This window comes from Hippocampus zosterae, chromosome 1 (genome assembly GCF_025434085.1).
Source record: "Hippocampus zosterae strain Florida chromosome 1, ASM2543408v3, whole genome shotgun sequence".
NCBI lineage: Eukaryota > Metazoa > Chordata > Actinopteri > Syngnathiformes > Syngnathidae > Hippocampus > Hippocampus zosterae.
In genome coordinates, this window is record NC_067451.1 from 32,318,900 (window position 1) to 32,390,988 (window position 72,089).

At 44.0% G+C, this 72,089-nt stretch overlaps 3 protein-coding genes across 6 annotated transcripts in view; all 3 read right to left on the bottom strand.

Annotated features, from left to right (window-relative positions):
- Positions 1-8,366: 8,366 nt before the first annotated feature.
- Positions 8,367-37,563, bottom strand: kctd12b (potassium channel tetramerisation domain containing 12b). Its single transcript, XM_052059872.1, has 2 exons — positions 36,109-37,563; positions 8,367-11,931 (listed from the first exon to the last, which is right to left on the bottom strand). Exons 1-2 carry the CDS (start codon positions 36,950-36,952, stop codon positions 11,339-11,341), a joined length of 1,437 nt encoding a protein of 478 aa, XP_051915832.1. The 5' UTR covers positions 36,953-37,563; the 3' UTR covers positions 8,367-11,338.
- Positions 37,564-45,817: 8,254 nt separating this feature from the next.
- On the bottom strand, positions 45,818-54,138 carry znf711 (zinc finger protein 711). Of its 2 annotated transcripts, XM_052059342.1 has the most exons (9): positions 53,957-54,138; positions 53,246-53,349; positions 52,915-52,992; positions 52,722-52,834; positions 49,312-50,139; positions 49,085-49,231; positions 48,829-49,005; positions 48,567-48,701; positions 45,818-48,484 (listed from the first exon to the last, which is right to left on the bottom strand). In XM_052059342.1, the coding sequence occupies exons 4-9, from the start codon at positions 52,798-52,800 to the stop codon at positions 47,304-47,306; spliced, it is 2,547 nt and encodes an 848-aa protein (XP_051915302.1). In that variant the 5' UTR covers positions 52,801-52,834; positions 52,915-52,992; positions 53,246-53,349; positions 53,957-54,138; the 3' UTR covers positions 45,818-47,303. The 2 variants fall into 2 exon arrangements, with proteins under 2 accessions (XP_051915302.1, XP_051915296.1); XM_052059336.1 differs by lacking the exon at positions 53,246-53,349.
- A 358-nt stretch (positions 54,139-54,496) lies between these two features.
- zgc:66447 (SLAIN motif-containing protein-like) overlaps positions 54,497-72,089 on the bottom strand; it is a 30,352-nt gene continuing 12,759 nt past the window's right edge. For 2 of the 3 annotated variants that reach the window (XM_052059566.1, XM_052059546.1), the window contains 4 exons: positions 59,449-59,778; positions 59,187-59,330; positions 57,791-58,073; positions 54,497-55,392 (listed from right to left, as the gene is read on the bottom strand). In XM_052059566.1, coding sequence (XP_051915526.1) covers positions 55,338-55,392; positions 57,791-58,073; positions 59,187-59,330; positions 59,449-59,778 — 812 coding nt within the window. In that variant the 3' untranslated portion in view covers positions 54,497-55,337. The remainder of the gene's footprint in view (positions 55,393-57,790; positions 58,074-59,186; positions 59,331-59,448; positions 59,779-72,089) is intronic. The other variant, XM_052059555.1, reaches the window with a different exon arrangement.

A 72,089-nucleotide genomic window follows, 5' to 3' on the forward strand; every position in this document is an offset into this window, starting at 1 on the left:
CCAATCCAAGATGCTCCCTGCATTTCAAGACTCCAGAAATCTTATGGCATATTTGAGGAACCATCTCCTATTAAATTTCAAGAGCTGCATGACTCAACAACTTTCAACAAATCAAGTGCACTTTCTGAGATCTCTACTGCCGACAGTTTAGAGAAGGCACATATGCAAACAAGCCAATGCTTTGGGTTATTGGCTAAATATGATGATGGATTTGAAGACCTGTCTCCTATTGATTCACAAGAGCTTCATAATTTCACAAATTCATCCCGTGAGATCAATGTCAATGATGATTTAGAGGCTGAATTTATGAAACTATGGAATGAAGTTCCATGCATTGCAATAATGGATAAAGAGGATGTCACTTTGGAAAAGTCTTCTAGTTCTGCTTTGCAAGAACATGATTTGGAAACCTGCACTACGACAAGTGTGCTTGATGAGATCCCAGCCAAAGATGCTTTTGAATCTGCAGCTTTTTTACCAAACACAGATTCGGAATACACGGGGAGTGAACTTTGTAAAACCAATGCCGCTGATGATTTAGAAACTGCAGATTTTACCAATGCAATATGTCCCCTGGAGTTCACGACTGCCTAAATAAGAAGCACTATCTCCTGTTACAGCCCAAGAGCTGCAGGACTAGATAAGTACATTTCATGAGATCAAATTGGTTGAGGATTCAGGAGCTGAGTTTCCTTCCCAAGAACAACTTTGTTTCGAAACATGGTGCACTCCTGGTGCACTTGATGAGATCAAATTGGCAGCGTTTATTTTTTTCCACATGCAAATGTTGAAAGCCTGGAAACCATATTGGAACATGACACTGACACAGTAATGGATCAGGGATCCATTTAATTGTAATGACTTCCAAATTCCAAGTCCACTTTGTGAAACCAATCTCACTGATTTCAAAGCTGCACATATGCTACTAGCTCGGGATATTTCATGAATTTCAGACCTGGCAATTATGACAGCTTGGAAGAAAACTTCTTTTCTTAATTCTCAACATCCATGCTTCAGCAACTTTCGACATATTAAGTACGTTTCGTTCACACAAGATGTTTCATTCATTTCAATGAATGATGATGTGACTGTCTTGGAAACATGTTGCCTCTGTCATTTCCAAGAACAATCTGACTTTATAAACCGGCCTAGTTTTATGAACAATAGCTGCTGAACGACATGGAACTACTCGATGCAAGAAAGCCATATCTGCAATAGATGAACAATGGATGACAGCGGTTGAAAAGCTACAGACAAGCTCCCAATTCCTGAGCGATTCCAGATGTTTCACACTTTGCTTTAATGGATAAAGTCAATGACAATTTGGAAATGCTTTCTCGTTTTCCTGTCCCATAACATCATTCCCAAATGGCCTACTTCAAAGTGTGCTTGATGAGTTCCAAGGATGACTCCACTTGTAAAGACTTAACTGGAGAGGCAACAGGATAGAACAAATGCACAAATCAACAATTACAAGTACACTTCATGGCAACAACCCCCGTGCTGGTTAAGAAATTGCCCTCCATTCAAGAGCAAAACCACCTGCTAAAAAAGGCCCTAATATTAAGGCTTTGAAATGAACGGTTGCTGCAACAAGAGATTCTGAAGCTGATGAAGTACCACAACTTAAAGAGATTCACATGATTCACCATCCTTCATCAGCCCAAGTATGACTGAATATCCCTGCAATTATCCATCATTCAGCAAGCCATGTCACTTCAGTTCTGCCGGATGAGCTCCATTCAATGTACGCTTGTAACCTGTATACGTTAAATGCGTGGGAGAAACTACTACAAATGAGTACGTTCATAGCCATTGCAAATGTCCGATACAATGGTGACGCTTTGGAATTGTCGTCCGGTTCCACTTCCCAAAAGATAAAAAATGCAGCCCATCCAACAGTGCTGAATCTTATCACATCGCTTGATCATTGTCATTGACCAACCAAGTTATTATGTCACTAATGTGCTTTGTCATTATGATTATGGGTGTTTATGTATAATTACACCCATTTCTACATGCTGTACCATGTATTATTCACATTTTCTGCAATTATCTCTTATCATGAAAATATACGTAATTGTATTTCTAATAACCATTTTGTCAAATTAAATATTACAGCTCCTTGCTGCGTTCTCTTTTCTTGAGAAGCACCGCATTTAATTTCAAACAAAACCACAAGTAGAAAAGTTTCAGCTATTGTGGTGAAGCCGTACTATTAATAGAGGGGATTTCTTTTTTTTTCACTGGGTAAGTGGATAAGTACTAATGTTCAGTCACAAACCAATGAAAACTTCAAGAGCAGACAAATCCGGTGATATTCTGGCCAACCAAAATATCAAGGCGAGACTTTAATCAGCTCGAATCAATCAGGTGATCCAGATTGGAGGTTTAATCTCACGTCCTTAAAAACGTTTGCACTCTACTTTAACACTTTAATTCAAAGGATCTGTTCAGTATTCTCTTTGGTAAAATGCAGAGGTTTCGGAAAACATTTTCATCCTCAAAAACTTTTCAAAAGGATTTCTTTGCTATCAGCGGCCAGTTGGAGCTGACGAGTGTTGATGGGAATGTGAAGTGCGTCACGTCGCCAAGCTTGATCCCATCGTGCAGCCTGTGAGAGGAATAGTCTGCTTTTTAGTGACTATTAAGAATCTAAGCTGCTGGTAATCCTCAGACTAAGACCTCATATCTGTTGCACTTTAGCTATTGAACGCCTCTATTTCTTATACCTGCGGTCCATATATAAAGTCTACACACCCCTGTTCCAATGGCAGCTTTTTTGATATTACATTAAGACATGTAACTTTTTCCACCATTACAGGGTCCTATAAATGAAACTGAAAGAAATATGAAAAAAAGGAATCTTTTCACGAGAGGAAGTAAAAAAATCAGCAACTGAGATCATGAGCTTCAGACATGACAAAGATGGGAGATTGTTGTCACATGCACTAAGCAGCAAACGGCCTCCGTGAATCAGTTGTATTCTCATCTTTTCAATGTCGGGGGAAGTCGTGGGACACAGATCCGATGATAAAATATGCACAAAATATAAATTTCTGGTATTTTAGTTATTTTTTCCCCACCACTATTCCCAAAGGAACATATCAGGAAAAATGCTAAACTGTGCAAGTTATTCGAACGTCAAATGCCTGATATAGCTTCCTATTTGAGGTATGAAAATGGCATGCCATGCTTCAGAATACAGTAGACCACGGGTGGGCAAACGTTTTGCCTCAGGGGCCAAATTGATTTAAAAAATTTGACAGGTGGGCCAGGTCAGCACAAGCTACATACATATAAAAACCTGCATGTGTTGACAATCCATACCAAACATCAACAGAACAAAACCATTAAAGTATTAACATACTTTTAAAAAGAAAATAGTGAAACAACGATGTCCTGTATGAACGTCCAAGTATGTTAACACCATACGTGTGTGACAACACAAGCAACAAAGTGCAACAATCTATTTCCCAAAAATTGTTTATAACACAAAATCTGCAGCATACAGTACAGTATATGAACAAAATATAACAAAGTTGGGACTATTTGCTACAAAATTAGACGAGTAAGAGACCTGGTGGCTTTACTTTCCACTCACTCACTGTCTCGACCTTTAACCCGATCACCACACATGACAGCAGTGCCATTACCATCTTGTCAGTCTGGATCTGAAAGTCCCACAGGATCTTCGCTCTGTCATTCTCCACCACCTTCGGAGGTGTTTCCCATTTTGACCTTGGGGTTTCCAGTCCATACTCTGCACAGATGTTTCGGTAGACTATGCCAGCCACCTGGTTATGGCGTTCCAGGTAGGCTTTCCCTGCCAGCATCTTACACCCGGCAGTTATGTGTTGGATCGTCTCAGGTGCCTCTTTGCACAACCAACACCTTGGGTCTTGTCTGGTGTTGTGTATCAGGGCCTCAATGGCTCTGGTGCTCAGGGCCTGCTCCTGAGCAGCCATGATGAGTGCCTCTGTGCTGTCCTTCAGGCCAGCCCTCTCTAGCCACTGATAGGACTTCTTGAGATCAGCCACTTCAGTTATGGTCCGGTGGTACATCCCGTGTAGGGGCTTGTCCTCCCATGATGGTCCCTCTTCCAGCGCCTCATCTTCTGTTCCCCATTGTCTGAGACATTCTCTGAGTACGTCATCCGTTGGAGCCTTCTCCTTGATGTATTCATGGAGCTTGGATGTTTCATCCTGGACAGTGGCTCTCACACTCACTAGTCCCCGGCCTCCTTCCTTTCGGCTTGCGTACAGTCTCAGGGTGCTGGATTTGGGATGGAACCCTCCATGCATGGTTAGGAGCTTTCGGGTCTTAACGTCCGTGGTCTGAATCTCTTCCTTTGGCCACCTTATTATTCCTGCAGGGTATCTGATCACTGGCAGGGCATAGCTGTTTATTGCCCGGGTCTTATTCCTGCCATTGAGCTGGCTTCTTAGGACTTGCCTCACTCACTGGAGGTATTTGGCCATAGCCGCTTTCCTTGTTGCCAGTTCGAGGTTGCCATTGGCTTGTGGTATACCGAGGTACTTGTAGCTGTCCTCAATGTCTGCTATTGTTCCTTCAGGGAGTGAGACCCCTTCAGTGCGGACTACCTTTCCTCTCTTAGTCACCATCCGACTACATTTCTCTAGCCCGAATGACATCCCGATGTTGCTGCTGTAGATCCTGGTCGTTTGGATCAGGGAATCTATGCCACTTTCGCTCTTAGCATACAGCTTTATGTCTTCCATGTAGAGGAGGTGACTGATTGTAGCTCCATTTCTGAGGCGGTATCCATAGCTTGTCTTGGTGATTACTTGGCTTAGGCGGTTCAGTCCTATGCAGAACAGCAGTGGGGAGAGTGCATCACCTTGGTATATGCCACATTTGATGGACACTTGGATAAGTGGCTTGCCATTGGCTTCAAGTGTGGTTTTCCACATCCCTATCGAGTTCGCAACGAAGGCTCTTAGGGTCCTGTTCACCTCCAAGCATTCAGTGATTCATGTATGAGACGAGGATATATATATAAAAAAAAAAAAAAAAATCCTCATCTCACCCCTCGGGTGGTGTCCGTCCCTCATTCAGCTCGGGTCCTCTACCAGAGGCCAGGAAGCTTGAGGGTTCTGCGCAGTATCCTTGCTGTTCCCAGCACTGCACATTTCTGGACTGAGATGTCCGACGTTGTTCCCGGGATCTGTTGCAACCACTCATCTAGTTTGGGGGTCACTGCCCCGAGTGCTCCGACCACCACAGGCACGACTGTCACCTTTACCTTCCAGGCTCTCTCCAGCTCCTCTCTGAGCCCTTGGTATTTCTCGAGTTTCTCATGTTCCTTCTTCCTGATGTTTCCATCACTTGGGACCGCTACATCCACTACAACGGCTTTCCTCTGCCCTTTATCTATGATCACGATATCTGGTTGGTTCGCCATTACCATCTTGTCAGTCTGGATCTGGAAGTCCCACAGGATCTTCGCTCTGTCATTCTCCACCACCTTCGGAGGTGTTTCCCATTTTGACCTTGGGGTTTCCAGTCCATACTCCGCACAGATGTTTCGGTAGACTATGCCAGCCACCTGGTTATGGCGTTCCATGTAGGCTTTCCCTGCCAGCATCTTACACCCTGCAGTTATGTGTTGGATTGTCTCAGGTGCCTCTTTGCACAACCTACACCTTGGGTCTTGTCTGGTGTGGTGTATCTGGGCCTCGATGGCTGCATTCACACTTTCTATGAGACTTTCAGATGGTACTTCACATAGCCGTTGTAATCGGTTTCTAGGTTGCCCAGCTTTCATTCTCGCCATGATCTTAGCTTTCAGGTCAGTTGCTGCCTCGCTCAGCATTTCATTCATTGGGGCTGACCACCCAATCTCATCATCTGCATTCATTGGGGCTTGCCTCCCAATCTCTTGTATGACCTCCTCTGAACTGGCAGCCTGGGGCCCTTCACCATGGAACCTGCGTTGTGCCTCATCAATCTCAAGTTGTGACAGCAGTTGCCGTTTGTGGATGTTGGAACACTGAGCTACTAGTTGTTTCGCGGTCAACCGTGACTGTGGGTTTCGAAGTAACCATTTAGCCCACATTCTCTGCATGTAACCCCTCTGACTAGGGTTGCTTGAGTAGTAGCATTCCAACAGAGCCATGTTATCGCATCTCGCCCATCTCCGCTTTGTTCCAGTAGCCCATTTTTCATCAGGGTGCTCTGGTTCCCCAGCACCTGACGCAGACCTTGTTTGGCCGGGCGACGTCTGAGCCGACATGTCATTCGTTTTATTGTCTCTCATCATTGTATGAGGTAGGCATTAGCGTGAAGGATCTTGCCCAAGGACCCACACTGGATGGTGTTATGTGCTCATTTTTGCCCCAAGCGGGATTCGAACCACCGTCACCCGTATGCCAAACCGATGCCTTACCAACTGAGCTATCCAGCCGCTTATATATATATATATATATATATATATATATATATATATATATATATATATATATGTGTGTGTGTGTGTGTGTGTGTGTGTGTGTGTGTGTGTGTGTACAGTATATGTATTACTAACATGCACAAAGACACACAAATGGTTGTTTGTTGTTTTTCTCCTCTTCACCCCTCGCGACCTGATGACTAAATATTCTGTTTAACAGTGGTTGGGAATGACTTCTATATTAAAGTAAACTATAAAGCAATGAGTGGGTGGCCCGGTGGGCGAGTGGTCAGCGCGTTAGCCTCACGGTGCAGAGGTAGTGGGTTCGATCCCAGCTCCGAGCTTCCTGTGTGGTGTTGGCATGTTCTCCCCAGGTACTCCGGTTTCCTCCCACATTCCAAAAACATGCATGGCAGGCTGATTGAACTCTCTAAATCAGGTGTCACCAACATTTTTGAGGGTGAGAGCAACTTCATGTGTACCAATTGTGTGAAGGGCTACCAAATTGATACACGTCTGAAATAACATATTTGTCCAAAATACCTTCAATAATATGAGGATGTGTTATTTTTAATACTTGATGATTTAAATTGTCAGACTTTGATCGTGTTTCGAAATGTCTCACAGTACTGCCAATGTTTGCATTTTTAAATCATAATTTCTACTAGCAAATCACAATGTCCAGGCACTGGCGGGCTACTCAAGTGGTCTTCACGGGCTACCTGGTGCCCGCGGGCACCATGTTGGTGACCACTGCTCTAAATCATGGGTGCCCGTTACGTCGGTCGCGATCGACCGGTTGCTCGCGGACTGGTCCCAAGTCGATTGCGAGAGGTGACGATGAGGAAAAAAGCAAACAAACATTTGTGTGTCTCGGTGCATGTTAGTAATATATTCTTTGTGTCATCCTATCGGTCGTACTTTCACAAAGTATTAAAAAATAAAAAAAAGATAAAGCAGGTCAGCTCTAATGTACGGTGGTGTGTGACCTGCGTCACTGGAAGTTGTTAGCGCTCAGCAGTCTGCAATTGCAGCTTGTGAACAGTCTGTTCACAAGCTGCAATACACTCTATCTTTTATTGTTATAATTATTCTCCTTCAGAGTTTGTTTTGTGTATAATTCACCGATGGCATAGGCTGTTGCTCATCATGGCATGCGTGTTTATGTGCATGTGTGTGCGGGGTAAAGGGTCAATCGCGGGAGGTCGGGCGATCAAAAGTAGATCTTCGCTCAAAAAAGTTTGGGCACCCCTCCTCTAAATTGTCCCTCGGTGTGAGTGTGAGCGAGCATGGTTGTTTGTCTCTGTGTGCCCTGTCATTGGCTTGCAACCGGTTCAGGGTGTCCTCCATCTACTGTCCTAAGATAGCTGGGATCGCCTCCAGCCCCCCCCCCCCCCCCCCCGATCCCTGTGACGAGAAAGCTGTTCAGAAAATGGATGGCTAAAGCAATGATATATTGGTTCCTGCTCTTATTTATTCTGCCAATATTTAATCAATGTCTATACCCATTTATGTGTTTGCTAACTGCACACACACGACATTTAAGATTGTTCAAATGTTACTTCAGGGGTTTTTTCAGTCCTCTTATTATGCAAAAGATGACATCAGTAAGTGATCTGTTTGCAAAAAAAGCAGATACGGTATTAGCCCTGTAGTCTGCAGATGTTCGATATCACTGTCCTCGTGTCTAATGGAATATAATGCAACCTATAAATATGGAGAGTAAAATGCAGCTAGGAAAATGCAAATGAAATTAGTGTGACAAGGTGAAAGGAAAAAGCAGCCCTTGAACGTGAACGCACACACCTGCTCATTCCCCACTGAAGGCTTCACACCGTTATATCATTATTATTCCTCACTCTGGCTGGGCTAAGAACCCATTTTGCTTCGCGGTACACTGCATTCTCTGGCTGAAAGCTCCCCATTGCAATCCGGAAGATAATGTAATCACAAAAATGGACAAAACGGACTCAGCCTTTAATCACAAGCATTGGAGACAGAAAAAGCTTTTAACTCCACATTGACGGGTTTGACAGGAATTTCAGTCCTCAAAACATCGTTTTATAGCTTCATTTTCCAGACGTGTGGTTTGATAAATGTTGAATGTGAGTCACCAGTCTTCCTCCACGAATCAAAATTGTGCGTCATAGATTCACTGAAGACTCCATATGGTCCAGGAACATGCTCTGTCAACCCAATCTTTGTTAACTCAATACAATATTTTCCCACATTCCCGTTAGATCACATAGTCAGTTCTGACACCAAAATAATTCATGACATGACGTGCGTGTTAAGAGTCAAAATAACAAACTGATTTTCAACCTCCTTTTTTGCTCTACCCGTTCTCGACTCTCACGGAAGCAATTAAAAATGTATACTAGTGTTTTTTTTTGGGGGGGGGGGGTTTAAACACGTAAAATTTCAAGGGGAGAAGTTCCAAGTAGCAGCACTTGTACGAATGGTTTGGCTGCCTTGCTTGCAACTCCCCAACTTTTTCTAATCTCTGTCCATTATGGCTGTAAATAGCCACCTTCTATGTCTGCTCTCTAAGTAGAAGAGAATTGTGTTGTCTGCACACCCCCCAAACAGAACTGGCAAACTTCCTCGTTGGGAAATCTGCGACTGTTTCATTGAACACAAAGCCGATGATATACTCTCAGGAGCTGTAGCTTCTGCCATCTTGAGGGGCAGACTATTTACAGTCATTGTTCTTCCTGTCACTATCTGGAGCGGGGATGAACAAAGATAAACTGGTCATTGATGACTAATCAATGGTAATAATAATAATAATACATTTTATTTGAAAGCGCTTTTCATCCCACTCAAAGACACTTTACAAGAGCTTAAAACACAGGATAAAAATGTGCATTTAAAACAAGCATGATGATCTCTAATGGCACAAAATTGTGTCAGGACAGAAACGGTCCAGGTCAGGTGTAGATAGGGGAAAAAAGAAAGTTGAAGTGATGTGTGTGAAAGTATTTGCAAAAATAACATTTCATCCTCATGTTTCAATGATTTCATCAAATATATTTTTCATTGTGAATGTAAACTCGGTTACATTTTTTAAAATTGTATTCACATGAAATAAATGAAACAAATTATTTAATCTTTTTTTAAAAAACATGTATAAAATCAACGTTTGCTTTATATTACACTGGATCCCTGCGTGTTTTTCCCCATTCCCACTCCGATGAGTATTTTTTTTTGGTAGGTATTTTGGGAGGTTGAAAAAAAGAAAAATAAATATATTTTTTTCCCTCTCCACTGGATTTCAATGGAAGTCACTTGTACGTGGATTGTTCGTGGATTTTTTAGAATATTCCCGGGCGGGCTGATCCTTATCCCCTGCGAATAGCAATGGTCCACTGTATTGACAATAAATAAATGAAAGATGTAATTTAACGAACCAATTTTAGGAACAAAGGACTTCACAACCGTAACAAATACCCTGCCGTGCCCTGCACTTCAGAGTCATACTCTGATCGATATTACTTTTAACAACCCTTGTGTTACAATTTCTAAAATTTTTGTAGATTTTTGCGTATTGTCATCTTTAAATCAAAGTACCAGTATAAAAATTGTGTGATATGAAATTCATGTTTTATATATATATATATATATATATATATATATATATATATATATATATATATATATATATATTAGAGCTGTCAAACGATTAAAATAATTAATCTAATTAAAAATGCAACTGTCATAATTAACTCAAATGAACAAAAAATTTATCGTGATTACTCACACATTTTTATCGTTTCTGAATTTCCTTTTAAATTTTTTGTCCTATTTTTCCCCCATTTTAATGCTCTCATCAACATGGAATCATGAATCAGTTTTCTATGTGCCAAATGCAAATATTTACTAAAATAACAATTTCGATTTTCAATTTTACATGAACATTTTTCACTTGGAGCAGTTATTCACACATAATCTCTCACACAATACTGTCCATCAACAACAGTGAAAAAAATATTTTGGAGACGTTTTATTTTCGCTAGGTCGCTACCACTGTCAAACACAGAGAAGCTCCACCCGCTCTATTTATATGAACGCAGAACACGGTAACCTTCCACACAAAATAGTTCCAAACAAGTAACAATCGCGTCAGTGTCATACATCATGTACCTGTATGATACAGAGAGAGAGAAGAACAGATAACTTTGGTCTTGTCAGTGGAGCAATCTGGCAACTTTTTAAAAGTAAACTTTCCATTCATAAAATCTTTAAGTATCCGTTTTCGGTGTCTCGCACTGCCGTGGCTGGTAAAACAGACATGGGCGTGGACTTCTGCAGCGCCGCTTGTTGTTTTGTTTCTGGTGTATTTATAGAGCACCGTAACATCCGCTTGTGACGTGTGCCGCGTTAATCTCGCGAGAAAAAAATAATCCCGTTAAAATTCATTTTAATTAATGCCAATAAAAACTTGAAAGTCAAAAAGAATATTCAGGAATAATACCTTTACAATTTTTGTACATTTGTATGTTGCGTTAATTAAACTTTGTTACATCGACTGCGGCACAATAAATTGCAGAATGGAATCAGAGCTACCCGCCCAGAGCTTGTTATTGACGATGTCATGTCGAGTCATGTCAAGAGCAAATTCTAAAATGACAGCACTGCACGTTCAATGATGCACTGCTGGGATATTTAATGATTGAATAATTGTTGAACACAAGTGTACTGTATATTATTATTATATTATTAAGAGAATAACCTTGGACAAACGTGAGTGTCGTTAACAAGTAGACTAGCTTTGTGCGTCAGTATACTGCCTTGCTGATGGCATCTAGCTGTAGAGCCGAAGGGATCTTGCCGACGGTGGTCGCCAGAGGCGGATGCAAGCGCTGTGAAAATATGGTCAACTTTACTCATGATTGGTAGAAAAGGGACAGTCCAAACTGATGCACACTACGCATTGTACTTTTTCAGCAAGTCGTTTTGCCAATGCCTCTTACGATCTGGAAATACTCTGGGCAAGCGGATCTTTTTGTAGTCATCAATGCATTTTTTTAGATCCTCCTCCAGCATCTTTCTCTCCTCCTCATCTTCATTCACCACAGTAGGAGGCCCTCCATTCTCTCGCGGGAGAAGGCGGGGCAGCGTCTTTAGGTGGAGGTTGGTTGGGCGCTGGGGGCTCTCGGCGGGAGGCGGAGTCGAGGGAAGACTCGGGGAAGGGGAAGATTTGGGTGATGGCAGCATCCGAGTTGGGACAAGGGGAGGCGGAGGGGGGAGTTCTGGACTTCCCGGGGGAAGTGATGGAGGAGAAGGGAGTGCAGGGGAGGGTGGAGGAGGAGGGGAGTTGAGGGCTCGTGGTTCTTTCACATCCGGCGATGGGACACTGCTGCTTTCTGGGAGGCTTTGGGTTCGACCGCCGTTGCTGATGCCGCTGGCGCTTCCGGGCTCCACTGGGGCCGATTCATCCTGAGGTTTGGACGTGGCCGCTTCAGGGAGAACGCGGAAATCTGAAGTTGTGTTGGCCTTGGGGATCACTGATGAGCCACCTGACGAAGAAAAAAAAGAACATATTTTCATTTCATAAGAGAAAGTGCCATTTGGGGCGCTATTGTTTGATGTTCATTATTCATTCAAAAGTTCGCCCAGACAAATCGGAGCTGGACTTTTGTGAAGAACAATAAGTTGGACTCATCATTCATAGTGGGCAATTTGCTCTCCACATTGATGAAGTTGTACTGAATTGAGCGACTATTTTGAGCGCTCCCATACTGTAAGTTATCCGCGAGGTTTTGAGAGTTAATGAAAATGAATAAAATAATGACCTAAATTGAAAAAAAATGCTTTCATTCACAAAATAAAAAAGAAAATGCTTTTCCAAAAATAAAAACGATGTCTATAAACTTACATTTCTAAAACTAAGTAAAACTAACTATAATTCTGATGAAAATGTCTTTCGTTTTCATCTTCATCCGACATCTGTCATACATCACCTTTGAGGCTTCATTTTAAATGTACGGTATTTATTTCTGTATTGCTTTCTGGCTATGCAGAAGAAGGAAAGTCAAACAGTCATTTGAGGATTGTAGTCTACCTTATTTTTTTTACGTTTTTTTTCATCTTCCACCCGAGAAGTACTCCATATACTAAGTAAAACTAATACTAAAATTAATGTAAAGCAACTAAAACGTTTTTCATTTTGATTTGAAAAAAATAAAAGCTAAAAAAAAACAACAACACCAACAAACCTGCACTCAAACCTAATTACAGTGAACAGAAATTGACTGAAAGCGAAATGAAACTAACTTTAATGAAAAATCCCAAACCATATCCTGGTTGCTAGTGGTCCCTTGGGCAATAAACATCATCAACAGGTTTTTACTGCCAAATCCCTTTTTTGTTGCTTTCAATCTGTTTAATTTGTGTGCGGCACAAGACGAAAACTCATTTGCGCCTTTGAAATTTCAGCTGTACCAATTATGACTGCCTTGTTTTTTTTATGAAAATACCGCAATGGAAATAAGATAGTCAATATAATAATACTGCACAAGAAATTACAATGTGGGGAGATAATAACTTTAATTATCCATCCATGCAGCAACATTATAGATAATGTGTTTTGCCTTGGTCTAAGGCAAATCATAAAACAAAACAAAACAAAAAAACACATAATAATCATTGTTGTTTAGTTTGCTCATTCGAGGCATATCGTGTGGCTTGGGATACTTTGTTAGTCTGCGGGCGGGGGGGATAACTCACCAGGGAAAAAATCTGAAACAAGACAAAAGGAATGGAGGACCACTGCTTGTGCGTTTGTTCACTATTCCGCGGTCAGGAAGTGGATAGTGTGAAATCCTCTCGCTTCGATCCGAGTGAGACATTTTTCACGATAGGGCAATTTCTCACCATTGTGTGAATAGTTCTATGTTTTTCCTGTTCAAATCCAAGTCGTGCTCCGTTATTTTCGGAAACAATGAACATGTTCAACGGCAATGATTGTCGGCCTGCCCCCTGACCATTTTCAGAGTGGATGATTGCTCCATCCCCCATTAAAAAATACATTGCTTCATAAAAGTCGTCTTTCTCCGCACTAGCTTGTAGTACGCTGACCACCACGAAAACAATGCCGATTACCAAGTCAAACATGACCTCATCATGTTATCCAAAATAATGCGCATGTCAGTCGGGAATTTCCCCGCCTGCTTTTAACTTGCTCCACGTTTTAAAGAGGTGTCTGTTTCAATGGTAAGTCTAGCAACATCATGTTGACAATTGTCCTGTTTCATGAGGGGATATTACAATGTGGGGGAGATGAATAAAAAATAACAATCATAATAATAATAATAATTAAATGATGTGAAGGAAAATTGTAAATAGTACTGCGATTTATCCATTTTGTGTTCATATTGCATTTAATTGAAAGATGTTTGTTGTTTTTTTTCTCTTTCTTCTTTCTTCTTTCTACATACATTCTTGCTGCTGGAGGCTGTAAATTTCCCCAGTGTGGGACGAATAAAGGATATCTTATCTTATCTTATAATAACCAGGGGGCTTAGTCAAGGTAAATTACATGCAAATAGTCCAGAGGTCTATTTCTGTCAGTAGGCGGATAAAACTTGAAAATACTGGGGACATTCTTTTTCTTTTTCTTTTTTTTTTTTCTTTTTTTGTAGATCACTGAAGGTTCTCTTCAAATTTTTCTGGCATGGCACACAGGGGAGTCATTTCCTTTCAATTGAAGATACATTGTTACTTGTGCACCATAAGGTCACGGAACTGTATTGCACATACTGCTCCGAAATCACATTATACCTGTCACGGTTCTGTGTCAGTCTGGCCAGCAGGTGGCATCAGCGGACTTTTGGTGCACACCTGCTGCCAATCTATGATTAGTCTCAGTCTGTATTTAAGGAGCCCTCTGACATGCACATATCGCTGGAGTATTGTATTTCGCCTTGCTACTTCCTTGCTCATTGACTGCTATTGCTACAGACCTCGTCGTGTTTCGCTTTTTGAACTCTCGGTGCTCAGTGTTTTGTTAGTATGGTTCTTTGTTTGTGATTTGGCTCTCGCTTGCGTGTAGTGGTTACATTGTTTTTTGTTTGCCTTCGCGATTCTTGTTTTCCCCCTTGCCTTTTGTGCAAGCGCTTTTTGTTATTCGTTTTTTGTGCCCTCTGGTCCTTGTTTTGACCAGCACTTTATGTTACTACTTTGTCGGTGCGAATTTTTGTATATTAAACCCTTTTGCTACGGAGACCTTGTTTGGTGTCTGCATTTCGGGGATCCACTTCCTTATTTTTTGTTGTGCACGAAGCAATTATCCTATCGCTTCGCGCACAACGTGACGGAATACTCCAGCCAACATGGATCCCGCAGACCTCAACAAGATTATGACCGCCTTGACCAGCCAAGGACAACTGGTGGGTCAGCAGGAACAAGCGCTCGCGGAACTCCGGGGCACAGTCTCCCTGCTGGCCCATCGACTCGAAATTTTGGGTTCACCGGTGGAGCGGGAACCCGATATCCCACACCCACCATGTTATGGTGGTGAACTTGGGCTCGGTGAACAATTTCTTCACCAATGCTCGTTGGTGTTCGACCAACAACCATACAGCTATGCCAAGGATAAAACTAAGGTGGCATTCATAATGAGTCTGTTGACTGGTCAGGCGGCGTCATGGGCTTTGGAAGTGAGCAATGCTAAACCCGGCCTTCGGTCTTCCTTCCCTGATTTTGTGGCAGTTTCGGCGCGTCTTCCACCATCCAGTGATGGGAAGAGAGGCCGAAGGTCGTTTACTAGATTATCGGCAAGGAAAGCAATCGGTGGCCGAATACTCTATTTCTTTTCGTATTCTGGCCGCCCGTAGTGGTTACGGGGACCGCGCCCTGTGTGGCTTGTTTCGCCGCGGGTTAAATGTATCATTAAAGGACGCACTGGCAACCCGCGATGACAGCACCAATTTGGAAGAACTCATTAAGCTGGCCCTTGTTATGGACAACCGCCTGCGGGAGCGCAAGCAGGAACGTAGGGACGAACGGGGAAATGCCAGCGTCCAGCCCCGATGTACGAGCGATCGGCCGGACTACCACGAATCCTGGCGGCCGTCCGGACCAGAGCAGCACCCCGGTGCCAGGATCGTCGCCGCTGAGGGAGAGCCTATGCAGCTGGGCGGAGGACGTGTGGGGCCGGAGGTAGGACGACGACGGTTTCGTGACCAGGCCTACGGCGGTCAACAAGGACATCGAGTTGACGACCACCCGATGACCCCAACCCGCTTGTCTACTCACACGTACAACCGTGAGTCTATACCCAGCACACAATACCGGGAGCCTAGAGGAGGGGAGTCCAGGTTGGGACTCTCCAAGAGACTTGAGCTAGACGGGACAATCTATGGTCCTTCACGGGCTTTTCCGGTTCGGGCCCTGGTGGACTCGGGGTCGGACGATTGTTTCATTGACACTAAGTTGGCTAATGACCTGGGTTGTCCGATAGAGGAGTTGGCTGTGGCTAAAAGTGTTCACGATCTCGATGGGCGACTCCTGGCGGAGATGAAACGGATCACGGGCCCCTTAATGTTAAAGGTCTCTGGTAATCACGTTGAACAGAGGCGATTTTATCTTATGCAGTCTCGGTCGGTACCTGTTATCCTTGGGTTACCCTGGCTAAAGACCCATAATCCTGTCATTGCGTGGGATCGCACCGCAATTGAGAATTGGAGCCCATTCTGTTACGCGCATTGTCTGCGGGGGGTAGAGTGCTACCTCGCACCGACCCGCCCGAAACCATTTGCTTGGACAACGTCCCAAGCATCTATCATGATTTACGCCAAGTGTTTAGTAAGGATCGTGCTCAATCATTACCTCCACACAGACCTTACGACTGTGCTATCGACTTACTGTCTAACGTCCCTCTACCGAGTTCTCGACTTTACCAGGTTTCACAGCCAGAACAAGAGGCTTTAAGGGAATACATTGATAGTTCACTCTCGGCTGGCCTCATTAGGCCATCTAAGTCCCCATTGGGGGCCGGGTTCTTCTTTATTGAAAAGAAGGACAAGTCGTTACGACCATGTGTAGACTATCGGGGACTAAATGAGATCACCATAAAAACCAAATATCCTCTTCCACTATTGGATTCTGCATTTGTCCCCCTCCAATCAGCAACCGTTTTCTCAAAACTAGATCTACGCAGTGCTTACCATTTGGTCCGCATTAGGGAGGGCGACGAATGGAAGACTGTTTTCAAGACACCATTGGGCCATTTTGAATATTTGGTCATGCCTTTTGGGTTAACTAACGCTCCTGCCGTGTTTCAAAGTTTAATCAACGACGTGTTGGGATTGAACGTGTTTTGTTTACTTAGATGACATATTGATATTTTCAAAGACAATCAAGGAACATCAACACCACGTCAGGCTGATTTTGCAACGTCTAATGGAAAATCGTCTTTTTGTAAAAGCAGAGAAATGTGAGTTTCACATTGAGTCTATTTCATTCCTTGGGTTCATCGTGGAGAAGGGCCAGTTGAGAGCCGATCCTGCCAAGATTAAGGCGGTGGTGGAATGGCCGACACCCACTGCGAGGAAGCAGTTACAACGTTTCTTGGGGTTCGCTAATTTCTACCGTCGCTTTATTCGTAATTACAGCCAGAGAGCACTTCCGTTGACCCGGCTGACGTCCGTCAAAGTCCCGTTTCGGTGGGATTCAGAGGCCGACAGGGCGTTTGCCGAATTAAAGAAGTCGTTCACTAGGCCGCCCGTGTTGCAACACCCTAACCCTGATATTCCGTTTGTAGTAGAGGAGGTGGACGCTTCGGATTCAGGAGTGGGGGCAGTGCTATCTCAGCGTTCACCAGTCGACCAGAAGATCCACCCTTGCGCCTTCTTTTCACGACGTCTGTCCTGCTGAAGCCCACTATGATGTGGGGAACCGAGAATTGTTGGCCGTCGTGCTAGCCTTACAGGAATGGAGACACTGGCTCGAAGGGACTAGAGAGCCGTTCACCGTGTACACCGACCACAAGAACCTCGCATACATTCGCTCGGCCAAGCGACTGAACTCCCATCAAGCCCGGTGGGCACTCCTGTTTACACGCTACAACTTTACGCTCACCTACAACCCCGGATCCAAGAATGTGAAACCTGACGCCCTATCTCGGATCTATGACCCAGCGGCCGAGAGCGGTGTACCCCAGAGCATCCTACCGGACCACCGCATCATGGGAGCGCTTAGGTGGGAGATTGAGCGGAGGGTACAGGAGGCCCAAGAGGGAACCCAAGTTCCGGTGGGATGTCCTTCTGGAAGGCTATTTGTGCCCCCCACATCTGCGCGCGGAGGTGTTGCAGTGGGGACACGCATCGAAGGTGGCATGCCATCCCGGGGTTAACCGGACATTGCATCTCGTCACTCAGCGGTTTTGGTGGCCTGAGCTTCGAAGGGATGTTCTGGACTATATCAAGGCCTGCTCCGTCTGCGCATACAGTAAGGTCTCACATCATCCTCCGGCTGGTTTGCTACGACCCTTACCTGTTCCTCCTCGACCTTGGTCCCATATCTCAATGGACTTTGTCACTGGCCGCCCTGTTTCCCGGGGAAAGTCCGTTATCCTCACCATTGTGGATCGCTTCTCCAAGTCCGCCCATTTCATTCCGTTGTCCAAGCTGCCGTCCGCCCTAGAAACCGCCGACCTCCTCATCAGCCACGTCTTTCGCCTCCATGGGATCCCGCTGGATATTGTGTCGGACCGGGGTCCCCAATTCGTCTCCAGGGTGTGGAAACGGTTCTGTCACGCCATGGGGGCAACGGCAAGCCTGTTGTCGGGATACCACCCCCAGTCCAACGGACAGACCGAACGGATGAACCAGGACCTGGAGGCGGCGCTACGGTGTGTATGTCTCCACTGTCCCTCATCTTGGGCCGTCCACCTGCCTTGGGTGGAGTACGCGCATAACACGCTGGTCTCCTCAGCCACAGGTCAGTCTCCTTTCATGTCTGCCTATGGCTATCAGCCTCCGCTTTTCCCATCACAGGAGGGGCAGGTGGAAGTTCCGTCGGTACAGCACCATCTCAAGCGGGCCCATCACGTGTGAAGGGAGACCCGGGCAGCCTTGTCGCGTACTGCCACCAGGAACCGGCAGATTGCAGATCGGCGACGTCGCCCGGCACCAAGTTATCAGGTGGGGCAGAAGGTGTGGCTGTCTACGAGGGATCTGCGTCTGGCCGGCACTTCGAGCAAGTTGGGGCCCCGCTTCACGGGACCGTTCGTGGTGGAATCAATTGTCAGCCCCGTCTCAGTCAAGCTCTGGCTGCCGCCCACCATGAGGGTCCACCCAGTCTTCCACGTTTCCCTGCTTAAGCCGGTGGCCTCCAGTCCCTTGGCTCCGCCTCCCACCTCGCCTCCTCCTCCGCGGATTGTCGACGGTGATCCGGTGTACACGGTGAGGGAAATCCTGGACTCTCGGCGCAGGGGTAAGGGGTTCCAGTACCTGGTCGACTGGGAGGGCTACGGCCCGGAGGATCGGCAATGGGTCCCCCGCTCCTGGATCTTGGACCCGTCCCTTCTCCGCGCCTTCCACGCTGCGCACCCATCGATGCCAGGTGGTCCGCCAGGAGGCGTTCGTTGAGGGGGGGGGGGGGGGTACTGTCACGGTTCTGTCAGTCTGGCCAGCAGGTGGCATCAGCGGACTTTTGGTGCACACCTGCTGCCAATCTATGATTAGTCTCGGTCTGTATTTAAGGAGCCCTCTGACATGCACATATCGCTGGAGTATTGTATTTCGCCTTGCTACTTCCTTGCTCATTGACTGCTATTGCTACAGACCTCGTCGTGTTTCGCTTTTTGAACTCTCGGTGCTCAGTGTTTTGTAAGTATGGTTCTTTGTTTGTGATTTGGCTCTCGCTTGCGTGTAGTGGTTACATTGTTTTTTGTTTGCCTTCGCGATTCTTGTTTTCCCCCTTGCCTTTTGTGCAAGCGCTTTTTGTTATTCGTTTTTTGTGCCCTCTGGTCCTTGTTTTGACCAGCACTTTGTTACTACTTTGTCGGTGCGAATTTTTGTATATTAAAAAATAACAATCATAATAATATTTTTTATCCATTTGTGTTCATATTGTATTTAATTGAAAGATGTTTGTTGTTGTTTTTTTTTTCTCTTTCTCCTTTCTTTCTACATACATTCTTGCTGCTGGAGGCTGTAAATTTCCCCACTGTGGGACGTATAAAGGATATCTTATCTTATCTTAAACCCTTTTGCTACGGAGACCTTGTTTGGTGTCTGCATTTCGGGGATCCACTTCCTTATTTTTTGTTGTGCACGAAGCAATTATCCTATCGCTTCGCGCACAACGTGACAATACCTTCTTTTCAATTCTGTTACTTATACAATACCATCTCAATCATACTTGCGTCTTATTTATTTTTTTTTTTTGCTTTAAAATGATAATCCCTCACTTTGGCTCAGACTGAAATAAGAGATGCTATCATCTTTCCTCTTAAAATGAATGGAAATGCCATTAATCTGGTGCCGCCCTCTCGGGGAAAAAATAACTCACAAATGTTATAAGGTCTTTTTTTTTTAAATAAGAAAGACAACACTCCATAATACTATACTAATAAAAATAGCAATGTCATAATTAAATAGAACGTAAATAATTCGTCCATCCATCCATTTTCCGATCCGCTTTATCTTCACAAGGGTTGCGGAGGGTGCTGGAGCCTATCCCAGCTATCTTCGGGCAACAGGTGGGGGTGCCACTGAATAAGTTGCCAACCAATCGCAGGACACAGACACAGACAGACAAACAACCATCCACGCCCACACTCCCACCTAGGGACAATTTAGAGTGTTCAATCCACCTGCTATGCATGTTCTTGGAACGTGGAAGGAAACCCGGAGAAAACCCACACAGGTCCGGGGAGAACATGCAAACTCCACACAGGGAGGCCGGAGCTGGAATTGAACCTGGTACCTCTGATGTACTAACCACTGATCCACCGGGCCGCTCATGTAAAGAATGAATCAGTTTAATTAATTGCAGCTTGTTGATGTGCACGACATGCAGATACAAGTGCGTAAAGTCGAAACTTGAAATAAACTCTTTTGGGGGTCAATATGCAGTTGAAGCATTTTCTACTTATCAGTAGAGCTGTTTACTCGATGGTTATCTGCTTCACCGTTAAAAGGCCCTTGGTTCAAATCCAAACTCCAGTTTCCTTGCCAAACGTGCACGTTAGGTTCATTGAAGACTCCAAATTTTCCTTTGGTGCAAATGTGAGTGCGGTGATTGTAATGAGAATGAGAAGGATGGAAAATGCATCAAAACCTCAACTCTTTGTTTCAGGCATCTTTCAAACATTTTTTGTTTCAACATTCAACACTCATTTACATGAAGTGTAAACGTTTGGGCGAAACTGAAAGGATGATTTGACATAAGTCATAAAGCCAGCTTCATTATTTCAATTTTGGGCCGCTTTAAAATAATTAGTTTGCGTCACCTTAGACATGAGTTCAAAATTTCAGGTTGTTTGCATGAGACAAAGCTCAGATAGTGTGACAAATTACATTTTAAAATGCATCCAGTGTTTCATTTTTCAATGTACATTGGAGGGACGGAATATCAAAGCCCTCTCAAGTCAAGTCAAGTCAAGTCAACAGTATTTATAGAGCACTTTCGAACAGCCATCGCTGCATACAAAGTGCTGTACATGGAGCGATTTAACATACACAATAAACAGTAAGACGAATCGCTAATAAAGGCGGTGGAAAGCACCAAGCAGTAAAATCAAGGACAAATCATGCTGAGTCGAACGCCAAAGAATACAAGTGAGTTTTGAGGAGGGCTTTAAAGATGGGCAGCGAGGAGGCTTGCCGAATGTTCAGTGGGAGGTCATTCCAGAGAGAGGGACCAGCAACAGAAAAGGCTCGATCCCCTCTGAGCCTCAGTTTAGTTCTTGGTACGTCTAGCAAAGACTGGTCCGCAGACCTGTGGCGCCGGGCAGGTGTGTAGGGGCGGATGAGCTCAGAGAGGTAAAGTGGCGCGAGATTATTTAGAGATTTGAAAACAAAGAGGAGGATCTTGAAAATAACTCTAAAATGAATGGGGAGCCAGTGAAGGGATGCCAGAGTGGGAGTTATATGCTCCCTCTTACGAGTACCAGTCAAGAGGCGAGCAGCGGCATTCTGGACCAGCTGAAGGCGCTTAATGGAGGACTGGCTGACTCCAAAGTACAAGGCTCTCAGTGTGATTCACTGCAGTGCCATTCCACTGCTACAATAACCATATTGTAAAATGAATCCCCCTGCCAGCCTCACTCGAATCCGAGCTTTACTGATGCCGTTCTAGCAGTGGGCGACTGTCATTACACTACGCAGGTATGCAGTCGTATTTCTCTCGTCGGCCCGCGGCATCTCAGTGCGCTTAAATGTTAACGACGGCGACGCATGCATACTGAGCATCAGGTCGCATGGCATTAAATCATACGAGCTAGCTGCACAAGTTCCCGAAAATCCACGAAGGGCTAATCTTGCGCTGCCTCGGAGCCGTGCTGCCACAAAGACAGCCGGGTACTAGATGGCTCAACCGCTGTGTGAAATGACACACGCTCAGTCACTCGGCTTGTCCACATGTGACCAAAGTGCACCAGGCTGAGTGTTGTCCACCTTATGTGTTTGTGCAATTATGCGTGGGCACACGTGTGGGTGTTAGCATGTGAGGCCCGATGTTTCTTTGTACTCCAAGCGTGTCCAGGCATTTGAAAGTGGGACAGATAAAATTGAAAGAAAAGAAAAAGGAAGCCAGGGAAGGACGAGCTGGCACGCACATGTTCTCCACCCGCTGCTTCAGTGCGCGCGGTACATTCCAAATCTGCTGTAATGAATACATGTGTTTGAGGATGCCTGGCCGTGGGAGTACGGGGCTTTAGCACCGTCGGAGGAATAATCCACTGGGGGATGGGCTCCACGATTTCCTCCATTGCTAAGCCTTGTGGAGGAGAACAGCGAAAGAGAGTACTTAACCTATTTATTTATTTTTTGCCTCCCAGAGGCCACTTTTCCGGGAGATGTATGCAAAACCCAAAGTACTTTCTCACACATCCATTCTGGCGCTCTCCCATCTGTGCCATGTGACACATGGCACAGCTGCCACCGTTATTGCTATTAGCAGCTCCAACATGTCGGTGCGGCTGACATTTAGCGCTTTGACATCAGAAAAAGTCCTCGAGAAGGTTCGTTCTGTTGTTCACCGGCCGAATAGAGATATTTTACTCAAACGGGACTGTAATCTTTTCCTTACTGAGAAGAAATAACAAGCACTTGTGAAGTAACAAGCACTACGATACTGACCAGTGATCAATGTTCCCTCTAAGGTGCAATTGTGCACTGATCTCACTCTTTCAGCGAATAGCAAATGCATATTTAAAAACAAAAAATCCATCACGAGCTGTATGGACATTATATATTTCATATCAACTTCATAAAAAGTTTATTTGATTAGCAGGGCGGGAAATAAAAATGTGACCAAAAAACTGAATTGCAAGGCGAGGACACGTCGTCTGATCATTGTAACACGAACATTGCTCTCCGACGTAGCCACCCCTCTGTTAATTTTGCTGGTCTCGGGGTAAGCAGCTTCTCTCGAGACTATACTACCGTATTGGCCCGAATAGAAGACGGCCCTGATTATAAGACGACCCCCTCTTTTTCAAGACTCAAGTTTGAAAAAAGACTTTTTGAACACCAAATTAATTTTTATACAGAAAATAATATCACTACATCTGAAACAAATGATTATAACAATATATTTAAGAGAAAACGCATGTTATTTTCCCTCATTCAAATCGAAAGTGCAATTACATTAGTAAATGAATGGCTTCTGGTTTTTGAAATGTAAATGACATCATAACTTCTCCTCAGCTGCCGGTTAACCTGGCCGATCTTCGACCCCCTTTTCTCCAGATTGTCACTACATTTCTTCATTTTCTGTTATCTGTGTAACGTCCCGTGTTTGCCAGCAGGGGGCAGGCTTTTGCCTGCCGCCTGCACACCAGTCACCCATTTGTGACTAATTACTCAGCCTTTATTTGGACGCTCTGGCAGTCTACTCACTGCTGGAGTATTCCACGCCGTGCCAATTCTCTCGCCCATTTCGTCTACTGATTATTCGTTGCCTCTAAGCCTTGTGGCTGCTATTGCGCGTCGTTGCTCTCTTTTTTTGTGAACTTTATAGCGTTTTTCCATACAGACTATCCTTGCTATTTTCCCGCAAGCGTTTTCCGTTGTTCTCCTTATTTAATTCCTGGTCCTTATTTTGACCAGGGCTTTTTGTTATTCTCCCGGTCGGGTATTTTTGTGTTGTATTAAAGACCCCTTTTGTTCTCTGACAAATCTCTTTCTGTGTCTGCTATTTCGGGGATCCACTTTCAGTTATTTCTTTGTACACGAAGCGATTATTCTGTCGCTTCGGGTACACCGTGACAATCTGTTCTATTATTTTCTTCTCTTTTTCTTCTTACTTACTATTTTTTATTTTTATTCTTCGTGGCAGGGATTCACTTTGGCCTGGGGAGTCAAGTTCAGCAATGGCTTCAATGATATCTGGCGCCATGTAGCGTCGTGAATGGGTATAATGTCTAGACCCCGAATATAAGACGACCCCCACTTTTTCAGTCTTATTTCAATGCAAAAACACAGTCTTATATTCGTCCTATATGGTAATATGCCTTACTAAACATAACACTACCCGTGCACCGGGCTGGTTTTTTGATAGGTAGAAAATGTGGAAAAATAGATGGTAGACCGTTGTTGTGTGTTTGACGACAATAGGAGATGAGGCGTCGTGCTGTGCACTCATCATCTCACCAATTCTCATAACCGAGCGGGAAAAAATTGCTCCGATGCTCAATGAGAATATCGTTGCACAATTTAAGCATATGACCACAACATACGTATGAAGTGTCCATGTATTTCACACGCACCAACGTTGCACGAGCGGCTAATAGTCACAAGTTGTCTGGCTCAGCCCAGGGCTGTAGCTAGTCATTTGGAGGCCCAATGCAAACATATTCATCGTCGATCATCTTTCACTCATTCACTTTTATCCGAATTTTGATCCGTTCTCTCATCTTCAAATGTGGCGTTTTATTTATTTATTTTTTTGCATCTGTATATTTGAACCCAGAGTCTTTCGACGGTTCTACAAACATACGAATCATTCGGTCACCGAGCCGCCTGAAACAGTTTTTAATTGTGTTGTGTTTGAAGAATGCTAAGTGGTTCATTTGTTATTGAAATTGGTTCTTGCTTATGCAGGATAGCCAAAGCAACAACCAGGAAGTAATGTAATGTAAGTAAATGTCAAAAACCCTTAAATCAATTAAATTGATTCTGGAAGTGTCCTGTCATGTGTGTACTGAATGCAACCGACAGACAAAGACGAATGCAAGTTTGCAAGCGGCATCCACTTTTAAATGACTCACAATCACACTCCGCAATGGTTGAAATTCACACAGTAGAAAAATGACCAGCCATTTAATAGTGAAGCAGAAACACACACATACTTTTCCCTATTATGAAGATAAAGCAACACAGCGCTAATTACAAAAAGGTGCACAGCAGCAGCTCTGTTTGTGCTGGCTGAAAAAGGATGAGCGCTGTGTTGAATGGTGGCAATGTTTAATGGGTACTTGCAGAACACAATGCTTACCGGAGGTCCACATCGTATCTTTTTTCACAATCAGCCCTCAAAATGTCAGTCACACAATGGCGCATTTCGGAGGACCGCTACTCTTATGAGTAAAATATTGGCAGTTTGGGGGCAGGTTTCCCTAAACGTGGAAGGAGAGTACCGGTAACAGGAAGTACTGGGAACACAAGGAAAGAAATATTGAAATAAAATATGAAAGCCAGAATGAGATTCCAGTCAAATTCGACTATTGTGACAAAATCATCAGTCATCATTTTTTGTCAGGGAAAAAGTTCATTGTTGTCATTTTAAGAAGTGAGCAATGTGTATCTTTGAGTGTTACCCCTTCAACCAGGGGTGTCAAACTCCTTTTTGTCACGGGCCACATCTTAGTTACGGTTTACCTTGGAGGGCTGTTATGAATGTTGCGAAACCATATACAGTACATGGTTAATGCCCTCCACATATTACAAACACAGCACACAACAAATTGATGATTCACTCATTTTAAAATCAGAAGTCAAGAATAATGGCTGTTATTGTGGATTTCAGATCACAATTTGAAATTTTGGTTCAGACTTGAGCAAGCATCATGGAACTTGACATGCGTGTTTTGCTTTCGTGGGCCGCATAAAATGATGTGGCGGGCCAGATCTGGCCCCCGGGCCGTGACTTTGACAATTTTACCTGAAACAATCTTTCCCAGATTTATTGAGCCGAGGCAACCGTTACCATCCATTCCATTGGATGAATGGCAACAATCTAATGGAAGAGCATTTCATTGTTCAGCATGTCACTATATATTATTACCATCGATAGCTGAACAAAGATATTTTTTAATGAATAAAACTGATGGCCCAAAAGTAACACAAATTGGGTGGAATAGCAAAAGCCAGCGCTGGGTCCAAAAGGATTTAGCCAATGCTGGGTTATTTCTACCCTGCATATTCAGTTGAAGATTTGAACCACCACGTTGGATCAAGATTTTGATCCAACAAGTGGTAAAAAAAAAAGTAAAATAAATGTACCCAAAAAATACCCACACCGATGAGTTAAAGCTACCAAGAAACGACAACTTGGCAGGTTATCAGTATTGACGTGTTTTAAAACGACGAATATTTTATGAACAATTTTGAAGCTTTTGCCTGTCAGAGGGTCCCCTGCTTCTTGTCAGTAAGCCATCAAAGGTCCCAGCGTTTGAACACATAATCCCTGCATCCAAATTCAGCAGCGTTACCCACCGAGCAATCCAGCCACCACCAACTTTATGTTAAATTTACTTCTGCTTCACTAAAAATAAAACAAGCAAATAAAAATGGCAAACACAATGATCACACCATCTCCATGGAAACGTCACTGTGGTGTGAAGGAAGCAGAGCTAAAGTGGATCGTTACGTCTACCGGAACAATATCTGGAGCTCGAGGTCGTACGTGTGGTGCCTACCAGAACATTTTGCCACGGAATAATGTTTTCCATGTCATTTTTCAGTGACTAGCTCACATATCTTAACCTCCATTTTATGAAATGATTCATGAGCCTGGCCTCACCACCTCCAGACTTCTCACTGACAGGCTTTTCTCTTTGATTACCAACAGAGCAAAAAACACGTGGGCGTGTAATTAGACGTTTTTGACGCTACTCACTTGTCGACTAAATTTACATGCTCAAGTCCCCTGCATCATAAATCCGCTGGTGTGTACTTATGAGCCTCTGAGCAATTACAACGCTGTCAATCTACGTAATGTGGAGGAAATGAGTGACAAACAGCAGCAGAGCCGGGAGGTGCTGCAAAACAGGAAGCGTAAAGAGGGAACGCCAGTTGGAGGGGTGGGGGAGGGGGACTTTCAAATGAGCCCGCCTGGATGCTCGTCATTTATAAAATGAATGAAGCTTTTAATTGGAGTACCCAGGAATGGGCGACAAAGTAATATGTTACTAAATAACGGCTGCCATTTTGAGTGAATCGATCCATTCATTCATTCATTCATCTTCCGTACCGCTTGATCCTCACTAGGGTCGCGGGGGGTGCTGGAGCCCATCCCAGCCGTCACCGGGCAGTAGGCGGGGGACACCCTGAATCGGTTGCCAGCCAATCGCAGGGCACACATAGACGAACAACTATCCACGCTCACACTCACACCGAGGATCAATTTAGAGTGTTCAATCAGCCTACCAATCAATCAGCATATTTTTGGAATCTGGGAGGAAACCGGAGCACCCGGAGAAAACCCACGCAGGCCCGGGGAGAACATGCAAACTCCACAAAGGGAGGCCGGAGCTGGAATCGAACCCGGTACCTCTGCACTGTGAAGCCGACGTGCTAACCACTGGACTACCGGGCCGCCTGAGTCGATCCAAAGTAATCTAATTAAAGTTACTACAGTATTCAAAGATTTAATGTTTTTATTTTAATTTTATTTATTTTAATGTTTGTAATTACTTTGTGATCAATAAAGATGGCAAAATGAACAACAGAAGCAGATTTATCATACTGTAAAAAATACACTTGGCAAAAGCAGTTGTCATTTTTTTATTTGAAGTGGAGTTGTCGGTGTCTGCTGAAAGCAACTAACGAAGTAACTTGTCATCTAACTTTGTGACTTTTAAAATCAAGTAAACGGTAAAATAAGTAAGTTACTAATTCAAGGTTAATACGGCAACTTTGGCAGTCCCAAACGAAAAACATGACTCCATTTGAAATATTTGTACCAATTAAAACTGATGGACATGTTTTTGTGTGTGCCCAGGGTACTGCTGTGCAAACTCATCCCGAGTTGAAGACAAGGAGAGACAACAAACACGACTGCAGCACCAAGGACAAAGCTGACCCTTCAGATTACTGATAATTAGACAGGCAGATTAGACGCCCGCTCTCCAGATGGCTGCGAGGTGAATCCGGGCCTCGCAACAGCCAGCACTGACACATTTACAAGTTGTCGCTCACACCTATAGCGACCTTTGAAGCGTAACATCTTTGACAAAGTTCAGTGTCAGTATGCGGTAAAAAAACGGAAGCTCCCCACCTGAAATAAAATCAGGCGTCAGTGGTAAAATCATCCCAAGGGATTTCGAGAAATGTCTTCCTTATAAACTGTGCAAATGCTGAGCGATCCTCCAGACCTCAGTCAGCTCTAAGAGGGGCACGTGAATTAAAAATGAAAAAGAAAGAAAGAATCATTCTCTTTATTTGAGATTTCCAAAGGGCTTGGAACTCACATTGATGAAATGGCCACAAATGGTTCTTTCGTTGCTGATCCCAAAGAAACATATTCCTCCTTCCGTGCTGTTTTGTGATTGTGCCACGTGTAGTGTCGAAAAGCTTAACGTCGCCTAATGTCCCCAAAATGTGATCAATCGTCACCAAAATGTATGTTGACATCTTTCCTGATGCTCACTTCATCCTCTGAAACTATTTGCCCAATCGTTCCAGTATTCTTTGCTCGCGACCGTTGCTTATGTCGCTTAGAAAATGCTTCGCCCATAAAATCTGAAATATTTTTGAAAGCCTTCTGATATATTTTTAGAATTAGTGCGTTAGTTTTCCCTATTGTGTGTCGGCAAAGCATGGCGGAGAAATTTCATTCGTCTCCTTAAAAAAAGAACATGGTAACGTCTTCCAAAGCATGTTTCACAACCGAGGTCACGGAACAACCAAACATCTTAAATGTAATAATTCACCATCAAGTGATTATTACGTGCCCCCTCCTGGAGCAAGCCTGATGGGACTGATGTGTGAAAGCCCGTCCGCCGCCGCCGCCGCCTTCAACTTTAATTTCATGTTGACTTTCGCGTTGTATGCAGGCCAATATGTGCTCGAGTAGATGTATAGACCATATGATAAGAGAAGGAGGTGTACCTATGCTAGAGGACACAGCAGTGCAGTAGGTACACATCTGGCTCAATGCCTAACTCACTAAAAATAGTCCAGTGCACAATGAGATAAAGATGCTCGGAGCCAGTGTCGCCGCACGCGGGTACATGTGAGCTTACACGCAAGTGCGGGTGTCGTCATCAACATGCACACTCAACGGTTCTGAGCTGACCTACGCAACAAAAGCGACAAGACTGTGCACTTGCCTCACATGTTGATGGAGAAAATAATAACGGTGACGTAAACCTGGGGCTCTCTCGCTCCCATTTCCCACCTTATTTGTTGTCTCTCCTCCCAGATGCTTTTTCTTATTACCACAATCTCCCGATTATTACTGTCAGGAGGAAAAGGCGGAAGCAAATGGCACCTTTGCTTGTAAAAGCATTGTGAAAGATTACAACGAGGAGTGAAACGAAGCAAGACAATCACAGCTCCTAATTGTTGGCTTCATGCACATCTTGCCTCCCTCTGTGTGTGTCTGCGTGCGTGTTGGTGTGTGTGTGTATGTCTCAGTTCGCACTGACTTCATTGGTAGCAGCCGCCTGCTCAGCATCATGACAAACTGGGGAGTGCATTGCCCTCGTGTAGCCGTCGTAGCACCCCGAGCGAATCTACACTCCACCCAAAAGGTGGCGAACCTCTTCTCCAAACGCCAAAACAGAAAGTGATGGAATACTGGCCCTTAAAGTGCAACAGAACAATTTGAGGGTCCATGAATAAGCAAAGAGACGCAGATGGTTGCGACTAGCGCATTGAACGAGCAGTACGCTGACAATAGAGTGCAGCCACTTTGAGATGTGCAACAAAACAACACCAAACTGATACCTTTGTTCAGAAAATACAACCTGCAAGTTCCACTTCGAGCAATGCACAGTGGAGTGTTACCTCCGAAATTCCATCCATCTTTTCTCGACACTGATTATCCCGCTCAGGGTGGTGAGGAGCTGGAGCCTGTCCCAGCTCGCTTCGCTGCACGTCATCAGTGCATCGCAGTGCACATATTTTCTTTGACGGCGCATCCGCTGCGGAGCGGAAATGTCGGTGGATCCTCTATCATCCTGTATTTTGTGCCGACAGATAAGTACAGCTGCAATTTCAGTGGGTGTCCAAATTTGGTCCTTGAGGGCCACCGTACTGCATGTTTTAGACTTTTCCCTTCCTACCGGATTTGGATGCCCCTGATCTGTATTGTCAGGTGATAAGTTAATTTGGTTAGGTTGGAAAAAAACAGGACGTTTTTACTGTATACACACACACACACAGTAGACTGCAACATTGTGAAATATTTTTGTCCCATCCAAAGCTCTTCATGCGCTCGCTCAATAGCTTGAATGTTTTTCGAGTGAGTTTGTATTATTTTAAAGTGCCACAAACGCTATAAAAACATGGCTACGAGTATTTAAAAAGGTTGGAGTGGTGTGGAACATAACCCCCGCAATGGATTAGGACTGTATGTCATTGTCCTAAAAATATCAAGTTTCCCACTTTCTGGCGGCATAATCTCACTGTAAATCAATATGACTCGTATAAGACGCAGGGTCATGGCGTGGATCTTTGTCCGTTTGGTGTAACACAATCACAGGCCGGTTTGAGGCCACTTCCTCTCTCTGAAGATTAACATACAGCACAGCGGTGTTTCCTCATGCAGGCGTAGCTTTGGGAGAGCAGAGACAGAAGCACCAAATTCTTTGCAAAGCGCTCCCCCTTCCCTACCTCGCCTCTCTTTTTTCATCTCATTCCACTTTCTCGTCCTCTTCCTCGGCCCACTTTCCAGCCCCCTTTTCCCTTTTGATGTGCATCCCTTCATGCTCTCTCCTCTGCTATCCAAATAGGGAAAGTGCTGACCCAGCTGGCCGAGAGACAAGGCGATCATACGAAAGGCGCGTTGCCATGCGGATGACAATGACAGCAGGGGGAACATGACGAGGGGCAAAGCGCCGCCGGGAAGTAGCGAGAACAGACTGGTGCTCTGAGGGCGCTCCACTTTTTTTCTTTTTGCCTTACAGTTTTTTTACAGTCGAATTATGAGATGCAATGAGGTTTTCATGGAACATTCAAATTTAGCTGTTGTGTAATCGGCAATCAATGAATCGGATCAAGGATTTTTTTGCAAGGATCAAAATGTTGCAGAGCGTCGACGCCGCTCGCTCGTCTGCTCTTTAATGTCGAGTCCCGAGACGATTCAAGATGAGGGGTGGCTAAAACACCAGGGTTTGAAATTTCACACCTCAGATATGACTCGGCATCTTTGTGTGAATTATTTACTCAAACTATACTCACGTGAATTTAGTCAGAAATCCTACAAAGTGTTTTTGCATTGCAAACAAACCTGGCGGACAACCATTTATATCCACATTTTTTTGTAGACCCTACACTGATCTCACAAATGGGCAACCATTCTGACTCACATTCAGACCTACGGACAATTTAAAGTGGGTTATTTGGCGTACAAAGGGGCCACATGAGAAACCAGAAGCATTGCCGGGGACCAAGCCAACATGTCAAACTCAACTTTGTCCATAAAGTGGACCTCACCTAAGAGTGAATCGCAAAAATCTACATATAATTGACACCCATTCAAACGCAGTGAAAAAAAAAACTGCGTAGTACTTTCAAAGACTACTGAAAACATTCAAGGGCAAAATGGGAGAAAAAACCCCAAATGACATAAATATCTTGAAAAACAAAAACAGAAAAAAAGCCTACATGCTGAGTTGTGAGTGTAGAATCGGGGTCTTCTGTATTCTTTTTTTTTTCATGTATTTTGAGAAAACACGTTATCTTTTTTCAATGAAATGCTACGCATGGAGATGTGATGTGTATTGTTACATTTCAAAATACGCTTTCAACGAAAATGATAAGCAGTCATTCAAATTCCATCTGTACACGTGAACAACTGTAACATTGATTTTGTACATGTGAGAGGAATCTACGGACAGAATGATGTGATGTTTATAGTTCCATTTAATTTGGGCATGTCTAGACGGGTTGTGTATTTAGAGCCCCCAAATGTCTGTGCACGGGTGTCGGGCCCGAGCGCTCTTTGAAGTCCACAGCCCACAGCCTTACAGCTTGGGAGTAAACAGTTTAGGAACGAACTGTGTTTTAGAACATCGAAAGACGGTCTTGGGAACTGGTCGGGCATTTCTCATCTGCCAAGTCTGCGACTTGTTTATTCGTGGGAGACAAGACATGACAGTGTTAAAGTATCTGTGGTTCAAAGCTTGACAAATGTTAATCGAATCACGGCAGAGGGGCCGGACTGGGGGCATGTTATGCAAATGTTGGGGGCAGTGTTTTTCTTATATTTTGCATTTGTAAATAATAAAAGACTGACGAGGAACATGAGGAACTGAGTGTGAGCCCGTCGTTCGCTTCTGAAGATCCATTCACGTCGGCTGCCCCAACAACCTGCCCTGAGTCGAGTTCTTTTGTTTAAACTTGTCCAGGTATAACTCTGACATTACACCCACAGCCAACTCACATTGATGCTGTTCCAAGTCAGGACTCCCCAAAATATACAGATAAGTACAAAGTATTCGAATATTGACAGTGATGTATAATGATACAGTGATGATTTTATAATACAGCCAATCCGTATGTAATATGAAACTGCCGATTTGCATCCAGTATCATCAGGCCAAATCTGGGCCCTTTTCCTTCCGCTGTGCAGGAAATAATGTTGCTCATACTCGGACCGTCGTTGGTTTCTTTTTAGGGAAAAATAGTTGCGAGACAGTTCAGCAAAGTCACTAATAATCGCAAAAGCGGCGCTCAGTTGGCAACTCACACGACCTCCCTTAGATCAGCATCCACTTGTGTGCACGTAAAATAAAAGCACAGCTTTCAAAATAAAAATTTGACATTTTACTATGACTCCATCCACGGTCACTGTGAGGGCCAATCAGCGACTGCGGGTGATCCGGTAGTGACCCCTGGGCCGTACTTTGACTACGCCTGATTCAGAGTCTTTATTCAACATGAGTACTTGTGCTGAGATTCCAACCCAAACGTCAAACTGTGATGCAGATGTGCGAACCACTAGGACACTTTGCTGCTGTCTTGGTTTCCTGTTTGTTTCAAATCGTGCATATTTACTATGCCACTCATCAATGATCTAGAATCAACCAAAGTGGGGGAAAAAGGGCCAATTTTCGGGACCCGAGAGAAGGCGGAGTACCGACGACAAATTCCACATGGCGAGAACATGAGCTGAGATTCCGACCTCTCACATAAACCGCCAATGCCGTATTTTTTTCCAAATCACAACAGGTTGCGTATGATCGTAGTCTGTTTAATTGACAAGCAAAGCAGTTACGGTCTGTCAGAAAAATCAATACTTCAAAAATATATCTATATTCTCGTCATTCTACTCTTTTTTGTGCTAATTTGGGCATAAAATCAGAGTGAATTGTGGTTCAGCGGGCCGCTAAATGAGGTTTCCCCCATTGCACTGTGTACCCGAGCACAGTGACGGAGGAATGCTGCCTGTTTGCTTTAGCCTTTGGAGACACTGCAGGCATAATACAGGCTCATACCCAGAGGACTCTTTTTTTTTTCAGGAAGAGAGCCATATTTCTTTTGCAGTCGTTTTGTTGTTGTATGTTTTGTTTTTTCATTTGTTTGTGTGCAAAGCTGCTGAATGTTTTCATCTCAGACAGAGAGCTCAAGTTCACAGTGGAGAACTGCTTGTGTGTGATAATCTTGTGTTACATGAGTCAGAGGTTTATGAAAGGATTTATCTCACCTACATAAACCACCACGTAATTTGTTGTTCAAGTGGAATATAGGATCCACTGTTTTGCCTGCTGCTATTTTTTACTGACAGTCCACGACATGTGCCCGAACTCAGGAATTAAATGAATGGAAGTAATCCAGCTAACTATTGACGAAAGTTTTTTTGACCTACAGCTTCTTTGGACCTTATTGTCTCTGATGGCCAGCATTTTACAATCTGTTGGAAGTTTTATTGCACCCTGCCTAAATTTGAAAGCATTTCTTTCGGTGTTATTAAAGACTGACTGCTTGCTGTAATTATCCCGAAAAGCGTTTTTGTGATAATTGACTGCGGCAAGTTCTTTATAGGATTCGTAGACTTTTACGTCACTTGTCAAATTTGTACTGTCGATTCGATGAAACAAATCAGATGCCAGCCAAAAGTACAGCTTAATATTTGACTAAGCGGGACTGTATGTAGCACTAGTGGTTAAGAAGTGGTCTCGCAGCTAGGAGGTTTGGGTTCAACTCCAGCATGTTCTCAAGCTGCTTACCATATTTGACCCAAAATTTTGGGGTTATTCATTTAACCCCCAAAATGGGTTGTTTTGCAGTTTTCATTTGACCTAAAAACCTGTGTGAAATGAAGAACCGATAGAACAACTTCAAGAGTGAACGTATCAGTCGATAAAAAAGAAATCAAATTGGGGCCAAAAATGGACTGATCCCCCAATTTGGTCAATTTGACCTAACAATTTTGTACAAAATATATATACCGGTACATATTTTTTTAAATGATGACACATTTTTTTATTGTTTCATGCAAACAACCCAGAAAGTCGGGTCTAGTCGAACCAAGGAGATGATTGGCTCAAACTGTTTTTAGAGTCTATTAAATGTTAGTTGTCTACACGTTGTGCACTACAATTGGCTGGTAACCAATCCAAGGTGTAACCTGGCCCAAAGTCACCCGGGATAGGCCCCAGCTCAACTGAATACCTTGGGAGGACAAGCAGAAAATGGTTGGATTGCTTGGCTATTTGAAGTGTTTTGCTTTGTAACAGAATGCTACGAATAAAACAAACAAAACCCCCCATCTCAATGTCCTCCTGCTTAAACTGGATGTCGTCAGTGTGATTCTGAGACATTTAGGATGCAAACTGCATATGAAATTGAAATAACATCCTTTATTTGACAATTTTGTTTGGGTGAAACACTTCATTTCAGCGCCGTCTTTCCGACGAGGGTAACAGTTCGATGTGGATGTTCCGTCACACATTTCACAACAAAGGTCAGACAAAAAACCCAAAGACTCCCCGTTTAAAAGTCTTCCCACTCAATGTTTGTTCGTATTTTACCTGCATCTGTGCTTTAACTATTTTCCCCAACCGTTGCTGCAGCTGTTCTGGCGCGGTCTATGGTTTGTTCATGATTTGCAGCTGGGTTTTTTTTGTTTTGTTTTGAGCAGTGGTTTAGTTATCATGAAAGAAATCATCAGAATTAGAATGACTATACAGTTTCATTCCGCCGTTTCCATACGCAACACCTTCAAACAATACTGACATGAAATCCCGACGTAACCCACCAAGGTGAGGTCGAAACATGACGCAGCAGAGGTGGTTATCAGGTGGCGGACCGTTAACGAAAACCACAAATGTTGAGCAGCGTGGTGCAAATGGCGCAACGCCTCCTTCACCCCCTCGGGTCCTCTGCTAGCCTAGCTTCGGTGATGAAACTCCTAAAAGGCCCGTCGGCACAAGCAACGTACACTTTACGACAAGCTTTTTGTTCTGTCCACAAGGTGTCTTTATAATCTGCCTTTCAACACTTTTTAGCAGTGAAACCCTAACAGTCTTTTTTTTTACATGATTCCACTGCCTCTGAAACGAACAACTGGCAGGATAAAGCGACGATGGCGCAATCCCAGTTGCATGATACAGGACATAATATCGCGGGAGATGTTGCTTCTTTTAGCGCTCACGTCCCCCTCGAGGCGTATAAGAAGTCCAATTACGGTGGTGATTGATTTCAGAGGAACGGGACCGAGCCGAGCCAAGAGAAGAAACGTTAACACAGGACAAGATGGCCGCTCTTTTGGAGCCCTTTTTCTTAACGCCCGTACATGGGGCTTGTGTTTGAACAAAGTTAGATCATAGGAAGAGTTGTGCTTCACTGACAAAGGTGAACTACCAAGAGGGGTTGTACATGGTAGGTCCGTCTCGCGCGGGGTAAGCTGCGGTGTGGTCAAGATGACAACTGTATCAGATGAGGGGTGGGGGGCTAAAGCTGAAGGGGTCTGGGGACAAAGGAGAAGGTGGAAAGAGTCACTAGTGGGGAACTGCTCATGGGTGGAGAACATCAACAGTACATCTACAAGAGAGGAGGCTTGAGGCTGGTAGGGGACACTTGCAGACAAGGTGGGGGGGGGAGGGGGGGGGGGGGTTCGAGAGCGTCACTCACGGTAGAAAACATATTCAGTGTAGCTGGTCCAGATCTTGTCATCCGTCTGCTCGTGGGCAAAAGCGCAGGTCCCCGTGGAGTTGCAGGCAACCATGTGGAAGCCGGCGTCGGCCAGCTTGTCGAAGGCCTGCTCCAGGAAGGTGAACTTGAGATAGTAGCGGGAGGTGTAGCGCTCCGGGGGGCGGTCCGGGTCGCGGCTCTCGTTCAGGGTTTCCCCGAAGACCTCTTTGGCCAGGGAGGTCTTACCGCAGACCATGATCCGAGCCACCCGACGGAATTTGGCATCGGTGTGGGTGTCGCGGCCCAGGGTGTACGAACCTCGGTAACCGATGGTGATGAAGCCGGACCGCTTCGCGTCCACGGGGCCGGGCGCTAAACTGGCGCAGGCTGCCGCCGCTGCGCCAAGTGAGCCCAGATTCCGGGCGGCATCCGCCCCGGGCGAGGAGTCCTCCGGGTCACTCTGACATCCGTCGTCACCCATCGAGTTCTGCTTGCTGATTTTGGGTGCCAGTTGCTTGACCAACTCGGGCAGGTTGAAGAACTCGGCCTCCCGTTGCAACCGCCCGCGCTCGGGGAAGTGGTCTGGAAGGACCAGCTGCTGGTCCCGCATGTAGTCCAGGATGTAGCGGAAAAGGAAGCCATCCCGGTCCACGAAGAAACGCCCTTTGGTGTCCCTGGCCAGTCCTTTGGCTGACTTCCGACTGAACATCTCCCACAAAAGAGAGTCTGGCACACTTGTCAATGTGGAGTAGCGAGTTATGTACACCTGACCGCCGACGTTCAACTCAATGATCTCGGTGAAGGGTACCTCCTCTGCGGATATGCCACTATCTGGTAGAGCCATGGCTGACTTCTTCCAAAGGGACGAATGAAAGTTCACTTGGCAGAGTGGATCTAATCGATTGACTGCAAATAACCCCCAACCCCCACAAAAAAAAAGGAAACGCAAAAAAAAAAATAGAAGGTACGCGCCGTTACGTATGCACGATTCTAACAACCGCTTTCACCAACCACAAATACCAAAACATTGAGCATTTCAGGCTGAGGCGTGATGTGAAACAGATATCCTGCGGAAATCCTGCTTGGGTTCGCAGAAGAAGAAGCGCAAGAATTTCACAACTGTCCATAACGACTAGGACGCGTGCATCTCTGCTCGTCCTCTCCAACTTCAATGAGACAATCCATAGTTGGTGAGCTCCGTGGGCGTCCCGCTGACGGAAAGCCACAAGATGAAGACGACGTTCCACAAGTAGTGAGACACAAGGAAGGTGTACAGGAAGAGCTGAATGTTTTCCATCACTCCGAGGTGATCGGCTTCTTCGCCGGCTGCGCTCTCCCTCGGCACGCGCGTGCACACTGAATCTCTTTCCCGGCTGAGCATCGCATTATTCCGCCGACTAAACCACGCCCCCACGCGCTGACGAGCGAGCATCCCGCCCCGCAACCCCCACGACATTTTTCTTATACAGTAATCTTTGTTGTTGTTGTTGGTTTTGCCGACTTTGATCGAATTCAAACGCTGTTTGTGTCCGTACATATTTCTTTTGTGAATAGAGATATATGTAAATCACCCAGAGCAGTTCAGAAACATTATCTGCAAACATGACAAAAACCTGAAATCCATCAAATTACATTATTATTAAACGTGTAAGGTGAGGGGTTCGTTGTTTTTCGGTGGATGGCTCTTCTTTACGAATGACAGATGGAGAGATGGAATCCTTTAATGCAGTTTATTAAAAAGGAGAAAGAAAAAGAAAAAATAACGTCTGCACCTACGAACGGATGAACGAGAACACACCCCCTTTTAGTCACAAAAACACTTCCTGCTTCTCTTTAGCCAATCAGACGCAAGCAACATAAGAATGTTTCAGAAAGTATTAAAGAGAATATAATGTAAGTAACTAACATAATATAATATAATATAATATAATATAATATAATATAATATAATATAATATAATATAATATCATATAATATCATATAATATCATATAATGCCCAAATATAAAATGAAAATAATTGATAATTTAACATAAACTTACAAACTTACAAACAAATCATCTGTGTTGATCGACGTTTTGCCCGATGATGAATGAACAGTCCCATTGCTAATAATCTATTAAATTGGCCAGCTGCACGACTGATAGTGAAAGGTCAGGGGATAGTGTGATTTAGCCCTGCGTTTTTTCCAGTGATTTATATTGCACTTTGTTGGTCCACTCCTCGTCTGCATTTTCTGGAATTTGGTCCAGAACCGTAAAAGTGTCTCAGGCGGAGTCAAAAGCCAAAGAATAAAACCAGCCCTGACAACAACTACTCGCTACACTCCATATTCAGCAAAATAGTTTCATCTTCATTGAGTTACATTCAAATTAATCTCTTAATCCATGTAAAGTGTACTTTGTTAAATTGGGTTATGTAGGTATTTAAATCTTGCATATCGTGATCATTCCACCAATGGTGTCAATAAAAGTTATAAGTCACTGATAAGTATTTGTTATGCTAAGCCTATTTTTTCCACAAAAATGTCATTTAAATGAATAAATTAAAAAGAAGCTAATGACGTAATCAGACAGGTGTGAAATTTGTCCCAGCAAAATGTGATTACAGTGACATCTAGCGAGCCCTATACAGTTGTGTCCCCCTGCCGTTGAAATTGTGGCAAAAAATGTTCATTGTTGTCCAGCACTTACTTGGTTTTGGTTATTAGAGCATGAGTTTCCCGCAGACGTGTCATCAATTATTCATTAACTTAAAATACCCAAAATTTTATTTGAAATCATGAACTATTAAAAACATACCCATATTAAATTACACCTAATGACTATTCAATAAAATATTTTGGTATATTTTTTTGGGCCTGAAATCGTTTTTATTCTTTTCCACGATAGATGCAGTTTTTGTATCAAGGCAATGACGTTATCATAGTGTCGTAAAATTTAGGGATACATATCCATATGAGTAACACAAGTGCATGTCAGTTCTTCATTCGGAGCCTTCCTCAATGCACAGTTCTGGTACATTTGTTATAACTTTTAAATGTGGAGTGAAATGACACAATTAAAGCCACCGACAAGTGTCACACGTCACGTTACCTCAGCAGAGCTGCCACCATCATCAAGGATGCATCCCACACCCCAGCAACCACCTGTTTGTCATGTTACCCTCAGGCCGGCGTTACAGATCACACAAAACCCAGACAAGCAGATTCAGGGACAGTTTTTTTTTCCTAGAGCCATTACTGCAATAAATAACCACAGAAAATAATCAAAGCTACTGCATTTAAACCTAAACTCACTTACCTCACTTGTGCAATAATGAGCAATATATATCTGAGCCATTTCATTTCATGTGCAATATGTGTCCGGCGTGCAATATAAGCCTCAGTCCACACTACCACTCCTGCTGCTGTTGTTGTGTGTTGTTGAGTTTTGGATTTATTAAATTTATTTTTATTTAGTTATTTTATTTTACTACACTTAGGAGTGTATGCTATACAATGACAATAAAGGCGATTCTGATTCTGACATATAAGTGCACTGATGCCCTTGGAGTCAATAGTTGTCTTTTGTGAGTGATAGGCTGCTCTTTTTTTTTTTTTTTTTTGCTGACTCTAATTCCCCCTCAACTGAAAGCATTGTAGCATTGTGATTTCCCACAGGGCTCTCCAATCTCCGGCTACTTGGAAGCAATTCGTCCGTGTCTGAAAAAAAATCTGGATTGGTCCACTCTTGTTAAGTGCCAACTCCCGTTCACTGTAATATGCAAAAACATATGCTGCAGCATGACCCCGCATCGCATGGAGTCGAGACTAATCTAAATATTTTGTTTGATGATTAAATTATTCTGCAATTTGACAACGGAGGATAACTTGTGTGTGTACATACGCACACATTACTGTATTTTCTTCTTGCAGGTGCATCATTATATCATGATAATCAGCATCACCGACATCTGTAAAACACATCAAATAAATGGCAACACCATTTTGAACACAACTGGAGGATCTCCCAATGCTCTCATCCATGATGGTGGCCCTTTAGTTAGTCAAACTCACATAAAACAAAGGGAATTGCATCTTGAGTATTTAAAAGAAGCACGTAGCCTACAAGTCAGTGTTGTGTCCAAGGACCACCAACCCGAGGCCAAGGCCAAGGCCAAGGACTTGACTCCAAGGCCAAGGACTCTGAAAATTTGGAAAACTTGGAAAAGCTTACACGCTATTTAAACTGCCGATCGCGAACGCAACAAACCGTGATTGAAACTAACTGTGATGCCGCTCTTTACACGTTGCGCTACCTGTCACCTGTCAGTGGCAAACCCGCCCCTTTTAAAGCGACAGAGTTAATCCATCAATATGGGTTTTCTTCGATGGAATTTATTCGATTCTTTCGTGATTTTTGTGGTACTTATGCAAGGGAATCGATGCTCTAATCCCTCATTGTGTCCGAGGACCGGCAATCCGAGGCCAAGGACCAAGGACTTGACTACGAGGCCAAGGACCGGCTCGAGGAACACATCTCTGCTACAAGTCTGCTAGCTCAATACCAACACAAACTGTGAAATGATAAATGGGGTAATAGGAATCATTCGTGTTTTAGTGTTATAAGCAACGGATGTTTGACTACAAACAGTGGAGCGGCTCGAAACCATATGACAAACCTCACAGGCAAATATTCTTTGTCCTCTACGAAGAGCAACGCATATTACTGCAATTTAAGAAGGAGCTGAGATCAGCTCCATGTACTGCATTTACTTTTCATATCTTGAAATTTCTGTCGTAACAAGAGACTATATTTCCCTCTTTAGGCGTTTCGTATGAGGAGACGTTCGTAAGTAGCGGTACCACTGCACAGTATATCTCAATGGCTCTCTTGTGGCCAGGGCGTGTACACCAGAAGGAGCAATCTTAATGTTTGTTGAATCAAAAAAATGTGGCAAAAACTGGACTTCAATTATGTCATTACTTTACGCTTTTGTAAAGTAGAATATTGTAGTTCTATTTTTATTATTAAAAATACATTTCAAACGATCGGTGGTTGTTGTTTTTTTTTTTTTACTTGTAGGCTGGAACAGACTATCAGCATTTCGATAAATTAAAGATAAAAATTAATTGGCCTTATTTAGCACTTTTCTAGATAAGCAAAGAAACTATTTGCAACTAAAATAGTAACACATGTTCTCTTCATAAAGCTCTGCTAATAAATATCTATTTCAGGAGGTTTGTTCTGCCTCACATCAATGTCCAATTTGTGTGCTTAACCCAGTTCACCGAAGCCTTTGTGAATGAAAAATAAAAATGTGACTTTTTTTTACAAATTCATGACATAAAAAATGCATTTATTAAAAACCAAAAAAGTAAATACAATTTCAAGAAATAACTATACTGTAATTTTTTTAAATTGTGCACAAAATGACAATTTCAAAGTGGCCTTGCATCCTTCGATTTGTTCCAGATGCGACCGTCAGCGGAAAGAATTTGGACAGTTCTGCTGTGAGGCTTTGAAGTGGGGGTGTGTTTGATGCCGTGCTGACTCCAAACAAGCAGATAATTGAGCTGCCACAGCAGCTGATCGCATACAGTATGGAGTGGTGCTCTCTGACAAGACATCCTCTCGTGCTCAACTCTTAGACGACGCTGCGAAAAAAAGGGAGGATTTATGACCGGCATTTTGATCAGTGTAGCCTTGGCAGTTGCTATTGGCAACCATGTCAGAATGCAAGAGATGTTCTTGGAAAGTGAACAGGCTGTTACATTTTGAAGCGCATGGTGCTGGAGTGAGTTCATTCGTCTCTGTTGTACTTTGCATAATACTATTGTCAGAGTCACAGGGAGCTCGACACTACTCTAGCTGCTCAAGTGAACTGGCCTTGATAAAGGTGTGCTGTCAAATTTTAGACCCGTGTCCAAGTTGTCTTCAATTTCAACAAATGGTGGAAAAAGTAGTGCACACTCAGCTGAAATATTTTGAGGATGAACATCACGGTGGTTTTCCAGTCAGATTTTAAGATGCTGCACAGCATAGAATCAGCCCTGTTCTGAATTTTTAATGACATTTTCGTGGCGAATGACGCAGGATACTATTATGTGTGTCTTTTTTGTTGGATGTGACTGCAGCATTTCATATGGTGGGCCACAGAATCCTGTTGGCTCCTTTGCAGCACCAGGTGGACATTTGTGGTAGCGCTCTAGAAGAATGGTTTGCCAGACAAGACTTTTTGCATTAGTCTTGGTTGCTCTGAGTCCCACTCTGCCGGACTGCCATATGGTGTTCCACAGGATTCAAATTTGGAGCCTCATCTGTTTTCATTGTGTTTGCTTTCCCTGGGTACCATCTTTAGAAAGCATGTAATTTCCTTTTGCTGTTATACGGATGATAGTCGGATCTATGTCGTTTGAGCAAAAAGGACGCCCTTTGTCTTGTCTCGAGGAAAGCAAAGGCTGAACGGCACTAAACTTCTTGAACTTCATCAAAAAGAAAACAGAAGGTATGGTTTTTCCAAGTGGTCCTTGTACATTTCACGCTGTTGACTTGAGCATTCTGACATCTTTTCTAAAGTCAACAGTCAAATTTTCAAAACAAACGGTCAGTGATTTAAAATTGTGGTAAAGGTTCTTTGCCCAAAATTATTTTATTTGTCTTTAAGTCTTAATGGTCACGCCCCACCTGACCTCTTTGGGTTCCTACACCTCAACACAGCTGCCCGGTGCTTCAGGTCAATGAACCAGACACGAATGGAGGTACCGAGGACTAAATGCAGCCTCAAAGGGGATGAAACTTTTTACGTGTTTTGCCTAGCATGAAACTTGGCATTATTTTAGTGTTTTATTATATGTATTGTTTGGACCTTATTTATGTGTCTTTGTTTTTAAATCTAATTTTTTACTTTAGGTACAAGACTTTGAATGCAACTGTAGCTGTTTTGAAACTGCTTCATAAACTGAGATAACTTTAGGCAAAAGTCAGACACACTAAAGTAGATTTTTCACAAATGTATAATTTACCTGAGTATTTTGTGAATAACATTTTACATTTTCTCTTGTATTTCTAACTGCGAAAGGAACTCTTGACATTGAACCACCTGAAACAGTTGTGATGGCTTTTGGATGGCATGGGGTCAGAGGCCAATTCACAGGTACAGCAACAGTAAAACTCACCACTTGCTACCTAGAGGAGCTATTTTGATGTTGTTGTTATCAAAAGGTGGTTCGTATTTTGACTGACATTAGGACTGTTGAATCACAAGTTACCCACAATCCTTTGCGACACGGATTTCCTTCCACGTCTCATTTCAAAACACATTTTCGCCACAGCCAACAATGTAAGATGATTTCCTTTGTCCCATCGTCAAAACATCGCAACCATAAAGCTTTATAAAAGTTTTTGAAAGTACTCATTTTCTGTATATCTCAACACTTAACATACATGTCTAAAAAAAATAAACGACTCTTCACCATTTGAAGACGCCGGCTGACTTGACATGGAGCGGGAAGGATAAGTTTGTGAAGAGATACTGCCACCTCGTGACATTTTATAGCTATTACTTGATGACAGTGCTGGCATTCAGCATACAAAAACGTCTTAGCTTGTTAGTTGTTAGTTAGTTGTACTATGTAGACGTTGTCGGTAACGATTTCCGGGTTCAGTGGTTTACGCCACACTTTTCCTTGTTGCCATCGTTGTTATACATATTTGCAGTGGCATCCCAAAAGAGCATAACAAGGATCATCCTTGTCAGTATATGCTGAGTTGATGTCTCACGTGAAATTCCATATGATGGTTTGAACTCCCATTTATTGTTCAAGTGTTGAGGTATTTTTCAACTGGACATAGTTTGAAATCCATTATCTGAATCGCTTACGAGGGTCGCTGACGCACTGTAGCCTATTCCAGCTGTCTTCGGGCAACAGGTGGGGGGACACCCTGAACTGGTTGCCAGCCAATCGCTGGGCGCACAGAGATGAACAGTCATTCGTGCTCACACCCACACCTAGGGACAATTTAGAGCAGGGGTGTCCAAACGTTTTCGTTTGAGGGCCACATACAGAAAAATGGGGTGTCGAAAGGGCTACCTTAAAACTCTTCAACTTTTTGAAACACGCTAAAGTTAGTCAAGAAAGCTATTATTTATTGCTTGTACCATCAAGTTAATTTCATCAGGTTTCTGTTCATTCATTCATTTTCCGATTGGCTTATTGTCACAAGGGTTGCAGGGGGTGCTGAAGCCTATCCCAGCTGTCTTCAGGCAGTAGGTGGGGGACACCCTGAACCAGTTACCAGCCAATCGCAGGGCACATACAGACGAACAACCATCCGCACTGAGACTCACACCCAGGGACAATTTGGAGAGTTCAACCATGCATGTTTTTGGAATGTGGGAGGAAACCAGAGTACCCGGAGAAAATCCACGCAGGCCCGGGGAGAACATGCAAACTCCACACAGGGAAGCCGGAGCTGGAATTGAACCCGGTACCTCTGCACTGTGAGGTCGACACGCTAACCATTGGGCCACCAGGCCACCTAGCTTTCTGTTAAAGGTGTTTTAAGGCAAAGAGTTGAGGATTTTTCCAAGTTTTTGGGGTGGCCAACAGCCCTCTAGTTTATAGAATAGATCCAGCTCTGCACTTAACAGCAGCCAAATCCTATCTCCGCATTCAGAATATTTAAAAAAAAAAAAAAAGAACTGTACTCTACTTGAGGATCATCAATGCGATGACTTCATAAATCAGCCGTAGAAAACCTAGTGGAAGAAACAATGTGTTTGCCTTTGAATTGAATAAATACAGAGAAACATACAGAAGATAAAAATTTATTAGTAGTAATGGCACCGATTTCTCTGACAGCCTCCCTTCTCACTCTACCTTTTCTAACTAAACTTGCACCCCATCCATGTCTAATGTCCTTTTTAGTATATATATTTTTTGTCATGTCACAGACCGCTGAAAAAATTATGTGGCGGGCTGCAAATGGCCTCTGGGCCGTGGTTTGGACACTGTTGATTTCGAGCGTTCAATCAACCTACCACGCCTATTTCTGGAATGTGTGAGGAAACCGGTGTTCCCGCAGAAAACCCAATCAGGCATGGGGAGAACATTCAAACTCCATACAGGAAGGCCAGGGATCAATCGGACCGCTGTGAGGCGAACATGCTTACCCATCGTCCACATTTTGTTCTTTACTACATTAATGTATGTTATATGGGATTAACAAATTACATTATTCTGCAATTGGCTGGCAAACGATTCAGGGTGTCCCCCGCCTACTGCCCGAAGACAGCTGGGATAGGCTCCAGCATCACCCGCGACCCTAGTGAGGATAAAGCGGTTCGGAAGATGAATGAATGAAAAATGACATTATTCGGTTGACAAAAAATGTTACTCGGATTCAATTTGAATCCTCATTACAGGGATGGCAATGGCTAGTGATGAAAAAAAGCGGAAAGGGGCGTGGCCTGACGGGGCGACCAATCACAACGAGTAAGACATCATACACGTCCAATCGCAGGATGTTTACAATCGTAAGATGGAAAGACTGATGGGGAGAGCTCGTGCAAACTCAACGATAAGGTACCTGACCCCCGCCCCCTAAATTTTTGTCAACAGATTTAGACGATTCACAAAAATGATCAATTTAAGAAATAAAACGGCTGCTTTCCGCCGACCGCGGAAAATTGCCATCCCTGTCATTATCAAAAAGAAGACGAGACATAAAAAGATATTTTTGTTTATTTTGGTTTCTTCCCCACCAGTAGTTTATCCACAATCAGTTTGAAAGGAAATATCGACGATGGTACATGAAATGCAGGGATTTGAGTATATACCACAATTTTATGGAGACAGCTTATGTGTATACTTTATAGACTAATGCCATAATGATGACCACTGACATGAGTATAACCCCAAATGTGGGATTGGGCTAGGTTTACACGGAGGACTGCAGGATGAGGGTCTGGGGAAACTTGTTAGTGAGCACAAACCAAACACAAAACCCAAACACTTTGCCATGGAACAGAACAATAAATGTTTTCACCCACCACTTTCCACAACTGTATTGTGCCCACTTGCTATAGATAACATTTAACCACTCACAAGGCTGTGTAATCATTTATGCAGGGATTATATGTATATATACCCATATACATGCATAAACCCCATACATGTAATTCAAATACAAAAAAAATACAAGTTATTAAAGTGCCTTCTACTGACTCAACCGCAATCTCTGAGAGAATGGTATTGATACAGTATGTTGAGTTAAAAAAATAAAAATAAAAAAATCGGATTGGCTGAGTCCATCAGTGCTTAAGTGAGAAAGACCAGCAGATGTAAGGCATGATTGCAACTGTATTGTTAGCTGGGGACCCCTGTGTCATAGGTAACATTATACACAATATATATTGGTTGCGGGAAACCACCATGTGGTTAGTGATTACGAAGCAAATAGATCTTGCCAATTCAAAAACTGTCATTATGTAGCACCATCTTTATCATGTTTTGTTTGACCCGACTGAGCTCATCAGTCCTGAAACACCGACTGAGCGTTTAATTCACTAGATTTTGAACAGATTGTGGCCATCAAACAATATTCATGTGAGTGAAATGTAAAAAGGTGGGAATAAAGCGGTCGGCTAAGGTGCGTCATGTAGTTCAACATCACTAAAAGGCTTTCTTGGAGCTTGAGAATGGTGCAACACATGGCAGTAAAAACAAATGGTGAGTTAAAAACTGATTAATAAAGATACTAATCAGTAGTACAGAGGAAAAGTGAACTGATGCTCATGGACCGGCATTTTCTATTTACCAACACAGTTATTCTTCTGCAGCATTTCAGCTGAGTGGGTATAAAAATATAGACATTTGAAACCCTGAAATACATGTTCGTACGTGATTTTCTTTTTTTTTTTTCCCGGGGGAAAAATCTTTACACATGTCCCACTCAGTGCACACTGTCATATACTGTATATATATGTTTTTTTTGTCATATATATTTTTTTTAAGATTTCACTCCCATCTAAAATGTGTTCTGGCATTAGGAGAAGGAGTTTTACACCCATTACAACACAGAACGGCAAATATAATGTTGTTGCCTCCGATAGCCTACACCATTGAATTTTTAATACACTAAAATGACCTCCAAGTGTGTGACACAGATTGACGGGGGGTGGGGTTGGGTTGATCTTTAAGTGTGATGACATTACATTAACATGTCTTTGTGGTGTCTGGCTATATGCTGGCTCTTCTCTGAAGGCCTCCTAAAGCCTTTGGTGCAGTAGTCGCAGCGGTGGGGGTAGTCCTTGGTGTGAATGGAGATGACGTGGCGCTTGAAGCCAGAAGCGTCCGTACTGTTGTATTCACAATACTGGCACTGATAAACCTTCCTACCGCTGTGCGTCTTCATGTGCTTCTTCAGCTCCGCCGGCTGCCGGAAGCCCCGACGGCACCGCTTGCACTTAAACGGAAGTTCCTTGGTGTGCAAGGAAAGAATATGGCGACTCAGGGTGAACGTGTCGGGGGCGTTGAAGTTACAGTGCCGGCACTGGTGCACCTTGCTGCCCTTGTGCGTCTCGGCGTGCTTCTTCAACTCCGAAGGCCTGTGAAAGCCTTTCTCGCACACGTCACACTGGTGGGGGAAGTCCTTGGTGTGCACAGAGATGATATGTCGTTTCAGGTCACTGGAGTTGGTGCTCTTGTGCTCGCAGTGCGGGCACTGGTGCGTCTTGTGGCCTTGCACCATCTCTATGTGACGCTGGAGTTCTCGCGCGTCTGCGTACGCCTGTGGGCAGTGGCTGCACTTGAAAGGCAGATCTGCGCCGTGCTTGCTCTTGATGTGAGTCTTTAGGTTGGACTGATCCGCGCAGCGGAACTCGCAGTGCGGACAGTGATAAGGCTTCTCGCCCGTGTGGGTCCGCATGTGTTTCTTCAGCTCGGACGGGTGGCGAAAGCCTTTGGCGCACTCGACGCACACGTGAGCAAAGTTCTTACTGTGCACGGCCAGCAGGTGGCGATTGAGCAAGCCCTGCTCTGCCGTCTCATAGTCACAGTACTTACAGTGATGCAGCTTGGTCTCGCGGTCCTTGACGATGAGTTTGTCAGAGCCCAACGGGCTGGACTCGTGATAGCGCCGGGCGTACTCTGTGTATTCCGGTGAGCGCTCGCTGTTGTGGCTTAGCAGCTTGTGACTCTCCAAATGGTTGTGGAAACTGATCTTCTTGTTGGTGGTGAAGTCGCAGTCTGTACACTGGTACTTCTTCTTGAGGAGGTGGTCCGGGTGGTTTTTCATGTGGCATTTGAGGAAGCCTCGTGAGCGGAACTTCTTTCCACATATGTGGCACGGGTAGACTGTCAGGGGCATGCCATCGGGCCCGATGATGACGGCTGAAAGAGGTAGTTGCGCAAACACACAATCATTTACCATATCCATTGGCAGTAAGCGGAAGGAAGTACATAACGCTCCTACCAGTCTGACACTGCCGAACGTCCCCTTTCTTCTTTTTCTTGGCTTTGGGTTTGAGGCCACGGTTCGTCGGCAAACCTTCTCTGATTTGTAGAAATGATGTCGCCGCACCATTCTTGACCTCATCTATAGTCTTACCTACAAAAACCCAGTACACGCTTACTAACACAGTCCTACTGCATCTCTGGCTGAATAGACTTGATATATACAGCCCAGTTAATGACAATGCACAAAAAACCTTTGAGACAGTCCCACAAGAACATACTTATGTCATCATCGTCCTCATCGCTGTCCTCGTCGTCATCCTCTTCGATTTTGGGCTGTTTCTTGATTGCCATGTAAACCATCTTGTCACGGCCAACTCCGAGTCTTCCAGATGAGGCTGCTTCAAGGTCAGGGTGGCCATTTTGGTAATCGTCCTCAGTTATCACCTCTGTTCCACCTGTAAAAATGGGGGGTGGGGGGTTAATCCCGAATTCTTCAGACACAACAATGAATACAATACTGGTTGAGCGACTTGCCCAAATCGTCATCTGCCTCAGCTTTGAAAATGTAGACTTTGATGACTTCCGCGGTGGCGTCTTCTTTGCACCCCTTGTCTTCCATCACCTCAGTGCTAATCTCGAGAGGGGTGTCTCCTATGTCCAGCTTTTCTCCCACCTCATCCACTAAACAACAAAAAGATACAACATCCAAAAAGCTGACGCGCACAACGAGAAACACTGTCGGACATGGAAGACTATCTTACGGGAGATCATGAGGTAATCTTCGGAGCTGCTTCTCCCGTCGTCATCCTCATCCATCTGCAGGGGAACAGCCTCAGATGGAAGCTGCTGGTGAATGATGGTCTCTGCATTGGCCTCTGTCACCATCAAGCCCTCTGCTACAAGTTGGTGGTCCAGAGTGTTATCCTGATGGTCCGAAAGAAGCTCTGCTACAAACACCTGGTCTGACATGTCGTCATGGTGGTCGGCATCTTGGATAAGGTCAGAGTTCAGCACATGGTGGTGTTCCAAAGCCGCCTCGATTGCAACTTCCGTTCCCAGGATGTTGTCCGGCATGATCACACTGTGCTCCGAGTGCACCATGTCCTCATTGCCTATTTCGTGGCCGTCTACGTCCTGAGAATGCAGGCTTTCGACATCCACCTCCAGACCCTCTACAACTTCTGCTTCCAAGCCTTCCACTTCCACTTCCTCTTCAAGGCCCTCAACAACATGACCCTCCAGGTCCTCCACATCAACTTCAGATTCCAGTCCCTCGACCACATGTGCCTCCAGACCCTCCACCTCGACTTCTCCATCTAGGCCTTCCACAACCTGCGCCTCCAGCTCCACCACTTGTGTCTGTAGCCCGTCAACCACCTCTGCCTCCAGACCCTCCACATCTGTGTGTAAACCTTCGACAACTTCGGTTTCCAGGCCTTCGACGACCCGAGTCTCCAGGCCCTCAACCTCCAAGCCGTGCTCCAGGAGGATGCCCTCGTCCGTCATCACGTCAGAAAGAAGCATACCCTCGGGCACAGACACCACAATGTGATCACCGTCGATGTGTGCCAAGCCACCCATCCCTGCAACTGTTAAAATGAGAGACATTACTCGGACAGATCACACTTACAACAGAAGAAACAAGAGGCACCTCAACTCCTTAATGCCTAAAACTAATAAAACGTGGAGCTAAAAATGCTCACTATACGAGGGGCATCTAAGACAGTGTTTGTTACGAGTTTTCATTCATGGTTAAAATGATCGTGTGTTTGTTGCTTTGAACATACAGTGCTGTGAAATTGTATTTGCCCCCTTCCTGATTCCTGTGTTCTTTGCATATTTATCACATACAAAGGTTTCAGTTCCTCCCACATTCCAAAAACATGCATGGCAGGCTGACTGAACACTCGAAATTGTCCCTGGGTGTGAGAGTGAGCGTGGCTGGTTGCTCGTTGATGTGTGCCTTGCGATTGGCTGGCAACCGCTTCAGGGTGTCGCCCGCCTATTGCCCGAAGACGGCTGGAATAGGCTCCAGCAAGACCCTTGTGAGGCTAAAGCGGATCGGAAAATGGATACAAAGGTTTCAGTTCATCAAACAAATTTGATATTAAAATTACTTTTTTGCATAGAAACAGGTAGATTTGGATTGTGTGTGTGTGTTTATGTAAATTAATGAAATTGGCATTTCCAAACTGCGTTTTGTATTTCCTTCTGTATGACTTAAAATGGTTTGATTAGCTGAAATCTCTGTGTGTGATGAAATACGCAAAGAACACAGAAATCAGGAAGGGGCAAACACCTTTTCATGACAGAGTAATATAAGTATGGCTTCCATTTGCTTATACAGTAATCACTCGTTTATCGCGGGGGTTACGTTCCAAAAAGAACCTGTGAAGTATTATTTATAGAAAAAAAAAGCAAAAAAATGTGAGAGGGACGAAATTTCAAATAAGCACATCTGACAATAAAGTTATACTTGGTACTTGATAGTCAGCTTTATTTATGACAGTTATTATACAATACTGAACTATGTATACAATGCAGAGGTGATTGGTCTAAGACTGCAAGGGAAGCTCAGCTTCCCCCAAAATGTCAAAAACTAGGTGATCAAAAAATGTGTGTACGTACAATTGTGTGGACATGTCATTGACTAAATATGCGCCTAAACTCGCTCAACTTTTGTTCCGAATCAGCTTCTTATTACTGGTTACGACGCGACTCTCTTCTCATTCAAGCCCGCAGCTTCACTGTGCTTTAAACTGTGTGGACGCTGAGCGTCGACCGCGTGGACACTGGGCGTCAAGAGAGTTCAGAGCCCGTTGTCCCAATGCATTGAAACGAGACGAGTCATTAGATAAATGATGGTTTTGTCCCGCCCATCGGACGCCCAGCGTCTCTGGGAGTCTATGGACAGTGGGCGTGTATCGGCTGGCACGGTCGCTGAGCTTTTCTGCATTATTGGATGATCTGTCTGAGGCTGAATTTATTTTTGATTGACAACGAAATGAGCCAATCACGATCTTATGGTGATTCTCATTTTTTTTAAAGGAACGGAGAGTAGAATTCACGCATAAACGGACACATTTTATGATGTAGGCCGAAATTGAGCTTCCCCTCCCTGACAGACCAGCATCCGCCACTGATACAATGAAACCAAAGACCAAAAATTTGCAAAGAATTTGGCAAGCTATGCAGAGACAAGGTGCGGAGATTGTTCACGTTGGTCAGTTCCTTAGCCAATCAGGATGCAGAACACAATTCACTGTTTAAAAAAAGGAACTAAAAAAAGAAATGCACTAAAAAAATCCATGAAACAGCGAAGCCGCGGAAGGTTAACCGCGTTATAGCGAGGGATTGCTGTACTTATATGATAATTATCCATTCATCCATCTTCCATACAATTTGTCCTCATTCGGGCCAGAATTCAGCTGGAGCCTATCGCAGCTGACTTTGGGCGAGAGGTGAGGTATACTTGGAATAGTTGCCAGTCAATCGCAGATACATACAAATAGTAATTAACACTCACCCATGGATAATTTAGAATCTGAACCAAATACTGTATGTCTGGACTTTTTTTTAAAACATTGTAGGAATAGCTTTGGACTCCAGACGGTTTTTATGTTAAGACATATTTTGGTGGACCAGCCTTATAGAAACAACAGATTGAAAATATCACTCATCATTTTTGCTACATTAACTTTTGTGAGCCTGGTCGTATGCCATACTGTACTCCGACAAGCGCTACGGCAGTAACCAGACAAGGCTGTAAAGCACGGGTGTCAAAGTCAAGGCACTGGGGCCAGATCTGGCCCGCCAGATCATTTTATGCGGCTCACGAAAGCAAATCACGCATGTCAAGTTCCATGATGCTCGCTAAAGTCTGAACCACATTTTCAAATTGTCATGTCACCCACAAAAGCAGTCATTATTCTTGACTTCTGATTTTTTTAAACTAGTTATTCATCAATTTGTTGTGCGCTGTATGTAATGTTTTCACTTTCTTTATTATTGTATGTTTTGTTTTTTTACCTTATGTACAGCACTTTGTATGTAGGTGTGGTTGTTTTTAAAGGGCTCCATCCATAAAGTTGAGTTCTGGTTTTATAACTGAGAATTTCCGCTCCATAATGATTTCGTATAACACATAAATTAAATGCACGTTACCACCCACCAAAGTCTTGCATGATCATAGCGTGGGGCATCTTCAACTCCTGTGTGTGTAACTCCAACACACCCCCTCCTTGGTCCATGTTTAAGCCGGAGAAAAAGAAAACTGCCTGAAAACTATAAATTATAATTCATGAGCATTGCAAGAGTGTGCATATAATTTGTGAAAAAATATGAACACACAATTGAAAAAATACCTTCACATTTGATGCGCAGAACCTTAAAATAAAAACAGCATTTAAACGTGCTTCTTCCCACCAATGCAATTGATCCCTCTGGTAAAAACAAAGCCCAGCCATTAGTCACCACAATGACAGTGTTATGTGTTAAGATCAATATGAGTTAAGAATATATTTTGCAATTCAATATCCCTAAAAGACCATGTATGCTGCAGAGGTAATTATTGTACAAGAAGCATATGGTAGTGTGCTAGAGAAATGCGGAGGCGTGTTGTTGACAACTGGCCCCGTCCTCTGCCAACCTATAGTACTGCAGGCGTCTTTAACTTGGGTGCATTTAACTGTACACCTGGAGCGAGTTGAGCCTGATGGTGAGGTCTCAGGTGGGGAAAGCGAGCTGTCCCGTTAGATGGGCAGGACAAGCCCGCCAGTGCTGCCACTGTGGGAGTCCTCCTGCATGTTATCAGTGGGAGGAAATGCACTATCGTCACTCAATGCAAAAAAAAAAAAGTACGATGGAGCTCAAATGCAGTCTTTTAATGTGCATAACTTCTAGTTTCTAGGCATTGACAGTTTAGCCATAGTACTCTTCTGGTCTGTACATATGCTCGGAGATTGGGCAGGTTTAATGTACTGCAGATGTTATGCAATGTTTTCACGAAGGCTTGCTACCACTCGCTTCCCACCCAGCGAAGCTAACTAGCAAACGAGCTACAACTGATCCGGCCAGCGCCATTTTGTTTTAGCATCGCGGCTAAACGTCCACGCTCGTTAGCGCCTTTAAAAGCACACATTCCCACTTGAAACGCACGCAGCGGTCCAAGGATAACAGCGTCGTCGGGCAAAGCGACGGACGAACGTGTCACAATATATCAGTTGGAGGTCTGAACGAACCTACGCAGTCCATCTGGCTAGCTAGCCTGCTATGCTAGGTGGCGCCGCCTGTGCCGCATTATGTCCGTGTTGTTTTTTCCACAAGGCTCAAAGAGGCCCGCTACGGCCGACTGGGCCCTTGCGGATTAAACCACATTCCATTCGGATTGGTCCCAAGCAAATTTACCTGATAACGTCGTCTTCGGGCTCTTTTGGTGTTTCTCCCCCTCCTCTGTTTCGCCTATTATTGTTTTTGGTTTATTTTTGACGGTAAGCTAAGTGCGGCCTGCAGTTTTGGATCCCCGGGCACTCTTTGCTAGGCCTCGACCAATCAGCTTGCTTCCTGACAACCGAGGGAGGGCGGGGGCCAGACAATGCGTGGCCTCGTTTACCGCTGATCCCTTACTATTTGCGTCATGCATAAGAGAGTAGTTACACTAACAGTCATTCTATTTGTGGGAACACAAAATGCGCACAACGCTTGCGAACGAAACGTAGGTATCGCCACGAGAACCCTTGAAAAAAAATCCGAATCCTCTACTCGGATTTTTAGTTAACACAAATGAGGCCTGTGACGATGGGTGTGGTAGCATTTTTGGTCATCCACACCCGGGAAACGACAACGTCCTGCCACTGCAGCAACACTCGATTGAATCTTTGTGAGCATGTGAAGCAAATGGACAAAATAAGGCAAATGCGCGCGCGCGCACACACACACTCACACACATTACGTTTGACACCAAACTTTATTGTACATTTTTATTCTAGTTTCTTTTCATAAATTCTCTACAAGAGAGTGGAAGCTGTCCTCAACCAAGAGGCCCGTTTTGCATAAACCATTTCAGTAGATTCCAAAACACTCAAGCATCCCAATTCGCCAATGGATATGCAATACCAATTCATCAGAATAACGATAACTTTGATGACCATAGAAATAGATATAGAAAAGTTGTTGCAGCTGAAATGTGCCTTGGCACAATCCATGTATTTTGAAAGTTTATTTTAAACATCAATGATGGCAGTGTGGTAATGTTGCAGTTTACAATGTTAACAAAAATATGACAATTTCATTGTGAACAATGCCAGCATTCAGAATTTCTCAGATTGTGCTAAAGAGAGCAGACAGAGTTGTCATGGAACAGTTAAATACCAATGAGAATGGAAACAACCAAACAAACAAACAAAAAAACATCAAGCATGCTTTACTGCCTACATCTAGTAGGAATTCACACAGAAAATGAACAACTTCCTTCAAATCTTCATATCGATAACATCAATAAGCAATTACAATGAATGGAAATTACAGCAGTTTCTCACAATTACCATAGAAAACTAAGTCAAATTGACCCAAACAAATCTGGAAGCTCTTCAGATTGTCCATATAACATTTACTGGCATGGGACTTCTTGTTCGTCAACGCAGCCATGCTAGGTATTCTTGACAATATTTCATGCAAGATAAAGAGATGAGTCTTGACTAAATCCAGTATAGACTTTTTTTGCAAGATATCACTGAAAAGAGGTTAAGCGAAGATTGCAGCAGTGAACGCCTTTGTCGAGCATTGGACTTTAGTAGCAGCCATCTTTCCAGGATTCATCGGACATTTTTGCCATGCCCATCGACCTGTTGATAAAATCCAAAGTCTTTATTGGGTCATCACACTACTTTTTATGACAAGTTTCAAGTGACATCATAAACACGGACAAAAACAAAATTGCAATTCAGTGTAAACGCTAGTGATGGCGAGATGAAGCCCCGGGAGTCTTCGCAGTTTGCACCATTTCAGCCATTTGGTTTGAGAAATGGTTCATTTCTTGATGCTTCATGTGCACACAAAACCACCTGCTGGACATGTGTATAATTACAGGAAGCTGTCGCTTCCCCTCACACTGTGATGCACTGATGGTGCAGAGATGATTTTCACATCTGTTTTGACTCTTGAGCACAAGGAATTACCAAAAAATGCATAACAAAATAATTTCTTGACACAAAGTGTTTAGGCCTAATACGATATACAGTGGGGCAAATAAGTATTTAGTCAACCACCAATTATGCAAGTTCTCCTACTTGAAAAGATTAGAGAGGCCTGTAATTGTCAACATGTAAACCTCAACCAAGAGATAGAATGTGTGGGAAAAAACTCAGAAAATTACATTGTTTGATTTTTAAAGAATTTATTTGCAAATCATGGTGGAAAATAAGTATTTGGTCAATACCAAAAGTTCATCTCAATACTTTGTTATGTACCCTTTGTTGGCAATAACGGAGGCCAAACGTTTTCTGTAACTCTTCACGAGCTTTTCACACAGTGTTGCTGGTCTTTTGGCCCATTCCTCTATGCAGATCTCCTGTAGAGCAGTGATGTTTTGGGGATGTCGTTGGGCAACAGACTTTCAACACCATCCACAGATTTTCAATGGGGTTGAGATCTGGAGACTGCCTAGGCCACTCCAGGACCTTGAAATGAAAAACTCAGAAAATTACATTGTTTTGATTTTTAAAGAATGAATTGCAAATCATGGTGGAAAATAATTATTTGGTCAGCTACAAAGAAGCAAGATTTCTGGCCGTCAAAGAGGTCTAACTTCTTCTAATGAGGTATAACGTGGCTCCACTCATTACCTGTATTAATGGCGCCTGTTTTAACAGTTTTATTGGTATAAAAGACACCTTTCTACAACCTCAGACAGTCACAATGCAAACTCCACTATGGCCAAGACCAAAGAGCTGTCGAGGGACATCAGAGACAAAATTGTAGACCTGCACCATGCTGGGAAGACTGAATCTGCAATAGGTAAAACTCTTGGTGTAAATAAATCAACTGTGGGAGCAATTATTAGAAAATGGAAGACATACAAGACCACTGATAATCTCCCTCGATCTGGGGCTCCATGCAAGATCTCACAGCGTGGCGTCAAAATGATAACAAGAACAGTGAGCAAAAATCCCAGAACCACACGAGGGGACCTGGTGAATGACCTACAGAGAGCAGGGACCGTAGTAACAAAGGCTACAATCAGTAACACAATGCGCCGCCGGGGACTCAAATCCTGCACTGCCAGACGTGTCCTCCTGCTGAAGAAGCCAGTACACGTCCAGGCCCGTCTGCGGTTCGCTAGAGAGTATTTGGATGCTCCAGAAAAGGACTGGGAGAATGTGTTATGGTCAGATGAAACCAAAATAGAACCTTTTGGTCGAAACCCAGGTTCTGGTGTTTGGAAGAGAAAGAATACTGAATTGCATCCGAAGAACACCATACCCACTGTGAAGCATGGGGGTGGAAACATCATGCTTTGGGGCTGTTTTTCTGCAAAGGGACCTGGACGACTGATCTGTGTAAAGGAAAGAATGAATGGGGCCATGTATCGAGAGATTTGGAGTGAAAATGTCCTTCCATCAGCAAGGGCATTGAAGATGAGACGTGGTTGGGTCTTTCAGCATGACAATGATTCCAAACACACAGCTAGGGCAACAAAGGAGTGGCTTTGTAAGAAGCATTTCAAGGTCCTGCAGTGGCCTAGCCAGTCTCCAGATCCTCAACCCCATAGAAAATCTGTGGAAGTTGAAAGTCCATGTTGCCCAACGACAGCCCCAAAACATCACTGCTCTACAGAAGATCTGCATGGAGGAATGGGCCAAAATACCAGCAACACTGTGTGAAAAGCTCGTGAAGAGTTACAGAAAACGTTTGGCCTCCGTTATTGCCAACAAAGGCTACATAAAGTATTGAGATGTTGATATATTGACCAAATACTTATTTTCCACCATGATTTGCAAATTAAAAAAAAAAAAATCAAACAATGTAATTTTCTGTGTTTTTTCCCCACATTCTGTCCCTCATGGTTGAGGTTTACCCATGTTGACAATTACAGGCCTCTCTAATCTTTTCAAGTAGGAGAACTCGCACAATTGGTGGTTGACTAAATACTTATTAAATACTTACAAGTTGGACATCAAGCAGTACCAATGCAAACAGATTGTGTTCATCATTCGGGCTTCCAAAGTGTTTTGTGGCGCTTACCTCCTGGCCGGCTGTGATAGTTTGCTTCTGGTGGATACAGACTGTCCTCGGGCCGCAGCGATCCGCCCAGCGCCAGTGGACGCTCTGGCTGGAATGGGTCCGCCATTAGAAGAGCCAGCAGGCTGGACCCGGCGAGCGCCCGAAGCAGGCGGTGCTTGGATAACAGGCAGCCCTCTGGAAGGCTGACGAGATGCCATTGAGCCCACAGGGGCAACAGCTTTCACCGGAGCTCGCAGAGAAAGAGGAGATTGGCCGTTGCTGCGCAGTCGACTGCCTGCCATACCTTTAATGAAACAACAGAGTGGTTGTCAGTGGTGGGTTTACGGCACAGTGTAAAAGTGAAGACTAAGGAGAGAGGTAAAAAAAAAAAGGTATGTTGCACATCAGCGCTTTTTACATTGGGGGCAAGCGGGTTTAATAGGCAAGGAAGTGCGATTGTCAAATAAGGAATGAAACTCGAGGCATGTCACAATGAGGCAACGTTCGGGACACCTGCACTATTTCATGCGTTTCAGTATAAGCGCTTTATCAAAATGTACGGTTGCACAGATATAAGAGGATTCGGATGCCAGAGAGTGGTTGTACTTTGCGATTGGCGTTGAACTCGATAGAAGTGTTTCTAGTCATTTGTTTTTCTAAAATTGTTCCATGTACTCTTAATTTAGTCCACCGTTTTGGAACAGGAAGAATGTTGATATACAGTAGATCTTGACATGTCCTGTGAGTGTCTATAAGGAGCAGGCTAACTGTGTTGATGGGCCAGATTTAATTTTTCAAATAGACAGATGTAGGACGTAATTCATAGATGAGGTATATCATTTTTTAAGTGTGTAAATGAGAATGTAAAATATTGAAAATGAGAGCTACTTCTAGGTTTCTGATGAATACAAAATGGTCACCAGTTCGATAAACACTTCTGTAATAACCCCTCTTTTGCTCAAATGACCTTCCATTTGACGTTTTTATAAATAATACATTTCAATCAATGCAAAGACACTGATCATGTTTATGATTTGTTGCAATCATGAATGATTTAACAAGTTTGGAAACAATGATCAACACTATACGGAACACTTTATTTCATGTGGTTCTTGCCACCTGGTGTGCCACCATGCTGATGACACCCACTCTTGGAAAATGTAAAGGAAGTGTGTTATCTAAGATAACCGAGTCCTACATATTACTTTAGCTTTAACAGCGCTCAGATAACAGACAGTTTTTTCCCCTGATAACATTTACGTACATTGGTGAGTTCCTAATTCCAATAATTGAAATAATCGGAAGTGGCAGCAGGGCGGTGGAATGGAAGGGTCATTGCTGAGGGATTGGGTAGACAACAGGCGGGCGGATGTCATTCTATTCGAGGAGGGGTCCGGGGTAAAGAGGCAGGGGTTACCTGAGGACGGGGAGGGAGTCAAGTGGGACATGCGGTTGCCAGAGCTCTGGAGGTTAGCCTCCATGCTGCGGCTGTTCCTGACTGCCTCCAGGGAACGTAGGCTGGTGCGGGGGGCCAGATTAGGCATGCTGTGCCTCAACTCTTCTGAAACCGCAGGTTGAGAACACACGAAAAACGTCATCACCTTGACTGCTGGTCGTGCTTTCACCAAGTATCCAAAAATAAAGTTCCAAAAGCTGCAAATAAATCAAATCTTGCATACCCTCACTCTTGGCAAACTTGAGAAGCTCTGCACTGGGGCCCTGGAGAGCACGTCTGGGGGTTCTTGTGTGAGGGATCCCCAGTCTGCCACCGTGCTCCTGACCATGGTTGGAGGTTGAGGGCGACAGACATCGCGGTGAGCCCAAGGGCGAGGGGGTGAAGCGGTGGCGTTGCAGGGGCACAGGACTGCATTCATCCTCTTCATCTTCCAGGCTGTAGTTGTCAAATTCCTGGTCGCTGAAGGTGCCGCCCCTGCGAAGTGATTGCAGGGACGTTGTTGAGCTGCGACGTGATGCAGAGGCCGAACTGGAAGCGTAATCCTGCCTCAGACCTAGGATTAAAAATATGCACGGTGAATTAAATCATGGACAGACCCTCCCAGACCTTCCAGCTCCTTCAGACGGAGACTGATACACCCGTGCTGCAAGAGGGAGAGGTACCGCCGCTCATTGTGGGACAAATAAAGGTTTTCTTATCTTATCTAAAACGTTAACACAGATTCCGGAGGATTTCCTTTATTTTGTATTTAGAACAAGAACATGACAATGTGATATCCCAAAACGAGCCGCATCCACACTGCCGGAATTTTCTTCCTTTTCCCCTTGCATCGCTGCATACACGTGTGTGTGTGTGTGTGTGTGTTTGTATGGCTATACTTGTGAGGACCACTGTGATTATAAGACCAACGTAGTGAGGACATTTTTGACAAGTGAGGACATTTAGGCCAGTCCTCACAAGTTTTTCATTCTAAAGGCCTCTAGAGGGTTTATATAGGCATCTCTCAAAGTTTCAGAGAGGTCCTCACAAATATACCAAAAATGATTTTTTGTGTGTATTTTCATTTAAATTCAATACACACACTTTTTACTCACTACCGCCACCTATTGATTTCTGAAATATTTTTGTTCCAACAAAACTGAAACTATAGAAAACAGTCTCATGGGCTTATTAGAAAGTAAAACAATGATGTATTTTTTATTATATCTAATATTTGTCTAAGTTTAACTTTTTTAACAAACATCTTTTTATGAAATAGAACTTGTTATGCAAACCCAAATCTGGAATATGGCCTCAGACCCACCCGAAATTACACCTTAAATCAAACCACTAAATAAAAAACCTAAAATAATTTAGTGAAGTACACACTTATTCCATTTGTGACATATTGAGGTTTTAGTTGTCATTTCATAGCTCCACATTTGTAATTTGAAGTGCACATTTCTAACATTAAGCAAAGCTCTCTGTGAGTATTTTTACTGAGTAATGTTTTATATTCTATTGTATACTACTGATGGAACTATTATTTACTATTATATTTAGGGCATCAGTCTCATCTTTTCCATAAGGACACAAGGACAGAGGTGGCAGAATAAATGTGCACTCAATTGTATTAGTGTTACTTTTGAAAAATATGACATGTAAAAAAAAAAGAGTCCTTGAATAAGAGTAAATATGTACGTAGTGGGGCAGCCCGGTAGTCCAGTGGTTAGCACGTCGGCTTCACAGTGCAGAGGTACCGGGTTCGATTCCAGCTCCAGCCTCCCTGTGTGGAGTTTGCATGTTCTCCCGGGCGTGGGTTTTCTCCGGGTGCGCCGGTTCCCTCCCACATTCCAAAAACATGCGTAGCAGGCTGATTGAACACTCTAAATTGTCCCTAGGTGTGAGTGTGAGTGCGAATGGTTGAACGTTTCTGTGTGCCCCGCGATTGGCTGGCAACCGATTCAGGGTGTCCCCCGCCTACTGCCCGAAGACAGCTGGGATAGGCTCCAGCACCCCCGCGACCCTAGTGAGGATCAAGCGGCTCGAAAGATGAATGAATGAATGAATGTACGTAGTGAAAGAATCACAAGTACTGAGTAATTGGTGATACAACGTCCGCATCACAGCAGACGCTGCACCGATCCGCCTGTCGATCTCCCGCTCCCTCCTACCCCCACTTGTGAACAAGACCCCAAGATACTTGAACTCCTCCACTTGGGGTAAGATCTCTTCCCCGACCCGGAGGGGGCACTCCACCCTTTTCCGACTGAGGACCATGGTTTCAGATTTGGAGGTGCTGATTCTCATCCCAACCGCTTCACACTCGGCTGCGAAACGCTCCAGTGAGAGTTGGAGAGCCCCGTTTGAAGGAGCCAACAGCACCACATCATCTGCAAAAAGCAGGGATGCAATACTGAGGCCCCCAAAACGGACCCCCTCAACGCTTCGGCTGCGCCTACAAATTCTGTCCATAAAGGTTATGAACAGAATCAGCGACAAACGGCAGCCTTGGCGGAGTCCTACCCCCACTGGAAACGATTCCGACTTACTGCTGGCAATGCGAACCAAACTCTGACATCGGTGGTATAGTGACCGAACAGCCCGTATCAGGGGGTTCGGTACCCCATACCCACGAAGCACCCCCCACAGAACTCCCCGAGGGACACGGTCAAACGCCTTCTCCAAGTCCACAAAACACATGTAGACTGGTTGGGCGAATTCCCACATACCCTCAAGGACCCTACTAAGGGTGTAGAGCTGGTCCACTGTTCCACGGCCGGGACGAAAACCACACTGCTCCTCCTCAATTGGCGGCTCGACTTCCTGACGGACCCTCCTCTCCAGCACCCCTGAATAGACCTTACCAGGGAGGCTGAGGAGTGTGATCCCTCTGTAGTTGGAACACACCCTCCGGTCCCCCTTTTTAAAAAGAGGGACTACCACCCCGGTCTGCCAATCCAGAGGCACTCTCCCTGTTGACCACGCGATGTTGCAGAGGCGTGTCAACCAGGACAGCCCCACAACATCCAGAGCCTTGAGGAACTCCGGGCGGATCTCATCCACCCCTGGGGCCCTACCACCGAGGAGCTTTTTAACCACATCGGTGACTTCAACCACAGAGATAGGAGAGCCCACCTCAGAGTCCCCAGGCTCTGCTTCCTCCAAGGAAGGCGTGTTGGTGGAGTTGAGGAGGTCTTCGAAGTACTCTGCCTACCGGTTCACAACGTCCCGAGTCGAAGTCACCAGCGCCCCATCCCCGCTGTACACAGTGTTAGTGGTGCACTGCTTCCCCCTCCTGAGACGTCGGATGGTTGACCAGAATTTCCTCAAATCCGTCCGGAAGTCGGCTTCCATGGCCTCGCCGAACTCTTCCCACGCTCGGGTTTTTGCCTCGGCGACCACCGAAGCCGCGGTCCGCTTGGCCAGTCGATACCCGTCAGCTGCCTCTGGGGTCCCACAGGCCATAAAGGCTCGATAGGACTCCTTCTTCAGCTTGACGGCATCCCTTACTGCTGGTGTCCACCAGCGAGTCCGGGGATTGCCGCCACGACAGGCACCAACCACCTTACGGCCACAACTCAGATTGGCCGCCTCAACAATAGAGGCACGGAACATGGTCCACTCGGACTCAATGTCCCCCGTCTCCCCCGGAACATGGGAAAAGCTCTGTCGGAGGTGGGAGTTGAAACTCCTTCTGACAGGGGATTCCGCCAGACGCTCCTAACAAACCCTCACTATACGTTTGGGTCTGCCAGGACGGACCGGCATCTTCCCCCACCATCGGAGCCTACTCACCACCAGGTGGTGATCAGTTGACAGCTCCGCCCCTCTCCTCACCCGAGTGTCCAGAACATGCGGCCGCAAATCCGATGATACAACTACAAAGTCGATCATCGAACTGCGGCCTAGGGTGTCCTGGTGCCAAGTGCACATATGGACACCCTTATGCTTTAACAAGGTGTTCGTTATGGACAATCCGTGACGAGCACAGAAGTCCAATAACAAAACACCACTCGGGTACTGATCGGGGGGGCCGTTCCTCCCAATCACGCCCCTCCAGGTATCACTGTCATTCCCCACGTGAGCATTGAAGTCCCCCAGCAGAACAAGGGAGTCCCCAGCAGGAGTACTCTCCAGCACACCCTCCAAGGACTCCAAAAAGGGTGGGTATGCTGAGCTGCTGTTTGGTGCATATGCACAAACAACAGTCAGGACCCGTCCACCCACCCGAAGGCGGAGGGAGACAACCCTCTCGTCTACCGGTGTGAACCCCAATGTACAGGCACTGAGCCGGGGGGCAATGAGTATGCCCACACCTGCTCTGCGCCTCTCACCGTGAGCAACTCCAGAGTGGAAGAGAGTCCAACCCCTCTCGAGAGAACTGGCACCAGAACCCAGGCTGTGTGTGGAGGCAAGTCCGACTATATCCAGTCGGAAATTCTCTGCCTCACACACCAGCTCGGGCTCCTTCCCTGCCAGAGAGGTGACATTCCATGTCCCAAGAGCTAGCTTCTGCAGCCGAGGATCGGACCGCCAGGGTCCCCGCCTTTGGCTGCCGCCCAGCTCACATTGCACCCGACCCATTTGGCCCCTCTCATGGGTGGTGAGCCCATGGGAAGGGGGACCCACGTTGCCTCTTCGGGCTGTGCCCGGCCGGGCCCCATGGGTGTAGGCCCGGCCACCAGGCGCCTGCCAACGAGCCCCACCTCCAGGCCTGGCTCCAGAAGGGGGCCCCGGTGACCCGCGTCCGGGCAAGGGAAACCTAGATCCATTTATTGTATTCATCATTGGGGTCTTTGAGTCGTGCTTTGTCTGGCCCCTCACCTAGAACCTGTTTGCCATGGGTGACCCTGCCAGGGGCATAAAGCCCCAGACAACTTAGCTTCTAGGATCATTGGGACACACAAACCCCTCCACCACGGTAAGGTGATGACTCACGGAGGGCCCCAGAAAATCCAATTCATTTTATTCTGCTTTGGACATTGAAACTGGAAAATATGACTTGCATTCAATAAGTAAAGAATTCCAATTCCAAGAAACCAAGAAACGATTAAATTCCATATTAGAGTTTGGAATTATGTTGCTTTAAAGACAATTGTAAATTTTTAAGTCAGTTTAAATATACTGTGTGTGCGGTTGTGTTTGTGAACATATATATAATTTTATTTGCTGTAATTATTTTAGGAGTATGTGACATTGGTGATCCGCGTTACTCAAATACTGTATGTAGATGTTGCTCAAAATTTATCATGCTCTCCTTCACATCAGACCTCAAAGTTCACAAAGGCTGTGGGAACTTTGATAATTGACTTAATCATTGGCCATGAAGGGGAGCGGCTGTTACCTGCTCCAAAACGAAGTTTTTGCAGCACCCCTCCCCCCAGACATGAGTTTGTTTACATTTCATTTAGCAGAGCTGCGCAGAAGCCAGCCACAACGCTTTGCAAGAAAAAAATGAGTTAGGTACTGTATTGCAGAAGTGTCCCCAGCATATCCAATTTATTTCATTCAGCTTTGGACATGGAAACTGGAAAATATGACTTGCATTCAATAAGTAAATAATTGTTTCATCTAAATTCCATATTAGAGTTTGGAATTATGTTGCTTTAAAAACAATTGTAAAATTGTAAGTCAGTTTAAATATACTGTGTGTGCGCGGAGAATGTGACATTGGTGAGCCTAGTTACTCAAATACTGTATGTAGATGTTGCTCAAAATTTATCATGCTCGCCTTCACAGCAGACCTCAAAGTTCAAAAAGGCTAAGGCAATTTTGATAATTGACTTAGTCATTGGCAATTTTGATAATTGACTTAGTCATTGGCCATGAAGAGGAGCGGCTGTTACCTGCTCCAAAACGAAGTTTTTGCTGCACCCCTCCCCCCAGACATGAGTTTGTTTACATTTCAATTAGCAGAGCTGCGCAGAAGCCAGCCACAACGCTTTGCAAGAAAAAATGAGTTAGGTACTGTATTGCAGAAGTGTCCCCAGCATATCCAATTTGTTTCATTCTGCTTTGGACATTTCAACTGGATCATTATGATTTGCATCCAATAAGTAACAACAGTAAGTATTCTTTAGTAAGAAATCATGTTTGCGTTGCTCAATCAGTCTTGATAACAGAATTTCCTTATGTGGGACATGACTACGGTACACGTCCTTTATGAACATGCAAGTGTGTTAACAAAATACATGTGTAAGAACACAAGCAGTAAAATGCAAAAATATATGCCCCAACAACACAAATAACACAAAAACGGCAGTATACAGTACAGGTATATGAACAAAACACATTATAACAAGAGTAGTCACAAAATGAGGGCTCTTTGCTCCAAAATGAGACCTATAACAGCTGGTGGCTTTTCTTTCCAATCACTCACTATCTCGAACTTGACCTCCCCTCGATCACCACCCAAGACAGCGTTGCTCAGCTGATGTTGTGCAACAAATGTCTGAAGGCATCCACGGGACCCTTCAAAGTCCTCCATGCCCATAGCGCGATGGAACTCGCCTTCTCTCTGATTAGCGCTCCAGTTAGCGCAAATTGTTTTCAAATCTCTAAATGACCTTTTCAAATCTCTAAATTACCTCGTGCCACCTTACCTCGCTGACCTCATCTGGTCTGCGGACCAGACATTATTAGAAGGACCAAGAACTAAACTGAGGCTCAGAGGGGATGGAGCCTTTTCTGTTGCTGGTCCCTCTCTCTGGAATGACCTCCCACTGAACATTCGGCAAGCCTCCTCACTGCCCATCTTCAAAACGCGCCTCAAAACTCACTTGTATTCTTTGGCATTTGACTCACCATGACTTAGATTTGTTCTTGGTTTTGCTGTTCGGTGCTTTCTACCGTATTTATTACAGACTGCGTTACTGTTTGTTGTATATGTTAAATTGCTCCATGTAAAGCACTTTGTATGCAGCGATGGCTGTTTGAAAGTGCTCTATAAATAATGTTGAGTTGAGTTAGCATGATAGCAGGTCAAGCATTCCAGGAAACGTTCATTTACTCTACAGTCCGTCGAGCCACAAGCAACTTGCTTTGAGCATCTAATCGGATGCATTCCATGTTCTCTTCCACAGTCATTACCATTCCTTTGTTTGGATGCAACGATCGACAGGACGTAAATGTAAATGAATGGAATAGAAAGTCGTTCACGATTCCAGTAAACTCATGCTAATAGAGAGATTCTGCTGTTTTTGTGCCAAAGAGAGTAAAAAGTGGTGCAGACCGTTATTCCGCGGTATCGAACGGGACTTGCTTGAGTTTGCTCTAATTCGAGCTTCCGTATGGCTTCCAGGTTCCATTTATCGGAACGTTCGTCCGTTGTTATGAATCGATCACTAATGTAATATCCATCCATCCATATTCCACCGCTTATCCAAGGTCGGGTCACAGGGGCAGCAGCTTTAGCAGGGAAGCCCAGACTTCCCTCTCCCCAGCCACTTCTCCTAGCTCTTCCCGGGGATTCTGAAACGTTCCCAGGCCAGCTGAGTGACACAGTCTCTCCAGCGTGTCTTGGGTTGTCCCCGGGGCCTCCTGCCGGTGGGACATGCCCGGAACACGTTTAAAACTCATTTCGGCCGCTTGTATCTGGGATCTCATTCTTTCGGTCACGACTCATTGCTCATGACAGTAGATGAGGGTTGGAACGTAGATCAACCGGTAAATTGAGAGCTTCGCCCTTTGGCTCAGCTCCTTCTTCACCACGACTGACCGATACAAAGCGCGCAGAGCAAGCAGCAGCCGCTTCACCGCTGCGCCTGTCGATCTCTCATTCCCTCCTGCCCTCACTTGCAAACAAGACCCCAAAATACTTAAACTCCTCCACTTGGGACAAGATCTCCTCCCCGACCCGGAGAGAGAACTCCACCCTTTTCCGACTGATTTTCATCCCAACCACTTCATACTCAGCTGCGAAACGCTCAAGTGAGAGTTGAAGGGCCCTGCTTGAAAGAGCCAACAGTCCCACATCATCTGCAATAAGCAGAGATGTAATACTGAGGCCACCAAAATGGACCCCCATCAACACTTACACTGCGCCTAGAAATTGCCAATGTCCGTAATGTTTATGAACAGAATCGATGACAAAGGGCAGCCTTGGCGGAGTCCAACCCTCACTGGAAACGATTCTGACTTACTGCCGGTAATGTGAACCAAATTCTGACATCTGTGGTGGAGGGACCAAAGTGCCCGCATCAGGGGATTCGGTACCTCATACTCCTGAAGCAATCATATAATGTAATATCGTACTCAAATGTGTAATGCATAGATTTTTATTCTGGGTGAGGGAATTTTCGTTTGACAGAAGTCCATAGATGGCAATACTTACTGTAATTATGTTTCATTGAACAATTATAATATTTAAGTCTGGTTTAAAAAATATGAACAGGTATATACATTTGTGTTATTACAGTTGCTGAAACATATAGATGTTGCTTGAAATTTATCATGCTCCCCTCAAAACAGACCGCAGAGTAAAATAAAAGTTAAAGGCTGAGCAATTTTAGTTTATCGTTGGCCATGAAGGGGGGAGGGGCTGTTCCCAGCTCCAAACCCTCGCAGTTGCATTGTTTGAACCTAGTTTATTCAGCTCCCCTCCCCCACACTAGTTTGAGCACGTGATCAATTAGGAGCGCGGTTCATACAGCAGCAACAAAGCTTTGCAAGAAGAGTTGAGTGTTGCAGTCGTGTCCCCAGAAAATCTAATTCGTTTTATTCTGCTTTGGACATCGAAACTGTATAATACGAATTGCATCCAATAAGTAAATAATAATGATGTTTCATCACAATTCCATATTAGCATTTGGGAATAATGTTGCTTTCAGAACAATTACAATATTTTAAGTCGTTTTTAAAATATGTGTGTGTGTGTATATACTGTATATATATACAGTATGTATATACACACACATGTATATATGCTGTGCTCATTTTAGGAGTACATGACATTGGTGTAAACAAGATTTCATAAAATATGTTGATATTGCTTGACATTTACTATGCCCCACTTCAAAACGGACCTCAGAGGAAAAGTGAAGGAGTTTTGGTTATGAAGGGGCGGGGCTGTTTTCACACCGCAAAACGTCACAGTTACGTTGCAGGAAACGAGTTTCTACAGCTACCCTCCCCCACATCACACTCGCTGACCATCAATTAGGAAACGCGCGCTTTGCTACCTGCACAAAAGGAAGGCGTTGAGAAGAGTGAGCGTACGAGTCAGCATCATCGAGAAAACCCCAGAAAGTGACAAATACTTCAGAATTAAAGCAGGTAAGACACTCAAGTTTTGAATATTTTCTTACAAGTTAGTTATTCTAAGTAATTCGGGCAGGCTCAAAGGTTCGTGTTATATCAGCATTAGAGTGAAACCAACTATATGAATAACTCTACTATGCTGTACCTAAGGAGTTGTCACCAAGATAGAAAGTTTCCTCTCAAACAATAAACTTTCAATAGGCCGTCAGACACACAATACAGCGCCACAGAATAGGCCGTTGGTGTGGTAAAATCAAGTTTTAACACCACCACCCCCCCCCGCCCGCCGCCGTCTCGTCGTCGTCGCCATTTTAGTTGAGCAGAAAATTAGTTGCAAATGACCCAGCGTCTTTCGCCGCCGCCGCCATCTTAGTTGAGCAGAGAATTAGTTGCAAATGGAACCAGTGTCTTTCCATATACAGATAGTAACTGCAAAAAGACGATGTAAAATACCAAGCAATTTACAGATAACAAAGTGGGTTGAACGAAATATTATACTGTGAACCATTATCAACACAAAAGTTAAAATAAAATAATAATAAAGGTTAAATGTGTGGATCACCAAAACCTATGCATTTTGGGCTGAAAACCCCCCCCACTTATATGAGGAGAGATGCATATTTTCTATGTTTGTTAAGCTTTCTACTATTTTATGGGGACATTTTGATGATTTTTTTTGTGGCAACATACATTGTCACCGTCATCAACCTTTGCGATTTGTAACCACACTCGCTCATCGTTTATTGATCCCAAATAAACTTATTGGCAAAGCCGAATTAGTGGTGATTGAAACTTTGACTTTTCAAACGTCAAACCAGTTATTGGCCCAGGCTTATAAAAACACACTAGTGATGCATTCTCAGCATGAATCTTAACCTTATCATACTCATATCAACTTAGTGATTAGACGTTAATCGGCAAATTAGTGGATGAATGTTGATGTAATTCAAGGAGAAAAAAAATGCTCTGGCGTGCAGAGATTTAGTGAATATGCGTTCATTTTAGTCGCCACATACTAAGAGAAATTTCCTCTTCTGGGAATATAATAGGATGAACGTGGAAGGAATTCAAACAAATTTGATTAAAAAGTACACATGCGTTCAAAGAATTAATGTAAATATTGTAATTATATACAGAAATTGCATCTTAATAGGTGTATGAAAAGATTGACCTGGGTACAGCTCACGTGGAAAATTGTTCTCTCCGCACTCTGTGTCGGCCATCATTGTTATTGGATTGCCAAATACTTGGAAATAAGCCTCTCTTTGTGACGCAGATGATTCGCCAAATATGTAGTGGCAACTAGTACAGTATTAAATTTACATTTATTAAGTTTTTAATTTTCTGAAATATCGATTGCTGGTATTGGCAGCCTCCACGATAACCTTAAAATAATGCCGGTATCAGCCTGATACCATTATTTGGTTTCGGCACGTACCTATCTTTGCCAAGCACTGGAAATGAGTGATATAGACATTTTTAAAAATTATAATAAGTCGACTTCTAATTGATTATCCGGTCAGTTTCAAATGCTTTATTTGCCCATATTAAACAAAATAAGTTATTTCTATAAGGTATTTCTGTTTTGCCATGTTAATGTGTTCGATTAATATTTTATCCCACAGAACTATCTTGTCATGTAAGCCTGAATTATCAGTACTATTCTCTAACATCATTAATTGCAATGGTATTTTCTGATCTTTTTTTTTTTTTTTAATAACAGATGGACAATCCCACTGAAGATGGTGATTATTCTGACTCAAGTCTTTTTGGATCAGATGAGGAATACAAACCAACTAAGACATCCTCTGAGTCGAGTGATGACGAGGAGATATTCCATCCAAAGGTAGAAAAATTGTTCTCTTATGATACATCCAGTGAAGACTCTACAAGTCATCAGACATATGAAGCAGAGGAGCACAGTCATGTCTGCAATTCGTAAAGAAGGTAACCCATTAACCTATGTAAAAACAAAAGATGAGCAAAGAAGATCCTTCTTTAACCATAAAAGCATTTACAAAAAGGGAAGGCAAACGAGTTTGGCACAGAAGTCATTATTGCTTCTACTGTGGCCAATCAAATTTAAAGATGGCAAGGCAATTGGAAAGGAAACATAAGGAATCACAAAATCTGTGGGGGGGTTTGTGAACACATAACAAAGGAACAAACTACACAATCAACTCTGAGACGGTCCAGTCTCCTACAAAAGGAAAGATGACAGAAGTACAAACGAGCACGAAAGCAACACATTCTACCCGTATGTAATCAACTCTTTTCACGCGTAGCAAGTCTACTCCTGTAGCGTTCACAAGTCCCATTTTATATCGGTGCTGCCCCGCATACTAGCATTTACTCCAGAGTAAATGTTTAAACCACCTCCTGAGCAGGGTTACATTTGCTCCGTTTTAAGCTGTTTTCAGGGGCTACACTGGTGTAACTTTGTACGTGGCAACGCTCGACATGGGGGCAGTCGGCTTTTGGGGTGCGGGGGGGCAGAACGGATGAATGGACATGTCAAGAGTTTTAATTTCTCCATATTTTGTTCCGGTCAGTTGTCACGCAGTATGAGGAACATATATAAATTATATTTAATCCTTGTGTATTTTTAGCCGTTATAAATCAAATGTTTCTTGGAAATAATGCGGCGTAAATTCACTCTAGCACCTAAAGCACTATGAAATGACATACAACAAAAATTTCTACTGTACAATATTACACGATCGATTACAGCATTGTTTTGGGTATTTTTGTATTTAGATTCATGTTCTTACCATTTCATTTATCAAATGCATTGCCCACACTGGACAATGTAATCTATCAATATAAGTTGTTTTTCGAAACCCCTGCTATTCGCGTTCAATAGAGACCAGGGTCGTTCACTGGCTGCCACTGGAATGCACTTGAAGGGGGAAGATAATTTATGGATGATGGTTATTTTGAATCAGGAATCAGTATTATTTCTGCCAAATATTTGCATTGGTCTAACAAAATTTAATTATGTCGGTTGGTTCACACTGACTAGCATGAAATCATACAAGATGTTCTTGTAACATACCTTTCAAATGTTATATGTTGCCCAGTAAATCTTCTCTATTCTTAATGGAAGCACGAACTTGTATTTAATACATAATACAATGATTTGCATGTCATGTTCAACCTCTATTTAATTGGCTACACTACTATGTTGGAATTGATGGCTGCAACACGTTCCAAACAAGCTGGGACAAGGTGGTTTTGGATGCAGTGCTCTCTGATAGGTCGAAGGTCATGGCCTTTGAATGTTAGCTGTTTTTGGCCTTGCCGCTTACATGCACTGATTGGTCCAGATTCTCTGAACCTTTTGATATTATGGACCAAAGATGACGTAATCCCTCAATTCCTTGCAATTATACGTTGTGAAACTCTGTCCTTCAACGATTCAACTTGTGGTGACCCTCACCCAATCTTTGCTTGTGAATTCAGGATAGCTACTTTTTGACCCAATCATGGCACCCACCCATTCACAGTTAGCCTGTTCACCGGTGGGATGTGACAAACAGGGGTTTGATGAGCATTACTCAACATTATTTTTTTTGCTAGCTGTTCCATCTTTTATGGAACGCATTACAGCCATTAAATTCTAAG

Excerpts from the sequence above, each read along its gene's own strand:
- kctd12b (XM_052059872.1), bottom strand. The coding sequence starts at position 36,952 with ATGGCTCTACCAGATAGTGGCATATCCGCAGAGGAGGTACCCTTCACC. Across the intron at positions 11,932-36,108 it reads CACTGAATATGTTTTCTACC|GTGGCTCATCAGTGATCCCC; the intron begins GTGAGTGACGCT and ends TTTCTTCGTCAG.
- znf711 (XM_052059336.1), bottom strand. The coding sequence starts at position 52,800 with ATGGACCAAGGAGGGGGTGTGTTGGAGTTACACACACAGGAGTTGAAG. Across the intron at positions 50,140-52,721 it reads TATGATCATGCAAGACTTTG|TTGCAGGGATGGGTGGCTTG; the intron begins GTGGGTGGTAAC and ends TCATTTTAACAG. Across the intron at positions 49,006-49,084 it reads TGAGGCAGATGACGATTTGG|GTGGAACAGAGGTGATAACT; the intron begins GCAAGTCGCTCA and ends CCATTTTTACAG.